The sequence below is a fragment of the Eleutherodactylus coqui genome, chromosome 5 (genome assembly GCF_035609145.1).
Source record: "Eleutherodactylus coqui strain aEleCoq1 chromosome 5, aEleCoq1.hap1, whole genome shotgun sequence".
Taxonomy (NCBI): Eukaryota; Metazoa; Chordata; class Amphibia; order Anura; family Eleutherodactylidae; genus Eleutherodactylus; species Eleutherodactylus coqui.
Genome location: NC_089841.1, coordinates 140,805,241 through 140,866,188, shown reverse-complemented (window position 1 = coordinate 140,866,188; position 60,948 = coordinate 140,805,241). Strand labels below are relative to the sequence as shown.

Genomic DNA, 60,948 nt, shown 5'->3' with positions numbered 1-60,948 from the left:
ATCCTGCATGTGGAATCCAACCCAGCCGTGTGCATTCGTCCTAAGAAAACCACTGTTAAGATTGCAAAATAAAAAGACTTCCCTGGGCCAAGCCACACCTACAGTTGACTCCTGAAGAGTTGAAGAAGGTCTTATAAACTGATGAATCAAAATTTGACATCTTTGGTCTATCACGTAAGGTTTTTGTACACAGTCGAGTAGGTGAAAGGATGGCTCATGAGTGTGTGACACCAACTGTCAAACATGGAGGAGGAAGTGTGATGGCCTGGGGCTCTTTAGCTGGATCCAGAGTTGGCAACTTGCACAGTGGACAAAAAGGGCTGCCGTAGCGTTTCGATACATCATGTATTACCCTCTGGTATACGACTAGATTGTCAGGGGTTCATAATACAGCAAGACAATGATCCAAAACATATTTTTAGCTTACTTTAGAACTACTTAAGAAGACAAGAAAAGCTGGTAGGCTTGCAAGAATGGAATGGCCTGCAAATTCCCCAGAGTTAAACCCCATTGAGCTTGTTTGGGATAAACTGGATAGAAAGGTGAAAGCAAAGCAACCTAAAGTGCAGCACATTTGTGGTAACTTCTACAACAATATGAACAATTTCTAAATGCAACTGTAGAAAGAATATCTCGATTGTATAAAGCTGCTATATCAGCCAGAGGTGGCTGCTTTGAAGAGTCAAAACCTAGATTGAATTTGGTGAAACAAAGTTAATTCATTATGTTTATTTATTCTATACGTTAATTTAAAGTACATTTGGGACATTAAACTGTGAAATTTAAATAAAAACTGGAAAAATTGAGTTCTAAAACTTTTGACCGGTAAAATAGCTGTATGATGGCTTGTTTGTAGGACGAGTTGTATTTTTTTAAAGCTACAAATGAATGTATCATGTAATCTACTCAAAAAACTTTTAAACATTTTTAAGTGGGCTGAAATGAAAAAAAAATGCAATGGTGCCACTGTGGGACAATTACATTTATGGTCAATTTGTATAAGTTTTTTTATGTTTTACTACTTTTTTAAAGGGGTTTTGTCATTAAAAAAAATTCTACACTCACCTATTCCTCTACAGACAGACTCCTTATGGCATCTTCTCATTACTGATTTTTTTCAGTGCCCCCAGGTCAGCTCACCGCAAGCCAGCTGGCTTGTTATGAAGCCGGCATTCCTGGCATTCTCCTTCTGGCAGGTCAGTAAACGTCACATCGCTTTGACGTAGCATTCACTGGCTAGGAAGGGATGCTGATCTATTGCAGAGACAGCACACATGAGCAGTCTCTGCGATAGCTTGGCACTCCCTGCCAGACTGTGATTTAGTGACGTAGCATACATTGCTGTGTACGAAGAAGACTGCCAGCAATGTACGTAACGTCACAGGAAGCAGAGGAATCGGCCAACTGGAGGTGAGGTGAACCCCCGGAAGTGCAGGAGACAGGAGAAGATAATTGAGGTGAAGATCTGGTAAGTAGACTGACAGGGGAGGAATTTCTTTTTTTGTCAAAATAAAGATTGCTTTCCATCCATGTTCTGATACCCATATTTTTGTCATTAACTTTTCATCAATGTGGCTCCATGAGAGCTCATTTTTTGTAGGGTTAGCTGTAGTTTTATTAGTACCATTTTGGGATACATACATCTTTGCATTCACCATTCATTCACATTATTGGGGGGGGGGGGGGGGCAGAGTAACCAAAAAACTTGCAATCCTAGCATTTTGGTTTTTTTTATGTCGTTCACTGTGTGGGATAAATATTGTGATGTTTTAATATTTTGGACTTTTACAAACTTGGCAATAACAAATATGTGAGTTTTCTTACAGTTTTGCTTTTTATGGAAAAAGGGGGGTGGGTGAAATTTTAAGGTTTTTTATTTTAGAAAATGCTATTAAATCTACATTTTAATTTAACTTGCTATCATTTGATCACTTGTATTATATACTGTAACACTTTTAGTGTTACCTACTAAGCCCTGGCATGTTGGTGTAGAAGACTTCTTTCTTCCAGACATAGAGGATGTCCCCTTGTTATAGATACAGTACTGGGTATAAATAGATCATGTGAGATATTGTATTGTATTGACTTTAGATATATTTAAAAATATGTATTACGGTATGTGTTTATCTTGTATTTATTTTTCCACAAACTAAACAAATGCTAATTTTGATAATCTTTCTGGGTTCTGTAATCCACCTGTTTCATTTATTCTTAGTAGTTTCATCCCCTACATCTTTGCAGATCAGGGTTATGGTTGGCTGGGTGAGAGGCCATTGATAAGGGTCAGGGGGCGATGCTATTTCTCCTTGCGGAGACAACCAAAATGGCATAAAGAGTTGGGTCAAATATTGAGTTATAGGGAAGATACCTTTCAATAGATGATGCTACAGATGCATTTTCCATCACCCATTCACATACTTCATTTCCAGGGAGCATAATATGACATTTGTCAGTCGTACATGGTCATTTTTAAAATTACAGAGATTTAAATGTGCCAACATCAGGCTCCATTGTGCAATACGTGTGTACAGTGTATGTGACGGGAGCCAAATATTAATATGATTTAGACACATTTTATGCCTCCAGACAGTTTTGAAAAGCGCCTAGAAATAGGGGTGTGAAGAAGTGAAGTCATAAAATGAGCCACATTTAATAATGGTGCAGTTATTTCAAGGCACAATTTTGGTATAAAAGTTAGTCAACCAAGATTGGCTTACCGCGGAGAGTCGTGGCAATTTGCAGCATGCTGCGATTTGCCGTTCGTGAGCGGAAAATCGCTATGATTCTCCACTTGTGGAGAGGTCGGCTGTGCTTTCCATGGCAACACTATGAAAAGCGTGCATTGCGTTCCCCGCGGCTGGATTATCACCACGGGTAACGCAATGCAAAAACACCCGTGGGCAGGCAGCCTAGGGAAGAGAAAAGTGTCGCCTCCCTCACACAGATGTTTTTTTCAATGTTTAGCACTGTGCTAAACGCTGTCAGAGGCTCCTCTTGTTTTCAATGTAGCCTCTTACACAGGTTCAGACAGCCGCAATTCTCGAGCGGAGTCTGTTCTATTTCTGGGCGTTTAGCGTTCCTCATCAATGAGACGGCAGAAAACGAAAGTAAAACACGGCAAAGCACTGCGATTTAAATCGCGGTGCTTTCAGCAACGCCTGTGTGAGGGAAGCCTAACATGTCTATCAAGATGCACTAAATGTTTCACATACCATGCACCGTTGTGATAAATTTGGCACAGCTTCTGTTTATCTCATGTACTTTATGCCGTCTAAATTTATGTCCCTATTAATAAATCTGCCCAATATGCTTAAGCAAAGGTTTCTTCTTTGATAAGCTTTTTGCATGTTTTTGTTTATTTACAATTATGAAATGTCACCAACCTGCACTTGTATCTCTTTTATTTTAGTGTTTGGAAAAGCACTTTATTCTCTTTCAAGAATTGGTGATGAGCTGTGGTTTGACCCCTTAGAAAAAGGTGTAAGTGTTACGGATTCCTGGAGTATTTTTTCTTTTGTGTAAAACTATCATTAGAAAATTTCTGTCATGTCAATAACATGTCAGAAGCCTTTGGGTGCTTTCACACCTGTGCTGGGTATTCTGCTTCCCTACTCCGTTCAGGGAGCAGGAAAGGGTAATCATCCCGATCGAATGGTGACTAGACTGAGATCTGCCAGCTTTCTGCCTAGCTGCACAGTTTTGGAAGAAAGAAAAAGCGCTGCTTGCACTGCTTTTTTCTCCGGTAATTGCAGACAGATCTGCAACAGAACCTCCGGCCAGAGATTTCGATGCAGATGTGAATGCGGCCTTGGGGCGCATTCACAGGAACGTAATTTCACTGCATACCAGGCACGCGAAATATGTGCGCGTAAAACACGATGAATGGAGTCAATGAAGTACATTCATTTTCATTGACCCACTCTAAGTAGTGTATTTTAATTGCATATAATGCACACATAAAAAAGAAAGCAGCATGTTCTATTTTACCACGTATTAGGCACGTACACACCTATTGTTCTCGATGGGTTGCGTATTGAACTCTGTACATGCGCAATACATTGTGTATGCGCAGCATTTAATATGCAACGGCACTAGGAGACAGAGCGGGGAATTAAAAAATAGTCACACTGCATATGACAGCGTGCGTGAGATACGGTGTTATGTGCAGTGCGCAATCGTTGCCCCACGCAGTGATAGCCGGCTCACACAACAGTAAAACACTGCGTAATACACGCAGAGTTTATTGCATATGGCTGTGTGAATAAGCCCTTAATCTCAGGTTCCTGAGATGATCAATGTCGGAGAGGCACAGCACTCTGCTTGCTTCTGCTGCTTCATTCTAGTAATCAGTGGAGTCATTTCAACTTGAAGACTTAAAATGTAACTGCTAGAGATGAGCGAGCGTACTCACTAAGGCAAATTACTCGAGCGAGTATTGCCATTTTCGAGTACATGCCCGCTCGTGCCAAAAGATTCGGGGGCCGGCGGGGGTGAGCATGTGGGAGCGGGGGGGGAGAGAGAGAGAGAGATCTCCCCCGCGCCCCCCCCCCCCCCCGAATCTTTTGGGACGAGCGGGCATGTACTCGAAAATGGCAATACTCGCTCGAGTAATTTTCCTTACCGAGTACGCTCGCTCATCTCTAGTAACTGCGCTTTCTAAAAACTTTTGACATGTCATAGGGAGATGTAAAAAGTCTTGCAATTTGTTATGGGGTCAGCAGCACTTCTACACGTACCCGGTATTCCTCCAGGAGAGCGGTTATTGGTGCATGCCCCACATTGAGCAGGAACCCCCCCCCCCCCCAGAGACAGTCCAGAATAAAAATAAACTCAGGGCAGCAGCATTTTTGGTGCTAACAGGAAAACATCCATCAGGATGTATTTTTATTCCATCACAATCATAAAAAGTTTTGACGTTTCAACTACATGCTGTAGTCTTTGTCGAGCTTGACAAAGACTACGTAGTCGAAACGTCAAAACTTTTTATGATCGTGATGGAATAAAAATACATCCTGAGGGCTTATTCCCACGATCGTATATCGGCCGGCGTTTTCACTGTCGGCCGATATATGCTTTCATCTATTGTAAGCAGTCCCCCTCACTGGCTCTTTGCCTCTCTCCTCCACTCCTGTGTTTGCAATCGGAGGAGGCGGGGCTGGGGCAGAGCTAAGCTCTGCTCTGTCCCGCCCACTCCCATTGCAGGCTATGGACTAGGGGCATGAGCTTAGCTCCGCCTACGTCCCGCCCACTACCCATTGCAAACCGCTTGGAGAGGAGGAGAGAATCAGAGATTCAGTGAGTGGGAGGGACAGCGTATATAGGCCGGGTGTGAAATACGGGCCGATATACGCATGTCTAAATAAGCTCTGATGGATGTTTCCTGTTAGCACCAAAAATCCTGCTGCCTTGCTTTTATTTTTATTATGTAAAAAGTTTTGATCGCTGGGTGTCTGCATTCTAAGACCACCACAGAAAGTCTATGGGTCTGTCTTCACTTAGCGAGCAGTGACAGCAATTGGAAGAGCACTTTAGCTGGCTTGTTCTAGCAGCCGTTGGGGGTGTCAGCAACCAGACCCCGCGCAATCAAAGCTTTTGACATGTGCTTACGGCATGTCAAATGTTTTTAGTGCAGTTACACTTTCATTTACAAGCTATTTAGTATGAAACGTGAATGGTGTAAAAAATAAAACCACTGAAATCACTGTATTGCACTGAAATCATCTATGTTGCACTAAAAAATGCTATAAATTACACAGAAATGTATATGTACCCACAAACAGCACCTTAAAAAACTACAATTTCTCTTGTATAAAACACGGCCTCTTACAAGCCAAAGCAATGAAAGAAATTAAAGTCATATATGTTGAAATGTAGATAGGCAAAAACTAAACAGATTACTACATCACTGTGCCACAGACCATCATAGTGATTTAAACTGAAATTCCCTTCTTAGACATTTTTGGATAGGCCATAAATGTCTGCTACATTCGGGTATCCTGCCTTACCTTGTCTGCTTAGCACAGGATGGCTGTTTTCTTAAAGAGACTCTGTCACCTACTTTTAGCCATAAAAGCTAAGCATATGGGCTGAAAGTAGGTGACCGGAGATGTAAATCTTATACTTACTTCCCCCATCATCCTCCCGATGTCACCGCTGGAAGCTGCCACTAAATGCATTGAGTGGTGCTACTAAATAGTCTGCCCATTATGAAATTAGAACAGGTGGATTATTTAAAATGCTGCTCAATGTACTCAGTGGTGTCTTTTAGTGCTCATACCAGGGGAACAACAAGGGGGTAAGTATAACACTTGCATCCCCAGACTCCACGGGTCACCTACTTTCAGCCCGTAAGCTTAGTTTATAGGGCTAAGAGTAGGTAACAGATTCCCTTTAAACCCAAATGGGAATTCCCCTTTATATTGTAACATCACAAAAGACACTTGGTAAAGTTCCGATTATTTACTGTATGTCATAAAAAATTAACCCTTTGCCTGTCAAGGACAGATATATCCTTGCAGGGAGGCCCTTCAGTATACAAGGACATATGAGATATTGCTACTAATCAGGCTGTTTGGAACCGGAAGCCGATGAGCGATGACAGAGGGAAGCCTTCGAAGAAGTTGAAAGGGAGCGCCGCATAGTATGAAATCAGCTGCGAATACGCGGCTGATTTCCAGTCAAAATCCACACTAATGGTGCGCAGACTGTTTTTATGTGCAGTAATGCTGCGGAATTTGAAGCCGTCCTGTACATTCTATAACGACGGAGGTAAAATCATACGTCGTGATAAGCACCGCCCCCTAACCAGACTCTTTACATTTACACTGGACAAATGTTGGCAAACGATGCCCAACGCTTGTCCCTTGTATAATCGCTCCCATGCTGTTACACAGGGGCAAGTATCACTGGTTCACTTACAGAGCGGCCTGCAAGGGGCCGGGACGGCTAGAGGAAATTTTACGCCTCGCTCTCCCCCACCCCTCTTCATTCACCTTAGCAGCGACCATTTAGTACTGAACGGTTGCTGTTTACACTGAACGATCATCGTTCAGGATTTTTTGCAGCCGTTCCCATCTCCCTGCTGAACGCCTCCTCCAGCCGCCCTGCCTCCCTGATAAGCGATTCAGCGATACTTGCTCCTGTTGCGCAGCATGGGAGCGAGTACACACAGGGACGAGTGTTGGGCATCGCTTGCCCAACGTTCGTCCGGTGTAGATGGGCCCTTACTGTAGATGAACCCAGGGGGACTTTTGTTCATGTTATCACCCCTTATCAGTTAGAGAGCCTGCTCAGGATATTACTGCTGTAGATCAGTGTTCCCCAACTCCAGTCCTCAGGGACCGCCAACAGGTCATGTTTTCAGGATCTCCTCAGTGTTGCACCGGTGATGTAATTATTGTCGGTGCCTCAGACATTGCCACAGGGGTTCTTACTATAGGAGATCCTGAAAACATCACCTGTTGGGGGTCTCCGAGGACTGGAGTTGGGAAGCACTGATCTAGATGATCAAAAAGCCTACATGTTGTGTTTTTAACCTAATGCTTGCCTCTCTGAGACTTTTTCTCGCTAATAAAACAGTGGTATTATATTGTTGATCACACAGGGTTTCTGCTGGAGTGGAGGGGAGACACTGTTGACTTTTATTTAATAGACTTTCTTTTAACAGCTTGCCCTGAGAGCAGCGAGTACTTCCAGGTCAGCGTACGCCTGCATCCTCTTTTCGTCCTTCTTTTTCCATAGCTACCATAAAGCCTTTATTAATGAGCAAGGTCAAGGGAATGTTCCTCTGCAAGTAAATTGCAAATTTTCATTAAAGGCAAGTATGGTGTTTGTGACCTTTAGGGCTTATTCAGACGAACGTATATCGGCCGTGTATTCACACCGGCCGATATACGGCGTCCCACTCTGCAGGGGGAGGAGGCTGAAAGAGCCGGGAGCAGTGCACTGAGCTCCCGCTCCCACTCCGCCTCCTCTCCGCCCCTCGGCATATTTGCAATGGGAGGGGGTGGGACGGAAGCAGAGCTAACTCATGGAACTTAGCTTCGCCCCAGCCCCGCCTCCTCTCATTGCAAATAGTGCCGAGGGGCGGAGAGGGGGCAGGAGCTCAGTGCACTGCTCCCGACTCTTCCAGCCTCCTCCCCTGCAGAGAGGGACGCCGTATATTGGCCAGCATGAATACCCGGCCAATATACGGTCGTCTGAATAAGCCCTTAGACTTTGCAACTGACAATTCTATAATGAAAAAGTGCATTATTTTACAGAAATCATAATTATACTTATCTGAACAGCCCCCACCCATAAGTCTTAGCTGTCCTTCAGATTGCCCTCATATGCGCTTTTTTCACATTTGCATTTTTTCTATAAACGTGTTAAAAGCGCTCGTGGTTTTGCCAATGCATTTTTTGTTTGCTTTTTCCATCATCAAGGTCTCAACTTTGTGAATGTGCCTTAATATGACAAAATTATTTTTTCATCCCTTATATAGCAATGTAAGTCATAATGTCAAACCTGCAACAATAGCACTTAGGGCTTATTCACACGGGCATATATATCGTCTGGGTTTTCATGCCCGGCTGATAAACGCTGCCCCTGTGATGCATTGGCTTTCAATGCATCGGTGCACAGGGGCGTATTTCCGCGGCGTAAAAGCGCCTGACCAGCCGCATCCACGCTGGTGGCAGCTACTTAGATTCCCATGGGAGCCTATGCTAGCTGCCGAAGAAGGGAAGTGGGAGGGAGTTTAGCAGTGTGACTTTAATGCATTAAAACATTAAAAAATTATATGAGCCCAGTGAGAAGTTGGAATGGACTGTCAGTCAAGCATGCAAGCTGCTGTTCCATTCAAAGTTTACAGGACTGACTGAGATAGACAAGCGCTGTACTTTGCTGTCTTTTTCAGTCACATAGACTTGAAATGGAGCTTTAAATGCAGCAGAAGTGCACATGGACAACTACTGCTACATTTATACACCTCTTCAGTGCAAGGGATGCAGTGAGGAGGAATGGGGAGCTCAGAACCCCCATTCTAGTGATCACTGGGGGTCCGAGTAGTGGGACTCCCAGCAATCAGACTTTTTTTACCTATACTGTAGATACTTGATTAAGGTTAATTAAGGTCATTTAGGAAAAGTCTTTTAACTACTGAGTGATAGTGTTTTTATAATAACTGAAATTACAAAATTATTTAACATTTACAGAATAGATATTGTAGGGTTTTGAAAAAGGGGCTTTTAAATAGGCTTTTACATTGCTGTTAAGGAAGGAATCATATGTCCAGCAACTTACACAATCAGGCTTGGTGTAAGCTAGTCTGGATAGCAACACCTAGAGACAGCAGGTTTTCACCCTTTCACACCTTTTTGAGGGATGTGGCCTTTAGCTTCTAGGAATCCCCAGGGTTTATCACCAGATTCATGGAGCAAACAGACGACAATATCAAGTAAACCAGGGGTCAGAAGTCAATATCAAGTAAACCGGGAAGTTAGAGATAAACACCAGAGCCCTAGGTTACATGAGAATGGGATTCAGGTATAGAGCACGGTCAAAATTAAGAGGACTGCAAGACAGTCAGGCAAATCCAAGGTCAGAATCCAGTTATCAGCAGAAAACCGAAATCCAGGAGAGGAGAGAAGAAGGCCAGGTCAAAAAAGCAGGAGACGGACAATCACACCCAGCTAGTACACCAGAAGGTTTAGAACAACTTCTAACTGGCACATGCTTCTGGGAGGCCTGGGTGATAAGGGCTGGCTCAATTACCTAATTAACAAATAATGGGCCCAGAACCAATAGGAAAAATTAACCCCTGTTAGGTTGAGTTCACACACAGTACAATTGGTGTGAAATTTCAGCTGCAGAATAAATGCGAGTGAAAATTCTACAGCACTGTACAATCCAGTGTAAAGCTTCCGGCACACCAGTGTATTTGGGTCCATGAGCTGTCCGTGCTAATTCATGAACAGCACACGAACCCATTATAGCCTATGAGGCTATACACACTACTGTTTTTTTCACGGAGACTGCTGGTCCGCATGAAAAATCTCATTGCATGTCTTATTTCTGTCTATATCACAAACAAAAATTAGGACATGCAAATGCGTGTTAATGTGCCGGCCAAACATGTTGTTCAATGTGAGTTGCACCAAAGACTTTCAGGCACTACTTGGATACACGGCAAGTGTGTCAGAGGCCTTAGGTCGGCTGTACACAAACGAGTCTGATTCCGCATGTAGGAGCATGCAGCGTAATCTGGCTCTGACCCCAGCCAGCAACCCTGTGTACCTGTCATTTCTGTACTATCGGTCATGCGCAGTACAGATTTTTCTTTTTAAATATTTATTTTTCCTGTGCCTTCGCCAGGCGATGACGCAGCCTATCCTGAATGGGTTGCGGATCGGACAGCTTCCATTGACTTTAATGGAAGCCGTCTGTGCCGATTCCACACAAAAATAGAACATGCTACGATTTTAAATCCGCTTGCGGAAATCACGATTACTCTCTACTCATCTAAGCGGATATGAGAAAGTTAAATCTTTTCAGTAGGCACGGAATTCCGTGTATAGTCCGGGCGGGTGACGATCGCAGATTCTTCAATTGCAATCTGGTCATGAGAGACCAGCCTAAGTCAATAGGGTTTTAAAGGGATTCTGATACCATCTTTTCACAGCCCTCTCTGATAGCAACACAAAGTAGTGACAGTTGTGCCGATTACAGTGATATGTCTGCTGTGTGTATCTGTGCAGTATTTTAAAATAAACTCGCATTTTATTAATAGCAGCCAGACACACAGAGGACTACAGGAAGTAGTCATAAATATTCATGAAATGCAGGCTAGCTCCACCCACCCCACCCTCCAGCCACATATTGACTGCTATCTGACTATGGCTGGATTCACATGGGTGTCAGCCTTTTTACGTTCGCCCGTTGGCAACATAAAAACGAGTGAACGTGCGCACAAATCTAACGTTTGTGTGCCATTCAGATGGCCCTGGGCCGACGCATAATCCCTCCCCCTCGCCGTCTCTCAGCAAGCGGAGGAGGCGGGACGGAGCGGAAGCTAGTGTGCTAAGCACCTTCCCCCTCTCTGCCCTTTGTTGCAGCCAGAAATGGGAGGAGGTGAGATGGGGGCACAGCTTAGATACACCCCCTCCCATTGCAAACAGCCGGCAAGGGGCAGAGAGGAGCAGGGAAACAGGTGTGAGTTTAGCAATCACGCTGCTAAACTCCCTCCCACATCCCTTCTCCAGCAGCTGTCATAGGCTCCCATAGGAGTCTATGCAGCCGCCACCGGCGTAAAAGCGCCTGGCCGAAAAGCACTATCTTGGACAGCCAGGCGCTTTTACGACATGGAAATACGCCCATGTGCACTGATGCATTGTAAACCAATGCATCAGAGGGGCAGCGTCCATCGGCCGGACGTGAAAACCTGATATAAACGTGATATACGCCTGTGTGAATCCAGCCTATTACTGTGCATAGAGAGATAGCTGTCAATCAGTGGCTGGAGGATGAGGCTAGATGCGGTTCATGAATATGAAAAACTAGTCCGGCTACTACTAATAAAATGCAAGTTTCTCCCACAGTAGTTTACAGATACATACAGCAGACATATGACTGTAATCAGCATGCCTGTCAGTGCCTTGGGCTGCTCTCAGAGAGACCTGCAGAGAGATGGTGACAAATTCCCTTTAAAAACCCTATTCGCAATAAAAATCGACAGTGGAATATAGTAATACCGTGGATTGTCAGATCTGCTCAGGCTCTATTTGCTGCACAACTCATTCATTGGAATGCAGTCAGTGAATTCCCCATCAAAATTGGTGGTTCGGATTTAGTCCACAATCATACCTTAGGCTACAACTACTGGGTGTTGTTACAGAGCAGAGTTAGGATTGCACAAGGGTCAGCAGAATAGGGTCCAGGACATTAGCATATATTGTGGTCTCTAACATGACCTAACCGTAAATGAAATAAGGAACAACTGAACTGGCATGAATTGTATATTTAAGCCCATGTTTATTTATCAAGTAATGCTTCAAATGATCTTACATACTGTTACTGATTCCATTTTTTATTACAGTCGATTCTACCTGTGTTTAGACATTTAAGCACACTGGACAGGCATGTGGAAAAATGCTACATTTGCATACATTTTGATTCCTGTCGCATGATTCTTCAGTTGTTCTACAAAAATGGTCAGTGAATGATAATAAAATCATAGTTGATTTTTGGTTTTAGTATGCTATACCTAAGAAGCTCTAGCAAAAGCAGTAGTATTCCTATACAAGCGGGTTTGACTGACATTATTCTAATGTATATGACCATCCTCACTGTGAGCAATAGAATATAGTACACTGCATTTTAAATTAAATTATTTTTTTAAGGTCTTACTAAAACTTACAATCTGGCCTATGAGGATTGTGAACCAATACAAGCAATGTACTCCAAATCCTTGTGTCTAAATGTACTAAAGATCCAGTCCAGGTATGTTTATGTCACACATATGTAAACTCAATTGTTATGAGGTGTCAAAAGCAAAGATTTAATCATGCCATAGGCTATGGGGCAGGAATTAATATCGTCTCGGACCCCATCTAGCCCAGTGAAGTGCAGCAACTTGACATGGCATTCGTTCAACAAGTAAAGACGTCTAGAGGGATGTTGAGCCATGCCGCCTGGATAGCCACCCAGCTCCGTGGTATTTGTAGGTGCAGGATCTCGGTTGTGAGTGGACCTCTTCATCACATCCTATAAATGCTTGATTGGGCTGTCGGGTAAGTGTACAGGCCACACCATTCGTAGGAACTCTTCAGAATTCTCCTAAAAGCACTTCTGGACAACTTGGGTCCTATGGCACAGTGCATTATCCTGATGTACTCCCACAATGATGGGGTATTCCATGAAGTCAATGGCTGAAAATGGTCAGCAAGCAGTAAAACATAGCAGGCACTGGTCAATTGTACGTTTAGGCAGACCAGTAACCTATCCTATGCCATGAGAGCACACTTCATAACAGTATTGAACCACTACCAGCCTCCACAGTGCCTTGTTGATAACTGGAGGTCCATAGCTTCTTGAAATGGGGTTTGCTCCACACACAAACCCTACTATCACTCTGAAACGATGGGTACCACACCACATGTTGCCAGTCTTCCAGAGTCTAGTTAGCAACCTCATAAACCTAGGTGAGGCACTGTGTCTGGTGTCTTGCTGTTAACAGAGGCACATATCCCATGGAAGCTAAGGAACGCGGCACTGACCTGTGGAATATGTGTGTTGGGCCTCTTGTATTGAATGTGAATGTGATTTATGACACCTGTCTGTTTGCACAGAGAATTCTAGCCATACACCGCATGTCGTAATCATAAAACACCCATGGATGACCACTGCCCTGTCCACTGTAGGTGGTAAGGAATGGTGAGAGCCCCCAAAAAACTGAGAATAAGGCGTGGCTCTTTGATGAACATGCACATATGCAAATTTTGTCAGATTAGTTTCTCCATTTCTATTGATAATACCAGCTTAGAAACGCGTTTCAAAGTAACACAATGCTTCTTCTTTAGTAGTGCTGAGGGCACGCGTAACTTTGTGGAGGGCATGAGCTGGACACATGAGGGAAAAATCAATTGATTTTTGATAACGTTGGGATTTCACTCATTATATTGAAATTAATAGAATATGCAGTGAAATTTCCATAACAAATATGGCATTCTACGAATTTGAAAATCCGCAACATGACCCGAATCCTCAATGAAATTCTTTTGTTGTTAGTCAATGGAGCTCATTAAAGGGTTTTTCCAGGGAAATATTATTGATGACATATCAATAGTTGATCAGCCGGGGTCTGTCACTCAGGACCCCGGCCAATCAGCTGAACAGGCGCCCACTGTCAACACTGCAACACATGGGTAACAAGCGGAAGATGTGTAGTGGCCGATGCTTGTAACTGCAGGTGCAGTTCCCATTGATTTTAATGAGCACTGCGGCAGCAATTACAAACGCCAGCCACTACACAGGTGTCGGAGCAGAAGCTTTTATTCTGTGAATCCCCTGGTGGGCCCCTGAGCCAGTAGTGGGCTGTCAGCTCACCCTTCCTCCCAGCACAAATGGCACATTGCATAGCACACTCACTGTGCTACACAAAGATGGGCTGACTAGTATACTTCCCCCTTGGGCCTTGCCCCACCTTCTCGACATCGCCACCCACCACCATTACCAGCAATCCTGTTACTTCCTGAGATTGCCTGACAAGAGCTGTACAGTGTATGCTGTACTCCGAAAAGGAGTATTTTACAGTGACTCATGTTGGATGATAAACCTGACATATTTTTAGACTGACTAGTCTAACTTTGTACCATCTAGGTATTAGTTTGTTTCAAATTGTGGCACAAATTTTTTGGGTGCATAACATATTTAGGCCATGCCTCCTTTTCCTGAAAGCCTTGCCCCTTTGTCACACACACACAGCAAAAAAAGCTGTTTGAAAGTGTCTCAAACACATGATAAATGTGGTGCACAGCAGGTCAGACAGTTTTCTGGCAACTTTTCAATAAACTGCTGAATTATATTTATTTTATAGTGTGTGTATATATTTACCATATATATATATTTGTGTGTGTAATTAATATAAAGTATACACCCACACAATTATTTTGGTTTTAGCCCGTATACTGAACTTTGTGAAACACAAAAACAACTTCAGATCTACAATTTGTATATTCTTATGTTGTTTGCAGGGCATTATCAGATATTATAATTCACTTTCCATCATGTCAGGAGGAGGTCACACTTACTGCTACACCTCACAAAATTATATTGAAGAGCTTCAGTGAGGAAGCTGCTGGTAAGAATGTCTTTCAAATTTACTGTTAAGACTAAAGCTGGGTTCACACAGGGTGGAAATCCCACAGAAATCTCGTGGAATGACTGCACAGAAATACCACAAGATTTCCGCGGCAGAAATGCAACTTCAAAACTTGCGCCCATAGAGAGGAGAGAGGCCGCCATGGAAAAGGCGATACAATTGACATGCCGCGGCTTTGATTTCCACGTGAGATGTCAATTTCAGGCGGATCGGCCGCGGTTTGTGGACCAGATTTTTGCAAAACACGTCAACTTTGCTGGTTTATCCCAGGATTAAAATCGCAGGAAGTCTGCACGGAAATTCCGTGGCAATTCCGCCCTGTGTGAACGCAGCCTTCTTATTTACAAATTGAAGAATGATTGTATTAAAGTAATAAAAAAATGATTTAAAGTGTTACTTTTGGCAAGGGCTGTATGTGAATAGTGACCCAATTTGTATGATAGGTGGAGCTCTTGCTCCTATCAGCACTAGTGCATGCTATGAGCCAAGCGAAGCCGATGCTTCTCCATGGGATCAGTAAGATAACATGAGAGAAGCTAAAATTACTACCTTTTTTATGCCAGTTACAAATAAAAAAAAAACTACGTACTGCAGAGCAGGATATGGGCAGGCTCACATAAGCGTAATTTTATTGTGTATTATCCATCCACTAACACTAACATTTTATTATTGCATATAGTAATTGTGTAAAAAAGAATGCAGGATGTCCTATTTTACCGCGTATTATGCGCAACAGAGCCCTATTGTTCTCTATGAAGCGTAATAAACACTGTACATACACAAATACATGGCAAATGTATGATGTTTATATGCAACTTTGCTAAGCGACAGAGCACGAAATTTAAAAAGAAACAAGTCAGACTGTGCATAGCAACGTGCATGAGATAGTCTGTCAGCGCCGCAATTACAAAGAGGTTGGAGCGAAAGCCTCCGCGCCGACCTCCCATGTAGTGGCCGGCACTTGTAACTGCAGGCACAGCTCTCATTGAAATCAATGGAAGCAATGCCTGCAGTTACAAGCGCCAGCTTCGACCTCTGTGTATTTGCAGTGCTGACAGCATTGCCCCGCTCCGCTCCTAATGATAGGTCGTCAATAGTATTTGATATGGAAAACCCCTTTAAATTGGACAAAATGTTTGTGCCCCCAAGGGGCAATGCTAACTAGGACCGCTGTCAATGGAATACCCTTTTCTGTATTAAAGTTATTTTGGTACTATCCAGGAAGCCTTGGGGGATGGAGCTTGAGAGGAAATGCAGATATTTAGTAAATACTATACAAATGTCATTTACAGTGATTGCTGAAAAATAATAGGAAATTGGCCATCCTTTTTAAGGACATAGATTTTAGGTATTGGTTGAAAAATTCTTTAAGGCCTTAGTCAGACGGGCGTTTTTTGCCGCGATTTGCGCATGCGTCCGGCGATTTTATAAAACCATTGCTTTGCAATGGTATCGGACACATGAGCGCTTTTTATGCGCTCGTCCGATAAATTATAGAACAGAAATCGCAGATCGCACCTATCTGCGATCTGCGATTCCTGTTCTCTTCTCTATATGCGCTCAATGGGGCCGGCGGCAGCAGCGCCGACCCCATTGAGAACATATAGAAGACAAATCATTCTTCTCTGCCACAGCTGTAACAGCTGTGGCAGAGAAGAACGATGTTTGCCCATTGAATTCAATGGAGCCGGCAATACAGCCGCCTCCATTGAAAGCAATGGGCTGCCGGCGAGCGCAGGATGAATTGTCGGGAAGGGCTTAAATATATAAGCCCTTCCCTGCAATTCATCCAGAAAAGTGTTAAAATAAAAAATATATACATACTCACCTGCTCCCCGGCCGTACTGCAGTGGGTGTGAAGAGGGTGCGAGTCAGACCTGTCCCCTGATTGGCTCAGCGCTGAGCCAATCAGGGGAAGGTCTGACTCACACCCCCTTCACACCCACTGCAGGCCGGCCGCACGGAACTCCGGCTGCCGGGAGCAGGTAAGTATATATATATTCTTTATTTTAACACTTTTCTGAATGAATTGCAGGGAAGGGCTTATATATTTAAGCCCTTCCCGACAATTCATCCCACACTCGCCCGCAGCGCATTGCTTTCGATGGAGCGGGCTGTATTGCCGCTCCATTCAATGCAATGCGCTGGACAGCTCCGGCCCGTTTCTAATGAAACGCGGCTAGGAGCAGATTTTCGGGCACCGGTCACGCGATTTGCGGATGCGCATCCGTCATGTGATCCGCAAATCGCGCGAAAAAACGCCCGTCTGACTAAGGCCTAAGAGTGAATTCATCCATTCCATATACCAGAATAGGGTTGTTTCTGCAGCATGTACATCCTATTCAGGTACGATATTCACAGAGACTTCTACAACAATTCTGCCTCATGTGAATTCACCCTTACATTCTGTGAAACACATTTTGTCGCTTTGAGAAGATATCTTATACAATATCTGGTTACTATTAACTAGTGAAGTAATACAAATGTTAGGCTTTCATAACACTGCAAAGTAAATTAATTATTTTTATTTATATTTTGTTTTATGCAGGTTTATCAAAATTAATGCATACTGAAGTACACCTAGGCCCTGATGAATTTAATCATTTCCAAATTGATATGGACTCTTCTGATGTAACATTTTCTTTAAAGGAAGTCAGGGTAAGATGTGAAACATGATGAAGTTATATGAAAATCACTTGCCAAGGACAATAAGAAACGCACAAACTAAACCCTAGAAATTCTCTCCTAACGCCTTCCCACTGCACAGAACTCACAATAAATACCACCACAACTATTTTGGCCAATAACATACAGCAGCGGACACTCTTTAGTAACATGAACTCTCAGCATAAAAATTCTTAGGAAAAATGTTTCCCCTCATTCTCTAAGCCTCCTTTATAAACCCACTTTTATGGTTCAAAAAAACTTTTATTTGGTCTGCGAGGTAGGTATGATAAGTACAAAGTTGTAGGATCATTTTATCAAATAAACAGTTTTACAGGTACAAAAATTTGTCTGCATTTTCTGACCTACTTTCTTGTTCCACAAAGCAGACTGTTGTATCAATAAAGTAACTCTCCAAAAAATTTCAAATTTCTCATGCAACATCTGTGTGTTATTCAAAGAAAATAAAGAAAACATAAAAACGAGAGAGTAGGAGAAAAAGTATAGAGAAAGAGGGAAAACAGAGGTAAATACAGAAAAGTGGGGTTGGGGGGAAGGGGGGGGGGGACCCAGCCTAAATCTCCGAAAAGAAGGTTATAGCTTAAGGTCTCGTAGTATCGGTTAGGTTGTTGGTCGTGCCTGAATCGGGGAGTACTCCCCTTTCGAGCCATAAATCAAGATCTGCGGAAAAGCTAAACTGGTTCCACGTCACCCAAGTGGTAAAGTATTTGTCATGTCTTGTTTCGTCTCTTGCGCAGAGCTCCTCCATATATTTTAGGTGATCTAGCGCCTCCAGCCACATCAACCTAGAAGGGGGGGTGGAGGATCTCCACCTCTTGGGAATTATCTGGCGCATGGCTAGTATAAAAAAATCTAAGCAAGGAACGTTTAGATTGTGCTAGTGGACCTGGTATCATGGACAAAAGTGCAATCTCGGGGGTAAACAGTATTTGATTTCTGCAAACTGATGAGTAGAGAGTGTTGATCTCCTGCCAGAGGGGACGTATCAGCGGGCATGACCACCAAATATGGACAAATGTTCCAGTCCCCGACAAGCATCTCCAGCAAGTATCCGGATACTGGGGGAATATCCGCGCCAACCTCACTGGTGTCTGATACCATCTAGTTAGTATTTTATAGTTTAACTCTTGTATCTTACTAGATACATTCATTTTGTGGGTCAGAGTGTATGCCTTTGTCCACGACTCCTCTGGGGGTGTGATACCCAAGTCCCTTTCCCACTCCCATTCCAAGTCTCTATTGCTGTTTTGTGTGTCCTCCTCCACTAACATCCGATATAGTTTTGATATTTTGTGTTGGTCCTAGGAGGTTGAGACACATAGTTTTTCAAAGAAGGTAATAGAACGCCTTATCTTTTGTTAATCCCCCAGGGATCCAATATAATGGCATAGCTGTAGGTACTGAAACCACGCTCCAGGATGGGATTCCTGCTCCCCCAGAATCTCACACAGTGGTTTAAATCCAGAATCTGAAATCAAATCCCGTATCCTGGGGAGTATGTTTGGGATTATGTTGGTCAGGGTGGAACCCCGTAGGAAAGAGGGGATATCCGGATTTCCCACTAAGGGGGTGAGTGGACCCGGTCTATGGACCAGTCTCATCTTGGTTGCGGGACGCATCCAAGCCATCACCAGGTCCTCCAGGAATGGAGACAGTCCCAAACCCCTATGCTTCTCTCTACCCGGAAGCCAGATAAACCCCATGCCCTGAAAGAGCGCTGAGTCCTGCCCCATCTCCACCCATAACTTCTGCGATCTTCCATGAAACAAGTCTAGAATCCGTCTGGTTAACGTTGCTCTATAATATAGGGAGACATTTGAAACGCTCATTCCCCCAGACTCTCTGGGGCCAGTTAGGGCCTTCCATTTGCGCCTAGACTTGTTGCCTCCCGACACGAAACTCATTATCGCTTTCCTGACGCATGCCAAGAATGATCCAGGCAGACCAATGGGTACCGTTTGAAGGATATAAAGAAATCTCGGTGGTGCTTATTATGCCAAACAAAGATAAAGGTACCCCCTCCACCTATTAAAGTCTGTCTCTAATTTAGTTATGAGTGGTGTGTAATTTTTTATAAAAAGTTTGCCCAAATCCGTGGTGATTACCACCCCCAGATATGTGATCTCCTCTGTTTTCCATGTAAATGGGAGCGACAGCTTCAGAACTTCAACCTCTGGATTCGGCAAGGTGACGCTGAGAATTAACGACTTACTAAAGTTTACCTTAAAATTGGATAACAGCCCGAACCTCCTCAGCTCTTCTAAGACATTAGGGAGTGCTATTCTTGGGTTCCTGATATATATCAGTAAGTTGTTTGCGTATAGGGACACTTTATGTTCGTTTTCACCTGCTTATTAACATTTGCCCGAAGGGCATTCACTAGGGTCTCCATTACCAGTATGTACAGGGAGGGAGACAGGGGGCAGCCTTGCTGTGTACTGTTGCATATTTGTATTGGGCATGATAGCTGACCATTGACCCTGACCCGGGCTGAGGGATCTCTATACAGTGCCATTACCCAATTCATGAGTCTGGGGTCAAGGCCCGCACGTTGTAAGACAGCCTCCAGGAACCCCCAGCTCACCCTACTGAGGGCTACTGTGGAGGACAATTTTTACTACTGAGAGCTACTGTTGGAATGGTCACTATTGCTACTGAGGGCTACTGTGGAGGACACTAATACTACTGAGGGCCACTGTGTGGGTCACTTTTACTACTGAGGGCTACTGTGGAGGAAACTATTACTACTGAGGGGCTACTGTGGGGGTCACTATTACTACTGAGGGGCTACTGTGCAGGACACTATTACTACTGCAGCCACTGTGGGGACACTATTACTACTGAGGGCGACTGTGGGGGACCCTATTATTATTGGGGCTACTGTCAGGGAAACTTACTACTGAGGGATACTGTGTGTGTGTGGGGGGGGGTTACTATTACTACTGAGGTTGCTGTTGGTGACACTATTACTACCGAGGGTACTGTGGGGGACACTGTTACTACTGGGGTCTACTGTGGGAACACTATTACTACTGAGGGCTCTGTGGGAGACCCTATTACTACTGGCCCTTCTGCAGGGGACACTATTACTACAGAGGGCCACTGTGGGGATCACTATTACTACTGAAGGCTACTGTGGAGCTTCCTATTACTACTGTGGAGGACCCTAATACTACTGAGGGCCAATGTGGTGGTCACTATTACTACTGAGAGCTACTGTGGGGGGTCACTATTAATATTTGGGCTACTGTGGTGGAGAACACTATTACTACTGAGGACCTCTGTGGGGTCCCTATCACTAGTGAGTGCACTATGGGGGTCACTATTACTATTGGGGCTACTGTGGAGAACACTGTAGTGCCCTTCACGCCACTCACTAATGCCCCATGTGTCCTCAGGCGAGAGAGGGGCAGGGGAGTAGCCTGGCCCCAAGACCCTCTGTCTTTCTAGTAGTACTAGCATACCACACATTTGCCACCACTGCATTATACTGTATTGATAGCAGTGAAAGATTATGTATTGTAGCATATGTATTAATGGAAGATGGGTGTACCTGGGTGTGGAGGCTGATGGGGAACACCTTTTGCGTGAGTGTGTTGTGCCAATGTTAAGTACGGTGGAGGTCCTGCTATGGTCTGGGGATGTTTTACGTGTTATGGTCTCAGTCTGTTGGTTGTATTGGCAAGAACCATGAACACGGAGAAGTACATTCACATTCTAGGCAATAATGTGCTGCTGACAATGTGGCAATACTCTGGGAATGATCAGCCATACTTCCAAGACCCTACACCTTGTCACAAATCCAATGCTTGTTTTACATTGGTTTGAGGATATGGATATGCCATGATTGGAATGGTCAACACAGAGTCCTGACCTGAACCCTACTCAACATCTTTGGGAAGAGCTGGAACATTGGTTCAGGAATTATGAACAGCGTCCATTTTCTTGAATAACCGTAGAGTTGGGCTACCAGGGAGAGCGTGAAGCTAAAGGACCCTCATATTATACCATAGGGAGGCGTGAGAATGTACTTCAAAGCCCCTTCACAGACCCCACTTAAAGGAGTTGTCTCGCGAAAGCAAGTGGGGTTAAGTACTTCTGTATGGCCATATTAATGCACTTTGTAATATACATCGTGCATTAAATATGAGCTATACAGAAGTTATTCACTTACCTTCCCTGCGCTGGCGTCCCCGTCTCCATGGCTCCGTCTAACTTCAGCGTCTAATCGCCCGATTAGACGCGCTTGCACAGAAGGGTCTTCTGCCTTAGGCTCGGTCTGGCACGAGCGGCGTTATGGCTCCGCCCCTTCTATGCGTCATCGCGTAGCTCCGCCCCGTTACGTGTGCCGATTCCAGCCAATCAGGAGGCTGGAATCGGCACACGTAACGGGGCGGAGCCAGAATGCCGCTGCTGCCGGACAGACCCGAAGGCAGAAGACCCTTCTGCGCAAGCGTGTCTAATCGGGCGATTAGACGCTGAAGTTAGACGGAGCCATGGAGACGGAGACGCCAGCGCAGGGAAGGTAAGTGAATAACTTCTGTATGGCTCATATTTAATGCACGATGTATATTACAAAGTGCATTAATATGGCCATACAGAAGTGCTTAACCCCACTTGCTTTCGCGAGACAACCCCTTTAAGGACCCAGTCATACAACAGAGATAACTTCTCTGATATTGTCCATCCGGGTGTTATGGTAGATTATTATATTGTGTGACTACAGCCTTAGATAATATCTGGATGATGGATCGGGAATAGTCCGGTTTTGCTCCAGATTGGCATGGACAATAGAGAAGTCTCATCTATACTCATCCTAGTACCTGGAGATATAATAATCGCTGAGAAGAACGACATGAGAGTTGCTTGTTTTTACACTTTTTTATTAGCAATTAGCAGTGGAGCCAATAATTATAATGACTTATATTCTCTTAAATAACGAGGGTTGTGACTCCTAAGTCAGGTCCCAGTTCACATCTGCAGCAGAGGATCCTTTTGGAGCCTCCAGCACAGACCCAGCATGAAGTCTGAAACAAGATAGCACAGTATGCTGCACTATTTCATCTGGGGAACATTCTGTAATCATGCAGGAAGCCAAACAGATCCCATTATAATCAATGGGGTCCAGTTGGCGCTGTCTAGATTTATATGTTGTTCAGCTCCTAGGATATGAGCATCCAGCAGTTGTCATACTGTGTTTCTCCGAAAATAAGCTCTAGCTACGCTAGGTGGAAAAAAAAAAAGCGCGCAATACTCACCTCGCAGCCGGCATCTGTGTCCCTCGTGATGGTCTCCCTGGGGCTGACGACAGGCTGCTGTGCCTATTTTGAGGCAAAATGTAATATAAGACAGTGTCTTATTTTCGGGGAAACATGGTATATAACAGTTATCACTATTCTAAGGTCCGGAATTACGAGCCACAACCCAAAGATCCAGAGGAAGGCGAAGAAAAACCCCGGAGAACGTAGTCCCATAGAGGAAAAAATAATTCCTTCCTGACCCCAAATATGGCGATCGGATATCACCCTGGATCTCTTCTACCCTCCTGCATATTGCTGCACATAATCCTGCCCCGAGGAGCTTACAATCTAGGAAGATGGACCTTACCTCTCAATGACTTTATGCGGTCGCACCCAGGCCTAGAAGCCTTAGGGGTCATAAGGCCTCTCCTCTCCATATAGGGTGCTCAGTACTATGAATAAAGCATTGTAGTTGGGGGCCCCATTACAGGTTTTGCACTGGGGCCCAGAAGCTTCAAGTTACGCCTCTGGTGTCAGCTGTTAGGCCTCTGCGGCGCTCATGGCGCTGTTTGGGTTGAGCGATTTGCCAATGTTTTTGTGCAGTAGGCGCAATCAAGTTCGGGACCATGGGCCAGTCCGGGAGGGCAATCATTGGAAGCTGGAATGTTCCCAAAAATTTAGGCAGATCGCCCAGTGTATGTAGAGTGGATGTTTTGCTTTCTTTCTTAGCTATCAGAGCAAACAGGAACCCCCAGCGATACGATATGCCGTAATCTTTGAGCTCTATTAGAAGCAGTTTCAGGGCCCCTCTGAGACGGAGCGTGTGACATGCTAGGTCTTGCAGTAGGATGATCGGTCTACAATTATGTAAAAGGTCTCCTTTTTTAGCGGCGCGTAAGATAGCATCTTTATCCTTGAAAAAATGGATCCTGCAGATTATATCTCTGGGTCGATTCAGATCAGTCGCCATAGGTCCTAGTGCTCTGTGAATCCTGTTGATTATGACCGGATTCTCTGTTGATCGATCCAGTAGCTGCAAAAAGAAGGTTTGAGCCCAGTCCTCTAGTTGATGACCCTCAATTCCTTCCGTCAGACCTCGGATGCGTAAATTGTGTCTCCTGTTCCTATTTTCAAGGTCATCAAGGTGCATTGTAATGTTTTTTATCTGATCCACTTGAAGTTGAATGGCCTGTCTGTTAGACTCTAAGATGGCTGCCGTCCCCTCCTGGGCTTCCTCCACTTGTATAAGCCTGTGGCCCATTTTATGTATGTCAGAATGAATTTGCTCCAAAGCTTGCGTATTAGATGATTCAAATCTAGTAAATAATGCATGCAGTTCGTCCTTTGTAGGAACTGACATAATGCGCACTTTCCAAGCATCATTATCACCCCTAGTTGTGGCCCCTTCCGTAGAGATGTAATCAGGGCTACTAGGTGGGCTTGAATCTGGCGATAAAGACCACCCCAGGGGATCCATATTCCTACTGGTTTTAGGAATTGTTTGGGCTGCTCTGAGAGGGGGGGGGTCTCGCATTGTGAGTGGGCTGGTGTGCTCTCTACTCACGGTTTTGCTGCCTCCTGGTATCTCCGCTTGGGTCTTAGGCTGTCAGCGTCCCTTGGGCCTTTAGATGTCTCCCTTAATTCTGCTTCTCCCAGTGTGGTTTCTGCCGGTGAGAGCTGTAAAGTCGGGCTCCGCTGTGCTGCCTCTGCAGTGGGAGGCCAGGGCTCACATGTGCTCTCTGAGGTCGGGGTCGGCGCCATCCTAGTTTTCCGTCCTCCAGGGCATACAGCACTGACAGAGTGCTCTGCCGCTGCCTCTCCTGATGTTGTCTCCGCCTGTGGGGGCCGCGGAGTTGGGCTCTGCTGCACCGCATCAGCAGCTGAAGGCAGGAACGCGCGGGAGCTCTCCGGCGCCATCTTGGTTTTTCTTCCGCCTGGGCCCGGCGCGCCAAGAAAATGTTCCATGCTGCCTTTTCTTCCGCTCTCCACAGGTGGCCTGGCCTCCGGTGCTGTCCTCTTCTTCATTGCACCCTGGCTGAATAAAAATTGCCTTGGTCTGGAGGTAAATTCGCTGTGGGAAAGGTGAGTGAAGCAGGAGCCTGTCTCCTACACCTCCTGCTTGGCCATCCGCTAGCCACGCCCCTCATAAACTGACTTTCACTCCCCACCTACTGTCCCTCAACGAAACACTTAGCCTATTCTCCTGCCGTACTGCCCCTACTTTCGACCTAGCCCACATAAATAATCTTTGTCCCTTAAAACGTCCCTTAATCTAAACCTCTAAGTGCTGGAGATGCCTGTCCCCACTTAAAGGTGTTCTGTCATTAAAAAAAAAAAATTCTATACTTACCTATACTTCCCCAGGCAGTCTACTTACTGCATCTTCTCCCTGCTCATCTTCTCCTGTCTCCTGCAGACGCCCTGGGTCACCTCACCTCCAGCCAGCTAGATCCTCTTCTTCCAGTGACAAAGCGTCCATTCCTCGCATTTTTCTTCCTGCTTGGCAAAGTATGCTAAGTCGCTATTGATGTAGCATTCACAACCTAGCAGGGAGTGCTGACTACTGCAGAGACTGCGCATGCGCACAGTCTCAGCAATAGATTTGCATTCCTTCCTAGGAAGTGGACATTATGTCACTAGTGACATAGCGTACGTTACCAGGCAGGAAGAAGAATGCGAGGAATGGATGCATCATAACAAAAAGAGGAGGATCTGGCCGGCTGGAGGCAAGGTGACCCGGGGAACTGGAGATGATTGTCAGGGAGAAGATCTGGTAAGGAGTCTGCCTGGGGAGGAATAGGTAAGTATTGATTTTTTTTTTTTTATGACAAAACCCCTTTAAGGCTACTCACTATGAGCCACTTCCTTTGAAGCTCATTACATTAGAATTGTGGACAGATTTATGTTTTTCATGAGAAACATTCTTTAAAGGGCCTCTGTCATGACCTTTGTGCTCCATAAACTAGGTTATGGGGTTTAAAACTAAGGGAACGGGGTGCGGGAAACTGCTTTTCATACTCATCGGGTTCCCCTTCCAGTGCTCTGCCCCTGAGAAATCAGCATGCACACACACACTTCACACGATGACTCTTTTCATAAGACTGTGTCTGCGCTCTCCTTTAAAGGAAACCTGTCACATTGGATCTACAGGCAACATCTTATAAAGCTGGAGTTACTAAGCAGATTGAGATATAGTTTTGAGTAAAAAGATCCAGTATAACTTGTTTTATTCATTTATATCCTATTGTCCTATCAGTGAATGGCATCTATCTCTGTATGCTCAGTTATACACATATAGCTGTCAATCACTAATAGGACCGCCCACTGGACCTCTAAACTCTGAATAAGCGGAGATCTAAATGAATTAAAACAAGTTATACTGTATGCTTTCCCTATAAACTGTATCTGAATAAAGTTAACACCCCATAGAAATTCTTCAAATTTCAAGCACTGGGGGCTCTTGCACACTTGTGTTTTTATTTTCTTCACGCGATATCGCTGCTTTTTTAACGCAAATGTCAATGGGACTTTCTAATATTAAAAACGTATCACACAAAAATCGCAAGTTTGTGCTTTGCGATTTTTGTGCAGTGCGTTCCTAACATTAGAAAGTCCCATTGACATTCGCGTTAAAAACATGCAGCGATATCGCATGAGAAAAACGCAACTGTGCAAGAGCTCTGAGGATGACATTTCAAGAAAGCTCATGCACATACTGTGGAAAAATCTATAGTCTAAATTGATCTGCCGTATGCATTTTTAGGGCTTATTTAGACTACCGTATATCGGCTCGGTTTTCACGCCGAGCCGATATACGGTGTCCTTGTCTGCAGGGAAGGGAGGGGAGGATAGAAGAGCCAGGAGCAGGAACTGAGCTCCCGCCCCTTCCCCGCCCCTCACCACTATTTGCAATGGGAGGGGCGGGGGTGGAGCTAAGCGCTGGGATTTAGAGTAATCTTGTATATAATATATGCAATATACATACTCTAAGTAGGAAACTCCGATGTCAGATAACAAACATAATTCTATACACAGAGTATCAATGAATCAGATCTATAACATATATGTAAGTTTCAATATGGTGTTTGTAAATCTATATTGCAAATTGAAAAATTAATGCCTTTTAGGAACTGAACACAGAATTAGGGTGCATTCAGACGACTGTATATCGGCTGGGTTTTCAAGCCCAGCCAATATCGGGCGACTCTCTCTGCAGGGGGAGGAGGCTGGAAGAGCCGGGAGCAGTGCTCTGAGCTCCCGCCCCCTCTGCCTCCTCTCCACCCCTCTGCACTATTTGCAATAAGAGGAGGTAGAATGGGGGCGGGGCTAAGTTCCTAGAATTAGCTCCGCCCCCGTCCCACCTCTCCTAAGTGAAAATAGTGCAAGGGGGTGGAGAGAAGGCAGAGCGGGAGCTCAGTGCACTGCTCCCGACTCTTCCAGCCTCCTCCCCCTGCAGAGAGAGACGCCGTATATCGGCTGGGCGTGAAAACTCAGCCGATATACGGTCGTCTGAATGCACCCTTAGCTGGAAAATTTTTTTTTTTTTTATTTATTACCAGACATGAGCATAGGGTAAGATAAATGGAATAGAAAAAAAAATAAAATAAAAAATAAATAAATAAATAAAAAATTCAAAAAAAATTTTTTTTTCCAAAGAGGCAAAAAACAAAACCTTTACTAAATAATACAAATAAAACTAATAAATACAAAATAAATCAGTTCTATAATTCATCCCATGTGGATATCTAGTGTCCAATTCCAGAATCCAAAAGTCCTCCCTACGGAAGATATCTCGCATTTCTACCTTCTGCTTTCTATTTCTACACACCCTTTCAATGCCAAATCCTTCCACCTTACCATCATGTGTATTAATAAAATGGTTAGCAACCCCCGATTTGCCTACACATCCCTTCTGAATATCCCTGAGATGCTTCGCCATTCTGATCTGGAATTTTCTAGACGTCCAGCCTACGTAATCCTATGGATGCCCCAGCTACAGTGTAAAAGTGTCAAAATTAAAAATAACATGTGAATGTCCTCCAGAGGTCTTATATGACGTCATGGGCGACATAGTAAAAAAAGAAAAATTACATACATAAGTAAAAAAAAAATTACAGTATAAAATAAAAATTTATACTTAAAAAAGAAAATAACCCAAAGCCGACGCCAGCCATAACCGTTGCCGTATGCACCCTGTAATCCAAAACCATACACATTATATATCACAACGTCCAAAACAAAATGAGGAACCCGTTCCCATACTTTATTTTAGCGTAAATATACTAATTTAAAAAAAAAATTATAAATGTTAACCCTTTCCAATCCTTTTTTTTTTTTTCATCCATTCTCCCCAGCTCAAATTTATTTGGAGCTGGGGAGAATTGATGAGAAAAAATACATTTTCCCTGCACCCTCCTGAACTGACAGAGTTCAGGAGGGTGCAGGTGCTCACTGCACTGTGGGGTGACCTGTTTACCTGTCCGGCGTCTTCCGCATTCTCCCTTCTACCTCCCGACTCGGCGATCATGGGACTGCTGGGGTCAGGTGGCACCCAGTGGTCACATGATCGCCGGGCCGGGAGGCAGAAGGGAGAAAGCGGAAGTATTACTTCCCCATTCCCCCCACGGTGCAGGCTCCCGGCTCGGCGTTCATGTGACCGCTGGGGGTCAGGTAACACCGGCGGTCACATGATCGGCGGCCGGAATCTTTGTGTATTACATAGCACTAATTGAGCGCTATGTAATGTGTAAAGGAGAAGGCAGAAAGGGTTAAAAAGCCTTTCTGCCTTCTCCTCGGGGGTGCATGATGAGGATCAGTGCAGGAGTGCATCTGCACCCCATGTATCTGATGATCGGGTGCAGATGCACTCCTGCACTGCAGTGTCGGACCCGTCCCGACATCGGAGCTGTGGAGGGAAATGATGATGTCGGGGCAGGCCCGACATTGGATTGGAAAGGGTTAAAAGAAAAATAATTTTTTTAGCTTTTTACCCCCATTAAAACTAAAAAACTTAAAAAAAAAGTTGTGAAAAAGATATTTAAAAAAGAGCCCTATATGTCACAGAAAAAAAACGCTGCAAAAATAATTTTGCCAACTGAAGGAAAAAAAACAGGGCAGTTAAACCACCACATGGGTTAAATCCCTAAAAAGTGTCTGGTCCTTAAGGAGTTAAATGGGGTATTCTCACCTTAGACGTTTATTGTATATCCATAGACTATACCACAAATGCCTGATCAATGTGGTCCCACCGCTTGGACCCGCACGTATCTCCACAGTATGTTGGAAGACGTGCCATAAATGTTTACGGTAGGAATAACTGTTTAAGCAAATCTGATTTTTATGAAAAAATGTGAACATGAAAGAAGACAGCCTTCTGTTATCTTACTTCCTGATAGTTTCACTTCTGCTCTGCAGGTCCCTTAAGACAGTGGTCCCCAACATTTTTGGCACCAGGGATCAGCTTCAAGCAAGACCATTTTTACAAGGCCCGGCAGGGTTGGGCTGGACATGGGCGGGGCTTTGGTTATATGGGGCGGGGTTATGAAGGGAGTTGGAGTTTAGTGCATTCTTATTTAATTATGACATTTAGAATGTCCTGGCAGTACACACATAGGGCAGTATATAATCTATCCCCCCCCCCCCCCCAGCACACACATAGGGCAGCATATAATTTATCTCCCCTCCCCCAGTAATAGACAGCCCCCACCCCTCACTAATAGGCAGCCCCCACCTCTCAGTAGTTAGCCCCCCCCCAGTAATAGGCAGCCCCCCACCCCAGTAATAGGCAGCCCCCCCAGTAATAAGCAGGTCCCCCCCAGTAATAGGCAGCCCCCAGTAATAAGCAGCCCCTTCCCCTGTAATAAGTAGCCCCCCCCCCCAGTAATAGGCAGCCCCTTCCCCTGTAATAAGTAGCCCCCCCCCGTAATACACAGCCCCCCTGTAATAGGCAGCCCCCCCAGTAATAGGCAGCCCCTTCCCCTGTAATAAGTAGCCCCCCCCCCCCAGTAATAGGCAGCCCCTTCCCAGTAATAAGTAGCCCCCACCTCCCCAGTAATAGGCAGCCCCTTCCCCTGTAATAAGTACCCCCCCGAAATAGGCAGCCCCCCCCCAGTAGTAAGCAGCCCCCCAACCCATATACTTACCTCCTTCCTGCTGTCAGCGTCGCTCTCTGTCTGCTTGCCCTCACGTCAGTGTGCAGCCGGGAACGTTTCCTCCCCGAGTCCTCTCCTGCGGAACTAATGAGCAGGGGACTCGGGGAGGAGGTTCCTGGCTGCACAGACGTCAGTGTGTGCGCCGGGATCAGCGCAATTACCAGCGGGGAGCTGCGGCGCCCCCGCTGGTAATCGCTTCGGTGGTCAGCGGCGGGCCACATAGCACAAGGCAGCGCGCCGGATTCAGCCCGCGGGCCTTGTGTTTAGAGCAAGAGTTCCCGGCGGTGCCGCGGACCGGCGCTAGACACCTAACGGCCCGGCCCCGGTCCGCGGCCCGGTGGTTGGGGACCCCTGCCTTAAGAGACACCAAGTTGACTTCCTGGAAGGATACCTTGATCTTTGGCCACCCATATACTTCCCTGATATGGTCATACACGATCTGCTTCAAAATATCATTACTATTTTGAATTGATCATATCTACAGCCAGTTAAACTATTATAATTAGCACAATTCATTACATTTTAGTAATAAGACACCAGCAGACTTCTTAATTCAGCTTTGGCTATGGGGAAAGGACTCCTCATACGTAAAATAGTATAACATAAGAAGTAATAAAGTAAGGCATTTGCTAATATTTTAGAGTATTCTTATTGGCAAGAGATGTAAAAGCTGAAGTTATGCTTAAAATGCTCATTATGGAAAAACTCTTTTCTCTTGCTGTTTATTTACAGGGCTTCTTATCATTTGCAGAGGCGACCAGTGCCGTCATTACAATTAATTTCAGCAAACCGGGACAGTAAGTTTTTTTTACATAACATGTGTTATTATTTTTATTAAAGGGATTCTCAGAGTTATTTTAAAGATTCGGGTGCTGGCGGGGGTGAGCGCTGTGTTGTGGGAGTGAGCAGGAGGGAGAGAGAGAGAGATCTCCCTCCCGTTCCCCGCCCTCCTCCGGCACCCGAATCTTTGCGGGCGAGTAGGCAGGTACTCGGTAAGGACGATACTCGCTTGAGTATCTGTCCTTACCGAGTACGCTCGCTCATCTCTAATCAGCATCCTTCAATAACGCTGTGCAGCGCATTAGAAAGTAGCACATGTGCCATGTGGTTTGCAGTGTTATTCATTGGAGTCTGCTTCTGGATAGCAGAGAGGTAACATCTGGGTCAAAGAGAGAGATTTCTTTAAAAACTTTTATTTTAAATGTTTATGTCAAATGGTAATCCCAGTTTTTCTGATAATCTATGTACGAAATCTGTTTGTGTCAAGACCATTAATTACACAATTGTTTATCATTTAGACCAATAATATTCAGCATAGATGATATGCTATTTGAAGTAAACTTTGTTTTGGCAACATTGGAAGAAACGGATGATTCATCTTCTCAAAAATCACATGACACAGCCCTTGAGTAGGTCCACCTTTTCATATAGATATACAAAATAGATGTACATTTTTTTAATTACGATTACATGAAATTATCATATGCTTTTTCCTCTTCACAATAGCGGTTTTACTGCATTTCTGATGTCCAAATGTCTTACAAATGCTGTTGATAAAGGTCTGGGAGTTCAAGCTTCTGTTCTGTATGATGTTACATTATTTATTACATTATTACATTGTGGTCACTTAAATTTAACTGCACACAAAATATACAGGATTGGTTACGTCTGCTTAGTTTAGGATTAGGGATGAGCGAACGTGTCCGTTACGGACACATCCGCACCCGGACACCGGCTTTGCCGAACACTGCAGTGTTCGCGCGTAAGTGTCCGGGTGCCGCCGGGGGGCGGGGAGATGCGCGGCGGCGCGGGCGGCAGTAGCGGGGAACAGGGGGGAGCCCTCTCTCTCTCCCTCTCCCCCCCACTCCCCGCCGCACCCCCCCGCGCTGCCACGGCGGCCCCCGAACTTTTTCGCCCGAACACTGAAGTGTTCGCAAAGTTCGGTGTTCGGGCGAAAAAGGGGCGGAGCCGAACGTGTTCGCTCATCTCTATTTAGGATCCATTTTTTTTTTTTTTTTTCTTCATTAGATTTTTATTGAATTTCACAATCAGGTATACAAATATTCATTAGTGATAAAACAATTTTTTCCAGGAAGTTACAATAGAAAATCAGAAACAATCAAATTTTTCAGTGTGAAATCATGTTTAGTCATTTAAGATACACAATGTTGAGTTTGTTAGGTAAGTCAGGACACAGGGGGGGACTGATAGGTGAGGGGGGGGGGAGAGAAGAACAAAGGGATTATAGGATAGCGGGGATAGGAAAACATAGAAAATAACAGTTTTTAGACATCTAGCTGAAATTTGTCAAACCATTGTTTCCATACTGCCGCGTGTTTTAGGTATGAGTTATTTCTAAGCGCAAGAGCTTTCTCAAAGGTTCCGTGTTCCATTATAAGTTGGGTTAACTCGTTTATATGAGGGATTTCCGTAGTTCGCCATTTCCTAGTGATTAAGATTTTTGCTCACATCAGTATGTGGCTTATTAACTGTCTTTTTTCAGGTTTGATTTCTCCAAGGTCGAGAAGCAAAAGTGCTGTAGCGGGGAGTTTCGGGACATTAGTAGTCGAGACTTTGTTAATTAGTGCATATACGTTAGACCAGTATACGGTGATTAGGGGGCATGCCCAAAGAATGTGGATTAGGGATCCCTCCTGACCGCAGCCCCTCCAACATTCAGCCCCGGCAACTATCCGCCTTTTCTTTAGTTGGTCCGGAGTGAGGTACCACCTTGTGAGAGTTTTTAAGTGGGTTTCTATTAAATTGGCACTTTTTGTTGCTTGTTTGGTTCTTTTAAAAGACTCTAACCAGCTTTCAAGAGAGAACTTTGTTTTTAGGTCTTTTTCCCAGTTTAAAAGGTGGCATCTCTTACCCGACCGTAGGTTGCCAGTCATCTGGTCGTAGAGGAGTCTGGTTGAACTCTTGTTTCCCTTTTGTAGTTTTGTTATGTTTGAAATCATTATGTGAGAGATCACTGTACTTTGAGGGTGGATGGATTTCAGTAAGGATCTTAATTGGAAATATCTATACATTTCTGTTGTTGGTAAGTTGAATTGATGGACCAATAGTGAAAAGGGTTTCAGTGAGTTTTGTTCATAAAGGTCAGCTATTTGTTTTATCCCCACCTCTAACCAATTGCTTAGTTTCATTCCCGGAATGAAATGTTCTAGGGTGTCTAGTGGTATTGAGTTTTGGTTATGGGTTTTTGTATATTCTATGCTTTGAGTAAGTTTGATCCATGCTGCCGTTGTCGCTGTGATTGTTGGTGAGGTGTTTGGGATCACAATTTTTTACCTCAATTGTGAATGTTGAGTTGCCATAATAGTTGCATAAATTAGCGACTTTAGGGCTTTGGAGTTAATAATTTCTCGTTCCAAGTTTACCCATCCTGTCATTGTCAAGTGGGTTAGCCAGTCTCTTGACTGATTAATTAGAATCGCTGTATAATAAGTCTCTAAGTTGGGAAGATCCACTCCTCCTTGGGTTTTATGTAAAGACAAGATAGAGCGTGCCACTCTTGGTGGTTTACCATTCCACACATAGTCTGACATCTGACTCTGGAATTTTTTAAATATTTTTTGGGGGATCGGAATAGGAAGTGTTCTGAAATAATAAAGGATTTTTGGAAGAATTATCATTTTATATAGTGTAATCTTTCCCAGCCATGTAGAGTGATGTTTTTTAAAGTCGTTTAAATCTTCCTGTATTGCTTTAAGTAGTGGCAAATAGTTACTTGAAGTGGTGGCGGACAGGGGAAAGCATATTTGGATTCCAAGATAGGGAATATTTTGGGATTGCCACTGAAATGGGAATTCAGATTTTATATCTCTTTTTAAGTCATTTGGAATGAGGACTCCCAATATTTGTGTCTTGGACACATTTAATTTATAGTATGAAATTTTTGAGAATAAGGATAAACTAGAATATACATGTCTAAGGGAAGATAAAGGGTTAGTTATCATAATTAGCGTATCATCTGCAAATAAGCTGATTTTGTGTTGTCTAGTTTTTGTAGGTATTCCCTGTATGTTAGTGTTCATTCTTATGGATTCAGCTAAGGGTTCCATAGCTAAAATAAATAATAGGGGGGAAAGTGGGCATCCCTGACGGGTCCCGTTAGTGATAGAAAAGGAGTCAGACAGTGTACCGTCTACCAAGATTTTAGCTGAGGGGCTGGAGTAAAGTGCTTTTATTGCGTTAATGATATTTCCCGTGAGTCCAAATTTTTCTAGAACAGCAAAAGTGTATTCCCAATGTAGGCGATCGAAAGCCTTTTCTGCATCTAAGGCAAGGAGTATGGCCGGGGTGTGGGAGGTTTCTAGTATAGAGAGAAGATCGATGACTCTTCTTGTGGCATCGGACGCTTGCCGTCCCTTAATAAAGCCCACTTGATCCGAGTGTACTATGGACAGGAGGACTGTCTGTAGTCTCTGGGCAATAATTTTTGAGTATAGTTTAGTGTCGCAATTGAGCAACGATATAGGGCGGAAGTTTGTTACGGACGAGGGGTCTTTACCAGGTTTGGCTATTGTGACGATAGTAGCTTCAAGCATTTCTCTTGGAAATTTACTTTGTTGAATTGCCGAATTAAACATTTGGGTCAGGTGTGGAGCTAGGATGTCCTTAAAGGTTTTATAGTATTCGTTTGGATAGCCATCTGGGCCCGGGGATTTTTGAGGTTTTAGAGTTCTTATATTGTCAATAGTTTCTTGGGTTGTTATGGGTTTGCTTAGGTTTTTTAGTTGCGACTCTGAAATTTTTGGGAGATTTAATGTTTGAAGAAAAGACGCAATTTCTTTTTTGTTCGGCTGGGGAGTGGAGGGATCTTCTTTCAGATTATACAGTTTTTCGTAGAATTTGCGAAAGCATTCCGCAATCTGTTTAGGATGTGATATTTTTAGCTTTTTGTTTTCTGGGTCCGATATGTACGGAATTTTTGTTTTTGTTCTAGTTTTTTTGACTAGGTTTGCCATTAGTTTGGAAGGTTTGTTCATTGAGGAGTAGTAGGCTATTTTTGAATTTTTGATAGACTTGTCAAAATCATCTATAAGAGGAGAGCGTAACTTATGTCTTAGTTCAAATAATTGTTTATGTAGTTCCTCTGATTGAACCGTTTGCAGATGAGTTTCGGTAGTTGTTATTTGGGATAGGATGTCATTGAGTTGTTTTTCTTTGTCTCTTTTGTGTTTTGCGCTGATTTTAATGAGGATTCCCCTAGTGAACGCTTTGTGGGTGTTCCAGATTGTTGTTGGAGAAACCTCCGGAGTGACATTGAATTGAAAATATTCCGTGAGGGCATCTTTTATTGTTTTTGTATGTTTAGGGATCCCCATTAGGAAGGTGTTATATTTCCATGTGCGTGTCACATTCCCTCCCTCTCCCCATGTGAAAGTGGCTGAGACAGGCGCATGATCTGACCATGTGGACTTTTCAATCGAGGCGCTTGAGATTAAAGGTAGGGACCATCTATCCACCAATATCAGGTCTATTCTCGAAAATGTTCTATGCGGTGGGGAGTAAAAGGTATACTCTCTCGCTGATGCGTTTAGGCAACGGAAGCTGTCATAGAGAGCTTCTTTTTGGATCCATGAATTTAAGTTTGGGCGGATTCTGCGGGTTTGAGAAGTTGTGTCTATGGAATCGTCTGGGACGAGATTAAAGTCACCACAAATCATCACTTTTCCATTTCCATGCCTCCGCAATTTCTTGATAGTCTTATTCAAAAAACTTATCTGGGCTTTATTTGGTGCGTAAATGTTCAGTAAGGAGAAAGGGAGAGAGTTTAAAGTTCCTGTTACCAAGAGGAATCTCCCCCTAGGGTCCTGTATAATTGAGTTGGTTTGTACATTAATCGTATCTCTAAAAGCAATCAATACTCCTGCCTTTTTGTTTGGGGCGCAGGCCAGGAGAATCTTAGGAAATTTAGTATGGTGAATTTTTGGACATGCGGAAGCATCGAAATGTGTCTCCTGCACACAAAGAATGTCAGCTTTTTGGGTCAACGCTTCTCTCCATAGTGATGAGCGTTTAAATGGTGAGTTTAACCCATTCGCGTTTATGGAGAGAAGTTTAACCGACATTTTTAGAAGTAGAGTATGTCATGAAGCAGCATGGAAAGTATCGATGTCTAAACATAACAAAGGGTAACATTGCAGCGTATAGTGTCAAAAGGTATAATATCATCAAAACAGTTGACGAAATGGGTGGAACTTCAAGTCCAGTTAAATTGTGGACTTGTAAAGTGGGGGGTAAAGTTCACCTGAGTAAGCAGGAGCCAGAGGCAGGCTGTGATGAGGAGGTTTTCGTAGGTCGAGATGTATGTGGGTTTTCAACGGCCGTGTTCGGAGGACATGAAGGTTTTTTCCGGTCGTGGTCTTCTTGTTGGGCCCCTAGGGTTTTCCTCCGGAGGTAGGATGGAGATGCCCCAGGATTTAATTTTTTCTGTGGCTTCTTCTGGATTTGAGAAAAGGTGGGTGGCTCCATCTTTGTGGATTAGGAGTTTCAGAGGGAAGCCCCATTTATAGGGAAGTTTAGCTTGGCGAAGGGCGTTGGTAACTACTGAAAATTTTCTTCTTGCTTGTAAAGTCATCTGCGAGAGATCCGTGTAGAGGCGAATTGCATTATATGGGGCCGGTAGCTGATTTAGTTTGCGCGTAGCTTGCATCATGGCCTCTTTAATATGGAAGAAGTGAAATCTAGCAATGATATCTCTAGGCATAGAGTCGGGAACAAATTTTGGTTTTGGTAATCTGTGCGCTCTGTCTATGGTTAGATCCATGGCTGTAACATCTGGGAGGACTGTTTTAATCATTTTCTGGATATAGTTGGTGATTTCAGCTGTCTGGATCGCCTCTGGGATGCCTCTAAATTTGACGTTATTACGTCGGTTTCTATCTTCTATATCTGCAAGCTTTATTTTGAGAGCGTCAACCTCTTCTGACAGAGAGTAGTGATCGTCAATTAGATTATTGTGAGACTGAGTAATTTCGCTCATTTTGTTTTCAGTACGGGATACTCTTTCCTCCATTTCCTCCATAGAGGATTTTAGGGTGGAGCTTAATGAGTCAAAGTTCACTTGTAAGGAATCTTTTAGGGCCAGTAACATTTCTTTCATAAATGCCTCTGTGGCTGGTTTATCTGAAGAGGGCATAGAAGTGATAGGGTCTTCCATCTGAGGGCTTTGTGGATCTTCTATCTGCTCTTCCGCTATTTTAGCCCGCTGTTTTAATGGGCTAGCGGTCGGGGATATGTGTGTTTTCTTGTTTTGGGCTGTGTTTGCAGCCATTTTGTTGGAATGTGACTTGCTTTTTTGGGGAGCTTTCCCCTTAATGGCCGACATGAAGTTAGTGGTGTGGGGCAGGGGGTTGTTAAGCGGGGCTGAAGTGTCACTCACCGCTATGTCTCCCCTCCGTTCTGCTGCGGTCCTTGTCTGGAGGCTCTCGTCAGCTCTAGGAGGCTGCAAGCTGGAATCCTCTGTTTGGATTGCAGGCTGTGTCCTAGGGTCAGGATCTGCTGTGTATGGGCTGCCACGCAGGGTGAAGAAGTCTTCTAGCCGTCTGTGCAGGTGCTGACAGGATTTACGGCGGCTCATCTGTTCTCCGCTGCTTTCAGAGCTGGGTTGCCGCACATCACCTCGTTTCCCTCCCTTATGAGAGAGAGCTGTCACCGGCTGTCTCCCACCACCGGGGAGATTACCTGCGATGGGGAAGCTGCCACGTGTAGAGAACGATCTCTCCGGATGTCCGTGCAGAGGATGATACTGCTGACAGCGGCTCCTCCACTCACCGCTAATGTCAGCAGTTCAGGGCTTCTCTCTGCCGGGGGGGGGGGGGGGGGGAGCTACCTCTTCCCTTTCCGTTATCAGTGAAAGCCAACGGAGACCGCCGGCTCTTTAACTATTTGCCGGCTGTCCTTCTCCACCGGGGAGATTACTTGCTATGTAGGTGCAGGGGCCGCTATAAGGAAGCTGCCACGTGCAGAGAGCGGGCTCTCCGGGTGTCCGTGCCGTAGGTGGAAACGCCGACAACGGTTCCTCCGTTCACCGCTGCTGTTGGCAGTGCAGGGTGACTTTCTGCCAGGTGAGAAAACGTCCTTTTCTGCTTTAAAGTAGCTTATAAAAGCCTCTGCGCTCGGAGCACCTTAATTATGCAGCCATCTTGGTGCTCGGTCAGGCCACGCCCCCAGTTTAGGATCCATTTTTAAGGCCTCATGTCCACTTACAAATTGTAATTTAAAATCCGCAGCGTTTTTCCTGCACGCGGATCCGCGCCCCATAGGGATGCATTAGACACCCGCAGGTAGTTAAATACCTGCGGATGTCATTTTTCCCTGCAGACGCGGATCCGCGTGCAGGAAAAAATCTGGCCATGCTCCATTTGGTGCGGGTCTCCCACGGGGACGGCTCCTGCAGGCTTCCATGGAAGCCGTCCGGATCCGCGGGAGACCTAAAATCAGAATATACTCACCTGCTGCGGGCCGTGCGTGTCTTTCCTTCTTCCCAGCCGGATCTTCTTGCTTCGGCCCGGCAGATGTGCCTAGCACATGCGTGCGGCACGCAGTCGGCATGCCGAGCACATCCGCCAGGCCGAAGAAAGAAGATCCGGCCGGGAAGAAGGGAAGACACGCACAGCCCGCAGCAGGTGAGTATATTCTATTTTCAGCCCTCATGTCCGCAGTGCAGGAGGGACCCGCTGCAGATTCTCCATGGAGAATCCGTAGCGGGCCTGATTTTCCCTGTGGACATGAGGCCTAAAACTTTTGATCTACTGTGGACAAGTATTTTCCACATTATAATAAGATTTTTAGGGAATCTGTCACCAGGTTTAGGCTAGGACTACACAGCAACACTTGTCGCAGGAATACGGAGATCGCAGTGTCGCAATGATAGTCAATTACGTTGCATTGCTACCTGTCACGACTGCAACACCACAGTAGCAAAATATCCAATTCGGTTGGATTTCTGTAGCTGCTCATAAGTTGCAAGCAACTTTTCCACCATTGAAAATGCATGTAAGTCACATGCAACTATGACTTTCCTGTGATTTATGTGGTTAGCCTAAGACTGCCCTATGAGATGGAAGCATAAAGTAGTGACAGAGACCCTGATTCCAGAACTGTGTCACTTAGCTTTCTTCTTCAGTATCTTTTATACTATCACTGTTTATCAGCTGCAGCAGAAGTTAAGGGTATTGATGGGTGGCATCCCACCCACTGCCCTCCCTGGCTGATTAATGGTTTTCTCCCTAAACTGGGGTCCTGCATATAATTGAGAAGACTCCAGTGCTGCAGCTGATAAGCAATGATTTTATGAAAACTACTGCAAGAATGAAAATGCCAAGTGCTGGAATCAGAGTTTCTCCTAAAGGAAGACTTGCGAACTACACAAAATGTCCTAAAATGAGCAGATGCAGCAGGCATTTCTTGATGATTGGGTCCTATTGCATCATATGTCATCCACAATACAGATTTGCACAATTAAGCCAGAGGTTAGCATTCCAAAATTGCAAGATTTATTTCTGGTTAGACATACACAAAGCAATAGAGCCTTTTTCAAGTAATGTACAGAGACATAAGAAAAATAGCAAATATAACCCACTCAACAGTGGCCAGTCGTATAATAGTGCCAGTTAACCACACTAATCAACTTGCCCAATAAGATACCTTAAAGCATTAGTATGAATATAAGACATATTCATATATGAAAGCAACCTGTATCATTTGTAACTGCTGGTGTGGGACTGCACCCGCTTTTAGTGTCCTCCAATAGTCAATGTGCGTATCAGGCAGTGTGTAATACAGATGTGCATGCACAGTGATGTCATGTCTTTTATTGATGACAATGTTATCAGGTATCTAATTGGGCACATTTATTAGCATGGTTAAAGGCCCATTTACACGAGCAGATAATCGCTCAACGATCGTTCTAACAACAGTCAGGGTGGTTTCTGTCGAGTTTAGGGGGCGGAAGCCAGACTGTAGAGGGTCAAGAAGAGAGTTTTCTGAGAAATAGCTTATAAGGCGAGAGTAAACCAGGCATTCTAGTAGTTTGGAGATGAAGGGGAGGTTTGAGATGGGTCGATAGTTGGCAGCATTGGTCGAGTCAAAGTCGGTTTCTTTAGCAGCGGGGAAATGATAGCGTGTTTGAATGAGGAAGGGAAGATGCCAGAGGTCAGAGAAAGATGGAATATAGTGGTGAGGTGGGAGATAACCACCAGGGAGAGGGAGCGCAGGTGGTGGGGCGAGCGGAGGAGAGCAGTCTAGAGACTTCTTCCTTTGTCGTTGGTCTGAGTACAGAGAGTGTACAGGAGCTAGATGCAGTACTGACGAGACTAGGGTTGGGGCTAGTCTGGGATTGGGAGGTTATTTCCTGACAGATGTCATCAATTTTCTTTTTGAAGTATGCAGCCAGCTCTTCAGCACTGAGATCTGTCACGGGGGGCTGCAATTTTGGGCTGGGAAGGCAGTGGAAAGTGTCAAAGAGTCTTTTAGGGTTATGGGATAGTGAGGAGACGAGAGAGGTGAAGTAAACTTGTTTGGCGTGGTGGAGGGCGAGGTTGTATGCTCTGAGCATGAATTTAAAGTGGACAAAGTCTGCGGGCTTTTGAGACTTTCTCCACAGCCGTTCAGCACACCTAGAGCACTGCCGGATGAATTGCATTTGAGGCGTGAGCCAGGGTTGCTGCGGTCTATATCGGATGGCTTGGGTTACAGGGGGTGCCGCTTCATTCAATGCATGATTGAGAGTGGTGTTTGTATTGTGCGGCAGGAGAGGAGAGCGATAGGAGACCGAGAAGACTGTAGAGACTCAGCAAAATTTTTGGTGTGAACGGCCTGAATGTTCCTGTATGTACGGGTAGGAGGGTCTGGAGAAATGTTATGGAGCTTGACAGAGGAAGAGAGAAGGTTATGGTCCGAGAGTGGGAGAGGGGAGTTAGTGAAGTTGGAAGCAGAGCAGAGACAGAATAAGACCAGATCCAGAGTATTGCCATCCCTGTGAGTGGGGGAGACTGAGATGTAACTGCATGCAGAGTTTCGCAGCAAACCGACAACTCCTTTTAGGTGCTTGATTAGTATTATTTTTTTTACAAAGAGAGTGTGTATGTATAAGATGTTACAATAATTGTGCATTTTTTCATAACTGCAATCTGCTTGTGAGATTGCTTATCTGGCCTCCTCTCCTGCTGTTTCCAATATAAACGATTACAGCTGCCTGCTTACAAAAGTGGATGTACTGCTGACAAATTATAATTTTGATGTCATGATATAAGATGCAATCAATGCCAAATGATCAAATTATTGCCAAATGTTTGCTCACTGCACATATTCACACTGGCTTGGAAATTTTCAATTGGTCTGGTGATTTTTCAGATGTAGTCTGTATAAGTCCTCATGTCCACTAGAAAAATACAATCCCCGCAGAATCTGCTGCAGATTCCGCGCGGATTTGCTTTAAATGGTATTTTTTCTTGCATGTGGATATCCCCACCTATAGATAGCAAAGTGGCCGATCTGCACTAAAATGGAGCATACTGCGTTTTTTTTCAGCGCATGAAAAACGTAAATCGATTAAAATGCCATTTGCGGGTGCAAAATTTAATTTGACTGCAGATGGCCAATGATATTCCTATGGGCGAAATTCCACCTGCAGAATCCGCAATTCAATTTTGCTAGTGGACATGAGGCCTAAAAGGCCCTTTAAGACAAAATACTGTATTGATAATTAAGCACCGTGTTACATTTTTCAACTAGGTCAACACCTGCAATGCACAATGTTAGAAGCAGTGCTTTGGGTAAAACAAGCAAAGAAAATGAGTGTTATATAAGTAACAAAAAACTGCCCCTTACTACTAGTTCTGTGTTAATGGCGAAGACTGTGGAAAACCCAAATCTGCCTGCAACAGAAGAGCCATTTCAGACTACAGCCTATAACAAGGTATTCTCAAAGAGAGATATTCATGTTTTGCTTAGTGTGTTTATATTTAAAGAAAAAATATCTTATTAGCTAGTAGTGATGAGCAAGCATTGCCCTTAGCGAGTACCTGCCCGCTCGAGAGAAAAGGTTTGGCTGCCGGCGGCGGGCAGGGAGCTCCGGGGGAGAGCGGGGAGGAACGGAGGGGAGATCTCTCTCCCCCGCTCCCCCCTGCTGACTGCCGCTACTCACCGCTCCCCTGCGCCGGCACCCGAACCTTTTCTCTTGCGCGGGCAGGTACTCGCTAAGGGCAATGCTCGCTCGAGTAATTGCCCTTAGCGAGTATGCTCGCTCATCTCTACTAATAGCTAAAAGAAAACAATTGGGAATATATACACAGAAGACCAAACAAAAACTTTTTTTTAAAGTGCCTTCATGGCACAAGTGCAAAACACTACAGTGCCTACCAAAATAAGTAACAAACCTGAGGATCCCACTCAAAGAAAAACTAGATACAAGTAAACCACAATTCTGACACTGGGAGGAGCTTAACCCCTTAGTGACGGAGCCAAATTTTGGAAATCTGACAAGTGTCACTTAACATATCATAACTCCGTAAAGGCTTTGCATGTCCAAGTGATTCTAAAATTGTTTTTTCGCCACATATTGTACTTCATTTAGGTGGCAAAAATAGACCCATAGAATTTGTGTATATTTATTAAAAGTGCCAATATTGGGAAAATGTTGAAAAAATTATCATTTTTTTACATTTTCAACTGTATTATCTCAATTATGTGCAAACATACTGTACAAATTTTTGCTAAGATATATATTTCCATCTGTTCACTTCATTCTGAATGCACGTTTGAAAAACGTTTTTTTTTTTTTAACCATTTAAGAGACGTACAAATTTAGCATTAATTATCAGCATTTTGAGGAACACTTTGTTTTCCTGCACCAAGCCAAGATTGCAAAGGCTCATAGGTGTCAGAATTATAGATAACCCCACAAATGACCCCATTTTAAAAACTACACCCCTTAGTGTAATCACTGAGAGGGGTCAGGAGTATTTTGACCCCACAGTTTCTTTTCAGGAATTAATGCAATTTAGAGTAGAAAAAAAAAATTCATATTTTTGCAAATACGTAATTTTAAACACAGGATTTTTTTCTATAGTGCACATGAAAATGAGGATTTACACCCCAAAATGCATACCCCCGTTTGTCCTGTGTTCAGAAACATACCCATTGTGGCCCTAATCTTCTGTCCGTATGCACAATGGGGCCAAAACTGGAAGGAGCAGCCGGTGGCTTTTAGATCAGACATTTTGCTTGAAGGCGTTTTAAGCCCCATTGCTCACCTGTAGACCCCTTGAGCGGCCAAAACATGGAGGACCCCCACAAATGACCTTATTTTGGAAATTAGACCTCTTAGCGCATTAATCTAGGGGTGTACTGCGTATTTTGACCCAACAGTTTTTGAATGAATCAAAGCAAAGCAGAAGTAAAAAATTACGATTTTTTTTTATTTTTTTAATCAATTATGTGATTTTAAAAACTGTTTTTTTGGACAGCAGACATATGAATGGAGGCTTTAACCCAAAAATGGATACCCCGTTTGTCCCGTGTTCAGAAACATACCCATTGTGGACCTAATCTTCTGTCCGTATGCACAACGGGGCCCTAACCGAAAGGAGCAGCGGGTGGTTTTCAGAACAGACATTTTGCTTGAAGGTGATTTAGGCCCCATTCCCACTTGTAGACCCCTTGAGCGGCCAAAACGATAGCGAACCCCCACAAACGCATTCATCTAGGGGTGTACTATGTATTTTGACTCCACCATTTTTAAATGAATCGAAGCAAAGTAGAAGGAAAAAATGACGATTTTTGTTTTTTTGGCAATTATGTCATTTTAAAAATAGGTTTTTTTGTACAGCATACATAGGAATAAAGACTTTCACCCCAAAATGTATACCCCCATTTGTCCCATGTTCAGAAACATACCCATTGTGGCTCTAATCTTCTGTCTGGATGCACAACGGGGCCCAAACTGAACGGAGCGTCAAACTTTAACTGTCTTAACTTTTACGTGATCACCATTATCCATTGGATAATGGCGATCACGTGACCGAAGACCGCTCACCGCGGCCCCCCGTGATACCCGTCGCCAAAATGGCGGACGCAAGCGCAGAAGCTGGGAAGGGCAAGAGGAAATTTAAAATTTAAGAAAATTTTAAATTTCCTCTTGCCCTTCCCAGCTTCTGCGCTTGCGTCCGCCATTTTGGCGACTGGTGCATGCGCCAAAACTGGGGAAAGGTCAGCGGATAAGGATCCCGTCAGGGGACATCGCCGGAGGCCTTATTTAAGTAATTTCACCTCCCCTCATGGATCCGATCCGTGACGGATCTTTTTTTTAACTTTTACGTGATTGTCGTTATCCATTGGATAACGGCGATCACGTGACTGGGAAACCTGTACCATGGAACCCCATGAAATCTCCAGGCTCTTGGCTACATTTAGTAGCCAGGTGCGGGGAGATTTTAAATTACCCCGCCAATCTGCGGCTTTTGCGTCTGCCATTTTGGCGATGGACGCATGCGCAAATGCCGGGCAAGGTTCGTGGATAAATCTGGGGGCTTTAGGTACCTAATTTCATCTCCCTTCATGGATATGATCCATGAGGGGAGATGAAACAACCTTTTTTTTTTTTAACATTTTTTCAACTTTGGATAGCAGCGATCATGTGACCGGGAACCACATACAGCGGCTCCCAGTGACAGCTCCCCGCTCTCGGTTACTCATAATAGCCAGGAGCAGGGAGTTTTTTTAATTTCCCGGGCCCCCCGGCTCTGTGCGCATGCGCAGGGCCGGGGAGATCCAAGGAGATGCCGGACAGCGCGGAGGACGGCTGGTGAGTACTCTCAGCTCCCCTTACAGATCTGATCCCTAAGGGGAGCTGAAATCTTAAGTTTGTTTAACTTTCCATAGACTAACGCGATTGCCGGAATCCGGTGGATACCAGCGATCGCGTGACCGGGGGTGGGGTCCCGCGGCCCTGGATGACAGCTCCATGCTGTCGGCTACCTCCGGTAACCGGCAGCATGGAGCTATCACTTCCTGAGCCTGCAGGGCTTTCATTCCCAGAGGAGGCATGTTTTTACGTCCTCTGGTAATTAAGCCCAGCAGGCCAGGATGTAAAAAGGCAATGGGGCCGTCGCTAAGGGGTTAAAGTTCCCTACAAGTATCACCACGGCTTCATCTATCTTATTATGCCTGAGAAAGAACCTCCAAAAGGTTTGAAAGCTTGCTGCAACAGCAGGTCTTATTAGCCATTGAAAGGTATACTCTCCAAGATTACTTAGTTTATCTTACTGAGAACAATGATATTTTACTAGGGCTTCTGTAATAGCCAGTTAGGTCTTATTGATGGTAAGTCCTGTGTGTGCAATGATAAAGTTTATGGTGTAAAGGGGCATGCACATGTTCTTTATTGGAGGATCACGCTCAGAATTAACTGGTCTGGTAGGCCCAGTGCGCACCATATGGTTACTATGGACATAAAACCACAGTGCAAGAGTGGCAGGATACTGTAGCAGAATAATTAAAATGTATTTTTCATAATATGTTAGATTGCAGTTTTGAGCCCAAATGCAGACATTTTTTTAGACAATGTCAACGCTAGCATTAGAAAATACATCTAGTATAGACTGTGCATGGATCAAGCCAAACTTAGGAAACTGATGAAGTTGTAAGGAATACATTTAAGGCCTAAACTAGGCTATGTTCTTACAGGGTTCAACTATATACTTACATGTGTTGTTTTGTTTTTTAAGTTTTGTTCCATGTTTTTTGGAGCAATTTCATCAGAACAACAAAGTAAACCTCATCAGCCATTCTATAGCTTTGCAACAGCTAGTGAAGATGAGGATGAAGGATTCAGCAGACGACTCTCTCAGACGTTCTAACCTTGCTGCAGGTATATTCAGTGACACTGCAGCATCTCCTTTCAAGCAGACAGAACCTTTTCTTTATATAGAGTTAGTCTTCTAGATTTAGTTGGCATTGCTTCAGTCTCTCTCTGTGGAGTAAGCTATTGCAGCACAACAGCAGACGTACTTGTATAGAAAGAATAAATGTTCAGTTTGAATGTATTACAGTATACGCCAATTGCAAAAAAAAAAAGTCTTAAAGCTGGTTTAGACAACGATTATCGGTCAAATAAATCTTTTGGGCGATTTTCGAGCGATAATCGTTGTGTTCTTTAACGGCACAAACGTTGAGTGATCACCTTGCACTTCGAGCAGAGGATGCAGAAGACAAGTGGGGTGTCCCTGCTTGTCTTCTGCATCCAGCTGTTTCCCGCTCGCAGCGCTCAGCTATTATACAGCCGGGCGCTCCGAGTGAGATATGGAGAACAGAGCTGGACCGCTCTGTTCTTCATACCCAGCCTGTCATGAGACAGCGGGATACAGCTGAAACAATAGTATCAGCTGTATCCCGCTGTGAATTCCTGATAACTGATCGCTAAACTTTCAGCATGCTGAAAGATCAGCAACGGCTTAAAAACTGCACGATGTCAGTGCGGCTACACACAACGATTATCGCGAATTTTGAGTGATACTCGTGTCTAAAAGGGCCTTTATACACATTTTATGAGATCTCAGTTATGGGCTCGTTCACATTGTTTTGAGAGCAAAGAAAGGGATTCAAATGAAATTTAGCATTATCACTTTTTCCCCAAATCTCTTATGCAGATGTAAATAAGCCCTAACTTTATTACATTTAAAGCTTTCGCAATTCTCTGTTGAATAATATGAGGTTTTAGAAGTTTATAGTTTTTAGTATATAACATTTGTGTATTAGTTGCATAGCAACTGCTTATAAGTGGATATAAGCATGTGGTCCTATTTTCTTCTGTGTATGACTGCAAAGTATCAATACCTTAACCAAACCAAAGATACTCTCTGCATTTGATACACTCCTGATTGTGCAATCTATGGAGAGAAATAAAATGTCTGCAGCTGTTCTGTTTCCACTGCAGCAACATTAATTTTTAATGTCACTGTAGATTTGAAAAAAAAAAATCCTAAAAACAAACCTCACAACTTTTTGGATGGTGAAAGAGGGACACGAATGATTGTTTTTCTTTGCATAAACTGTCCATTTTTCCATACATATCTATACGCTCAAATAATTAAGTATTCGCACAAAAACATCAGCATATAGACATTTTTAAGATCCAAATTGCACCATATGATGAAATAATGTAAAAATTGGAGTTGAATATACTGCTAGGAATCATAGATAATATAATATATGGAGCAATACAGGAAGTTTACTAAAGGGTTTTTCAAGAATTTATCGGGCACCGGTATACACTATGGTCAGCTTATGTCTGAAACAGTCTTCCATACAACTCAATAGGTCCTCCTTGTCCACTCTGTGAATGTCCCATTAGGCTTCCTCAAAGCATATCTTTGCAGCAAAGCCAAGTGTGCAGCCACCATAGTCATGCACACACAATTGAATAAGTCTCTAGTCAGAAAAAAAAAAAAAACACAGAAATTGAAAAATCTTGTACCATCTGGTTTTTAGTATAAGATGCTTGGTTCTGGGCTTTAATCCCAGCCACTGGCAGAAGTACGGCGCGGGATTAAGGCCTCTGCTCCTGCAATCAAGCAGGAGCAGGTCACGTCCTCAGCTGCCAAGCACATCGGAGGATGCAGAGGAGAAGGGAGAAGCAGGTTTTTAACTGTTTCTGCCTTCCTGTTTCCAAGATACATAGCACTAAATGAGCACTATGTACTAAAGAGTAAAGTATTATTTCCATTATGCGACCTGGCGATCACATGACAGGCTGCCCTCTGTCACAGAAGAGCTGCAGTTTCCTAGCACACCTGGATCAGTTCTTTTAGTGACTACTGTCACTACAGGGGTACTTTTTTCCATGTACCTGGGGCTCCTATCAATGCCCAAAGTTACAGTGGAAAAGTATGAAATAAAGGGGGAAAAAATGTGAATGTCCCCGGTAAGTCTTATATGACGTCATGGGGAATATACAGGTTACAAAAATAAAAAAATAAATAAATCTATACATTAAAAAAAATAAAAATAAATCTATACAGTTAAAAAAAAAAAAAAAGAAAAATGACCCATTGGCATTTGCACCATGTAATCCAAAACTATACAAATTCTATATCAAAACATCCGAAACAAAAATTAGGACCCATTCCCATACATTTAGCTTAAACATACCAATTTAAAAAATAAAACTATACATTGAAAAAATATTTTTTTTCTTCACCTTTTAACCCTCAATAAAAACGAAAGAACCTGAAAAAAAGATAAAAAATAACCATGCATATCATGCAAAAATAATTATTTCATAAAGGAAGGGGAGGAGGAGTGTCAGTAAAACCACCACATGGGTAAAATCCCTAAAAAGTGCCTGGTCCTTGTGGACCAAAACACCCTGGTTCTTAGGGGGTTAATTTAAAAAAATCTGGGGCCATCCATGTGCCCAAAAATAAGTTTAAAAAAATTTACACTAGTTTCTGGCATCAATTATAGTAAATCTGTCAGACCAAGGAGACCAAAATCCCCTCCTTCTAAGCCGCACACAGTTTCCTAAAATAAGCGATATAAAACTGAAAAATTCTTTGCATTAAAAAGAAACCTGTGCCAAAATTTACACAATTTTTAATTTGATAAGTTCCCCTTCATTCTTACCAAAACTGCAGGGTACTGTTAGTAGCTTAAGGCCAATTGGGTACTGGTGCATCTGGTCTCCACCGGAACTAGGGGTGGAGACATGGGTTGGGCTATGTCTGTGACAGGGAAGGGGCAGGTGACGCCCCCATAACTGGATTGGCTGCTTCCTGCATCATCTCATGACCTGCCTACCCATTACGGTGGAGACAAGAAGCACCAGTACCGGCCAATTGAACAAACAGAAGGAGTGGTTGCTCTTCCTCAGCAACATAATCATCTTGGCCTGTTTACTTTCCGTAATGGAGAATGTTGACAGGACGATACAACAATGGACCTTTCACATACACGGAATATACTACTACTCCGTTGCAGAATATGCTATTCCACACTAACTGCGGATTCAGATGCAGAATTGCCAGCAGAATTCAGCCATTTTCAATTCCACATCAAAATCTGCATGTTAGCTGTGTGGCTTTTAGGCCTAAATATTCCACAGTTCTGTTGTAGAATATTCCATCCTAGGTGAAGGATCCCTAAACATTGGGAACTGAGTTGTTAAAGGAGATGTCCCGAGGCAGCAAGTGGGTCTATACACTTCTGTATGGCCATAATAATGCACTTTGTAATGTACATTGTGCATTAATTATGAGCCATACAGAAGTTATAAAAAGTTTTATACTTACCTGCTCCGTTGCTGGCGTCCTCGTCTCCATGGTGCCGACTAATTTTCGCCCTCCGATGGCCAAATTAGCCGCGCTTGCGCAGTCCGGGTCTTCTCCTCTTCTCTATGGGGCTCCGTGTAGCTCCGTGTAGCTCCGCCCCGTCACGTGCCGATTCCAGCCAATCAGGAGGCTGGAATCGGCAATGGACCGCACAGAAGCCCTGCGGTCCATGAAGACAGAGGATCCCGGCGGCCATCTTCAGCAGGTGAGTATGAAGACGCCGGACCGCCGGGATTCAGGTAAGCGCTGTGCGGGTGGTTTTTTTAACCCCTGCATCGGGGTTGTCTCGCGCCGAACGGGGGGGGGGGGTTTAAAAAAAAAAAAAACCCGTTTCGGCGCGGGACATCTCCTTTAAGCGTTTTTAAGTTAATGGCATTCAATTGTAGAATCCTGCAGTAAGACAGTTTTCATGGCGTTGCGAAAACAGATCTTCAAAGTTTTACATGCATTCTTTATACATCTGGATGCCTTTCTAGATACAGCCATATTAGGAAGTGTTCACCAGCAAAGGATCATGAAAAAAAAACAAATTCTGTTACAGCAGAACCCTGTAATACAGCGTCCAAGTATCAGTGATAACTTCTCTTTATCTTAGTGAGAAAATAGTAAAAGATAAACCATGATCATCAGGGGAGAAATGCTGGATAAATGTCAGGAAACGGACAGCCCAAGTATGAATCACCACACGTTTAGGTAACCAGGACACTAGGCAAAACAATGACGACACAGTGCTGATTACTGTGTATTCAAACAAATTAGTTTGCAGAGCAGGTAGTATCGAGGAAATCATTCTGTACAATAGAGAGAAGCTGTAGAAGGGAAAAAAAAAAGCAGAAGTGGAAGTTTAAGAACAGTAGAAAAAAAAAATGAAATTAACTTTTTCATCTCATTTTAGCAACTGCTAGATACAGTAGTAAACAAAAAAGTGTAGCTGAACAAAAAAACAAACTAAAGAAGCCCTGCCAGAGCTTGTGAATCTGGAATGCCATTCATTAGAAAAACACTGAATGCCCCAGACTGCATATAACCAGAATGATATTTCTAATACTGTTTAGTATGGGTTATGTTTTTAAAGGAGATGTCCCGAGGCAGCAAGTGGGGTTATACACTTCTGTATGGCCATAATAATGCACTTTGTAATGTACATTGTGCATTAATTATGAGCCATACAGAAGTTATAAAAAGTTTTTTACTTACCTGCTCCGTTGCTAGCGTCCTGGTCTCCATGGTGCCGACTAATTTTTGGCCTCCGATGGCCAAATTAGCCGCGCTTGCGCAGTCCGGGTCTTCTGCTGTTCTCTATGGGGCTCCGTGTAGCTCCGTGTAGCTCCGCCCCGTCACGTGCCGATTCCAGCCAATCAGGAGGCTGGAATCGGCAGTGGACCGCACAGAAGAGCTGCGGTCCACGGAGGAAGAGGCCATCTTCAGCGGTGAGTAGAGAAGTCACCGGAGCGCCGGGATTCAGGTAAGCGCTGTGCGGGTGGTTTTTTTAACCCCTGCATCGGGGTTGTCTCGCGCCGAACGGGGGGGGGGTTTAAAAAAAAAAAAACCCGTTTCGGCGCGGGACATCTCCTTTAACATGCAACTACACTAAAGAGATCTTCTATATTAAACAGCACTCCACTTTGTTTCAAACTAGAGGGTTGCTTTAATGCAAAGTTCTGTTTCCATAGATGGGGGTGTATTACTTGAAGTTCTCTGCTCTGATCCAGCAGTTTCAAGTCCTGTCTTTGGCCGTTCAAGATGGCTTATATTTTCTAACTACCTAATGCACACACTGCATTGTTCTGATTGACTGGTGCTGATCACATGAGCAGCTGTGGCCAATAAGAGAACTGGTATAGTACATTAGTAGTCTAACACTATTAATGCACTGTTGGGGACTAGGTTGCCTGAAGATTGCATCAGCAGTCTTGGATGGCGAAAAGCAGAACCCAGAATTTGAGGATCAGCGGGATGGCAGAGAATTGCAGGTAATGTACCCCAAGACAGAATTTTGTCCCCAAACCAGAAAGTCACTTTAAGCTAATCTTCAGTCTCCCTAACTAGAAATCATCTCTCTCAGCACCAGTAGAAATAGTGGACATGCAGACTCCAGCACATGTCACAAGACCCCTGTATTAGGTGCTCACAGACCCCCATGACAAATCATAGGCTACTACTCCCCTGTGTAATGAGAAAACACTGTAGTCTGAAGTCATTAGGCCATCTATTTCCATAACTTGCCATTTGATTTTCTTAACAAGTGTTGCCTGCATTCAAATTGAAAGGTCAAGAACGAATATTTAAACCCCAACATTTGAAGCATTCACATCATAGCTGCTTGAAAGCAATCCCATGCTGACTACACAGATATTGTGGCAGATTGCCAACTTTTGTAAACAAATATGCCAGAAAGGGCTTAGGCTTCCCTCACAAGGGCGCTTTTCACCACAATTAGCATGGCGCTTTTAACACCACACTGATCGAGGTATAACCCGCCCATTGTTTTCAATGGAAGCCTCTCAATCGCAGCCCTTTTCAGTGCTGCTATTTTCAGGCAGACTGTTCTATTTTTGAGCATTTAGCATTCCCCATTACTGATGAGTGCCAAAAGTCGGCGTTGGCCCATGTGGCCGAAAACTAAAGTAAAACGCCAATCTGGGGCATGTAGGTCTGGATGCATAGTAGCTGCATACACAAACGCCGGCTTTCCACGGCCATGACGGGCCCCTCCGAGCCCGTCACGGCGCCCCCCAGAGACCCCAAATACTTACCTCCGGATCCGGCGTCCCCCGTCCCGCATGACGCTTCGGCGCGCATGCACAATAGAGTGCGTGACACGCCCACAGAGTCACATAACCCACCGGCCGTGTCATATGACGCTGCTGGCGGGGAAGCGGTTTCACGCTTTCTTCCGCTGTGCTACAGCGGAAGATAGCGTGACGGACTGCTTCCATTGACTGCAATGGAAGCCGGCCACGCGTACACCCGCGGCATGTCGGGTGATTTCACGGTGCAGAATTACACAATGGAATTCCGCACCGTGAGCATTGAGCTATTAGGTTCAATAGAACCTAATAGCTGCGGGCAACGCAGCGGAAATCCGTCCGTGGAAAGGAGCCTATAAGGTGGGATGTGTTTAATTAATAAATACTTTTGGCAAAGCTGCAATTTTTCATTTCTAATTTTAAGATGCATGAAGTGGCTACATAAGGATAGGTTATAAATAATTGATTGGTGGGTTCTGCCACTCAGGAAGCTTGCCGATCAGCTGATTAAAAAGAAAAAAGGCCACAGCGCTCAGTTAGATGCCACGATCTCTTCTCAGGCCTATGACGTTATGTTCACGGTCATGTTCACGGTCACATGACCTAAGAGCAGCTCAGTCCCATTCAATTGAATAGAACTGAACTGCAATACTAAGCACAGCCACTATTCAAGTTACACTGCTGTGGCTGTTATGTACTAAAGTGGACATGGCGCTCACCCTAGTGCTGCTGTTACTTCAAATCAGCGGAGTTTCTGAGTGGCAGACCTCCACTTTTCAACTATTGATGACCTATTTTGAGGGCTGGTCATCAATAATTTAGTTTCAGAAAACCTCCTTTAAAGTCTTACAAAAATGTCTAATGTCTTACACATGGGGAAAATTTATCATGGCACTTGTGCCAGTTTTCTGGCATTAACAAAAAAAGTCTCAAGTTTTGAAGCACCCCTTTTTGCGCCAATTTTTTTTTTATGTTTAAATGTGTTTTATTGGTTTTTTCCGTGAAATCTTTTACAGCATTATCATTTCACATCATTCAGAACAACATTATTCTTATTACTGGTAATTTGTATCAATACCATTAAACTAAAATTGAGCTAATAAACTTTTCTGTTGATCATTTTTCTCTCTTAACCTCATGTGTCATTGAATAATAACCACAGCCTTTGATATGCTTTCTTATCTGTTTTAAAACTATATTCTAACATTTCTTCTAATTTCCTGTAAATGACCAACTTTGTAACCTTATATCAAAAATTGTGTTCTAACCGCCAACAGCCCTCCCCCTCCGGAAAATTCCGTGAGTGGTGGCTGACAGCGCTACAACTCTCCCCAAATACAGCCCTAATAGATTGATCCCCAGAACTGCATATAGAGAGAATGGAATAGAAAAAAATAATAGGTTAGGTATAATTGGATTTAAGAAAAAAGAATAAGGGGGGGGGGGGGGGGAATAGGATAGGAAAGAATGAGTAGAAGAGAATAAAGATAGCGAAGGTGAGAGAGATAGAAAGGATGAGGATACAGAAGGTCTCGTGGTGCCCTTTACCTTGATCGCTGACCCTAGCTCCGAGCCCACTATCGCGCGGGCAGTTCGCCTCTCTGAAGCCACCCTTCTAAATCTGCTGATTTGCGGAACTTCAACCAAGGTTCCCAGGTCACGTGAAAGGCCACGTATTTGTTGTCGTCCCCCGCTCTTAATTCCTCCATGTGGCATATTTCATCAAGAGCTGTCACCCAGTTCAGCCTAGAGGGCGGCACCTGTGACTTCCATAAGCGTGGTATAGAAACCCTAGTTGCTAACAGAAAGAAGCGGAGAATTCTTTTCTTAATTGTTCCCAATGCCCCAGGTAACATTGATATAAGTGCAATTTCGGGTGTGAGGGTCAGTGAGTCCCCAGTCAGAGCGTTATGAAGATCCTCGACCGCCTTCCAGAGGGAAGATATCAGGGGGCATGACCACCATATATGTGTAAGCGTCCCCGTCTCCGCTAGACACCTCCAGCAGAGATCGGAGACCCCTGGATAGAATCTTGCCAGCCTATCCGGTGTGCGATACCATCGCGTTAGTTTATAATTTAGCTCTTGGTGATTTCCTGATATTGTCATCTTGTGTGTCGTACATTGGGCTTTAACCCAGTCCTCGTCTGGCACGGCTCGCCCCAACTCTTTCTCCCATGCTTCCCTGAATCCTCCCCTGGCGTCCCGACCCCCCTCGGCCACCAAAATACTGTACACCACGGAGATCTCGCCCCTCTTTTTCTGGGGGGCTTCACATAGCTCCTCGAACGGTGTCGAGGGCATAGTTAAATTGGTACTTGGTCCCAAGGTCTTTATGTAGTGTGCAATCTGATGGGTCTGGAACCACGCACCTGCCCGCTGCCCCTTTTCTCCAACCAGTGTCTCCATTTGCAGGATCCCATCCTTATCTAGGATGTCACGTATCCTGGGGCATTGCAAACCCAGTCCCTCAATCAACGATAGCCCAGCTTCTCCCTGAGGGAAATCCGGATTTCCCGTCAGTGGAGTCCATGGTCCCGGCACTCTTATCAGACCGCACCTAACTGCGAATTTATCCCAAATTTTTAATATAGTGTGTATGAATGGGGAGACTTTTGTGCCACGTCTACCCAATCCTCCCTTTAGCCAGAATAGCCCTTGTACTCGCTTATTTGTACGTTCCAGCTCAACCCAATGTTCCGTGGGGTTTTTCCGTGTCAGATCCAGAACAACTTTGCCTATTGCCGCTCTATAGTATGACTGTAAATCTGGGAGACCTAGGCCCCCGCTAGTTTTCCGTTGTGTTAATAGCTTGTAGCTGAGACGTGGTTTAGAACCTTTCCATATGTAGCGTGTTACAATTTTTTGGAGTCTTTTGAAGTATTCTTTCGGAAGATCAATGGGTAGGGTTTGAAATAGGTACAGTAGTCGGGGCAGTATGTTCATTTTAAGCGTGTTGATTCTACCGATCCACGATACATTTAATGCTTTCCATTTGTCTAGGTCTTTTATGATTGCTGCCAAGATGGGCTCGTAGTTCAGCCTGTACAATTTCTCTGTCTCTGGTGATAAGATTACCCCTAAATATTTTAATTGGTCTTCTCGCCATCTTAGGGGAAACTTTGCTGCTAATTGGGAGCTCTCTCTTATGGGAAAATTAACGCTTAGTATCTCAGACTTATTCATTTTAAAATTACTGACTCGGCTATATGTTTCGCATTCTTTTAGAATTGCGGGTATATCCTCTTTGGGGTTTGTCATATATATCATTAAATCGTCTGCAAATAACGCGACTTTATGCGTGCTCCCCCCCCCGCTTCGTACCCCGATATTTCTATATTTCCCCTGATGGCGTTAGCAAACGATTCCATCACTAATGCATACAGGGTCGGTGACAGAGGGCACCCCTGACGCGTCCCATTTTTTATACTAATTGGCTTGGAGAGTACGCCATTTACCCTAATCTGTGCTGTGGGATTGTTATATAGTGCTAGTACCCGCTGTCTACATCTATTTCCCATTCCCATCCGTTTCAGGGTGCTTTCCAGGAATGCCCAATTAACTTGATCGAACGCTTTTTCAGCGTCAACTGAGAGTAAGCAGAGTGGGACATTAGCCTCCTTTGCCCTGTCCATTAGAGAGAGTGTTCTTATCGTGTTGTCCCTGGCTTCTCTTCCAGGGACAAACCCCACTTGGTCTCTGTTGATAATCTCCCGTGTTAGTGGTTTTAAGCGTGTTGCAATGATCTTCGCAAAGATCTTTGTGTCGATATTTAGCAGAGAGATCGGGCGGTAGTTTTCGCAAGCCGTCGGGTCTTTACCCGGTTTGGGAATTACAGTGATAGTAGCTTGCATTGATTGTTGAGGGAATGAACGTGTGTCAGAGATCGCGTTAAAGGCCTTGCCTAGTATTGGGGCCAGGGACTCTCCAAAAGTTTTATAGAACCTTGGGGTGAAGCCGTCAGGTCCCGGACTTTTTCCTGTTTTTAGCCCTTTTATTTCTTTAATGATTTCCTGATCTAAAAAATCCTCTTCTAATGCTTGCGCTTGGTCTGCTGTTATCTCTTTCAATGTGTGTGTCTGAAGATACTGGTCTATTTCCCTTTGGTCCACTGGGTTTTCAATGTTATACAGCTCGTTATAGTAGCTCTGGAAGCATTCTAGGATATCTTTTGTCGCGTGAATTTTCCCTTTCTCTTGGGATTTCATCGCGAATATGTAGGATTGATTGCCTCTGGGTTTTAGGGCCCGTGCTAGCCACGTTCCACTCGTTTCCATATTCGTAAAATTTTCCCCTGAATCTATCCCTCATACAAAGATGGTTTTTATCTAGAATTCCCAGTACTTGCTGGCGTAGGGCCGAAATCTCTGCACCTAAGATCTGAGTGGGTTTCTCTTTGTTGGTTTGTTCTGTTTTTTCCAATTGAGCAATTAAATGCGCTAGCTTGGCCGTCCTCTCTCTTTTTAAGCGTGCTCCGTGGGATATAAATATCCCTCTCAGCACACATTTGAGGGCCTCCCATTGTATCGTGGGTGCTGTAGTGTCTGCGCTATGAGTCTCTACAAAGGTCTTAATGGTTTCTCTGATCTCCTGTGTACAGCACGAATCGCCCAAAAGGTTATTGTTTAGTCTCCAAGAGTTCAGACCCCTTCCTTCTCTATGCCCCAGGAGCTCCCCATAGACAGGTGCGTGGTCAGACCATATGAAATTTCCTATGGAGCACTTGGGGTCTAAATCTAGGAGATCATGGGATATAAATAAATAGTCCAGTCTCCCGTAACTATTGTGGGATGCTGAATGGTGACTATAGTCTCTGACCCCTGGATGAAGAATCCTCCAGAGGTCAACGAGTTTCAGCTCCGCTATTTGTCTCCGTAGTCTACGCAGGGCCACCAAGGGGAGTCCGGACTTACCCGTAGACGAATCCAGTTCTGGGTCCATGGTGATGTTAAGGTCCGCTCCAAGTAAAATCCTGGATCCTGAGGCGAACCGTGCCAGTTCTCCCAAGATGCGGCATCCGAACGAAACCTGTCTGGAGATAGGGAAATACACGTTAGCAATTGTTATTATGTGTCCTCCCAGGTCAAGCTTTAGGAATATATACCTCCCTTCATTATCTATTTTTGTGTCCAAAACTCTGTGTGGGAGGGACCTATGTATAGCAATCGACACTCCACAAATTCTCTTTTCCGGATGGGTACTATGGTACCAATTGGTGTAGTGTCGATTATTGGTTTTTGGTATTTGCCCTGTTTTATAATGCGTCTCCTGGAGGAGGGCTATCTTAATCTGTTTTTTATGTAAATGTGCTAAAATCTGGCCCCGTTTGGCTGGCGCATTCACTCCCCTAACATTGTATGTACAAAAAGTTAGGTTAGCCATGGCGTGTTATTTTTGGTAGTGGGCTGCTCCAAGGCCGAGCTGTGTCCGAGACTTCCACGAAATTCTGTATCTCTGAAGAATAAAGAAAAAAGATAGGGGGTAGAAAGAAAAGAGTATGGGGATAGGTGACAGAAAGTCAATTTTCTGTCGATTGGACTCCATGTTTCCAATCTAGCTTGGTGGGGACCCAATTTTTTTTTTTATGCCATACTTGGCACTGTAAAAAGATGGGCTGAATTAGTTATTGGGAAGTGTCACCTTGTAGCCCAAAGGATCATTTACACCAGGAACTAGCTCCTTTACATAAAAATCAGTTTTGTTTTTTTAAATTGACAATGTGTGTTAAAAGAAAAAAAAATGTTAGCTTAGCTACAAGATTATCCATGTTCTCCCTTAGCTTTCTAGAGGCTGAATTTCTCTACAGTACATACCCTTTCTCCCCCACCTCCCCACAGTTAGGCTGCCTTCACACTGGCGTGAAAGTCACGTTAGATTGTGCGTTGCGAGACGCATAAATATGAAACCCATTCTTTTGAATGGGTTGATACATATTAGCGATGTTTTCCCGCATTGGCACTGCAATGCGTTGGGGTAAACACATCGCAGCACGTCTTATCTTTCTGCGAGATTGACCATTCTCTTCAATGGGGCCGTCAGCAGCGCCAGCCCCATTAAAACAATAGGACACAACTCTGAAATTCTCACATCTGTCACAGCCGCTGCAGGGATTCCCTTCATGAAAACGCCTTGCATCCACTGTGCTTTCACATGTTGGCAAGTGCAATATCGGGTCGCAATTTTCAACCCGATATCGCCCTCACCCGTGTGAAGGAGCCCTAACAGAGAATTGTTTAAGGACATTTTGTGAAAGTTAAAATGTATCTTTTTACTGCAGAACAGAAAACTAAATTGACTGAAAGAATATAAATCAGCACCACAAATAAGGACAGACCTTTTAGTATAAATACTATATTTATTAAATAATTTTACAGTTTATTTCATATATTTACAGAGGCTATTCCCATACTTGTGACACATCATACATGAAATGCAGACATTTGCATTTAGAAGTAAAGCAATACTATATATATAACAAAAGGCATACATATACTCTTATGTACCCTTGTCACCAATATCTACCACAAAGATCTGAAAAGTAGATTTTCAGACTGGAAGGTAGATTTAGCAACATCACGTAGCTGAACAATTACACGCTGCTAGATTTCATCTGTCATAGTTCACCCATAAAAATCAGTAATATGCACCACTTTTAAACATTACAGAGGTTTACAGATTAGAAAAACCATGGCCACTTTCTTCCAGAATATCGTGCAACACCTGTCCATTGGTTGTATGTGGATTGCAGCTCAGCCCATTCACTTCAATGAAACCAAGTTGCAATACTAGACAAGAGTGGCGATGTTTCTGGAAGAATGTAGCCATGTTTTGCCAATTCCATACAAGCACTTTAACCCTCAGTAACAAATGGTGCACCCTCTTCCAGGAGAGACAACATTCTAAGAACACACGTCAATTACATACTTCTCTTTACATTATACTTCTCAAATCAGCAGATCTGCAGAAGAGCGAGCACATGACATTCCCACAAATGCATATTTACACAATGTAGACATACTGATAAAGCAGCAGTTTAGTGGCTGAATATCCCTTTTTTCCCCCTCTACAAAAACAAACACGCACAGGAAACTCAGTAAGAATTATGTACAACCTCACAGAACTAGTCCTAGCATCAGCTTTGATCAGATTACTATTTTCACTCTAGGAAGTGCATGGGTTTTGTTTTCATCTTAAAATAGATGTTTTGTGCGCAAACAGCTTTAAAAAGGAAGAGGCTAGCTTGATATGTAGTACGGAACATCAGGTAAGTGGTGTTGTAAAAATAAGCATCTATTATACAATATTGCTATTAGAGAGATGGAAAGCTTTTAATGTTACCCGTCTTTGGTGTTACTTGAGGGAGAAGTCAAGAGCCACGCTGCTTATTATTCCAAAATTTGATCATTATGAGAAGAGGTATAAAAGCAGACTGAACAGACACATAAGCATACAGATTCCACAGGGTATTCCTAGTGTAGGTGTCGATTCCATCTCTAGAACCCCATTTCCGTAATAGGTGCGAATTCCAGAACGGAGACCCACATATAAATCAGGATTTATGGCCGATACAACAAGTCTATTTAGAACTATGAAGGGGTTGTTTTTCTGTATTTAAAGGGGTTGTCCCGAGGCAGCAAGTGGGTCTATACACTTCTGTATGGCCATAATAATGCACTTTGTAATGTACATTGTGCATTAATTATGAGCCATACAGAAGTTATAAAAAGTTTTATACTTACCTGCTCCGTTGCTGGCGTCCTCGTCTCCATGGAGCCGACTAATTTTTGGCCTCCGATGGCCAAATTAGCCGCGCTTGCGCAGTCCGGGTCTTCAGCTTTCTTCTATGGAGCCGCTCGTGCCAGAGAGCGGCTCCGTGTAGCTCCGCCCCGTCACGTGCCGATTCCAGCCAATCAGGAGGCTGGAATCGGCAGTGGACCGCACAGAAGAGCTGCGGTCCACGAAGGTAGAAGATCCCGGCGGCCATCTTCAGCGGTAAGTATTGAAGTCACCGGACCGCCGGGATTCAGGTAAGCGCTGTGCGGGTGGTTTTTTTAACCCCTGCATCGGGGTTGTCTCGCGCCGAACGGGGGGGGGGGTTTAAAAAAAAAAAAACCCGTTTCGGCGCGGGACATCTCCTTTAACTTACACTGTGATCCTTCAGAAATTCATCTAATGTGTCCTCATTGTCATCATGGCTGTTAACGAATATTCATCAAGGGTTCCACCCCAACAGCCTCTTTAACATATATACCTTAGCAGCCCTCACTACATGCAGATAGCTAACTGGATTGTCATTTGACCTCACATTCACTGCAGAGTATACTACAGAACAAAATTGGTCAAAGCCCTCAGAACAGGACCACAAGCTCCAGTCTAAAAACTCATTTGTGGATATGCAAACCCCTTAGACTTTTCATATAGAGTCAAGTTTTCCTGAGAAATGGCTTAAAAATCCTCTAATAGTAAGACATTTAATTGGCCACTATCAAGTGAATATAACATTGATCATAATTCTAAAACACCTATGCTCTTTAAGGAGTGTCTAACACTCCAAAAGAATCGCAGTAAATAAAATTAGACGTTTACCAGGTCTTTTGTGTTGGCTTCAGGCTTGCTTACAATATATGGAGAGCAATCTAAAAAAGAAAAAAAAAGGTACATCCAAATGGGACGTATTTCAGCAGCAGAAAGTTTACATGCGGATTTGCTGCAGAATTCACCGTATGCATTGCAAAGGTTGAAATCCGCAGCAAAGAGCCACAGTATAAATCGACATACTGCAAATCTGAAATCCACACGATAAGTTCCTCTACGCTGCAGTCTGTTTTTTGCAGCGTATGGATGACGTTTAGTAAAATTTCATCCATCTTACTATGTGTAATTCTACTGTAGAAAAAATTAAAAAAATTAAAAAACTCTGTGT

General features: G+C 44.0%; 1 protein-coding gene across 1 annotated transcript; it reads left to right on the top strand.

Moving 5' to 3' along the window:
- The first annotated feature begins 473 nt into the window (after positions 1 to 473).
- RAD9B (RAD9 checkpoint clamp component B) lies at positions 474 to 45,808 on the top strand. Its single transcript, XM_066604912.1, has 12 exons — positions 474 to 579; positions 1,122 to 1,196; positions 3,410 to 3,480; positions 7,667 to 7,816; positions 12,077 to 12,191; positions 12,381 to 12,480; positions 14,733 to 14,839; positions 17,409 to 17,518; positions 30,669 to 30,733; positions 31,235 to 31,345; positions 41,685 to 41,868; positions 45,677 to 45,808. Exons 1-12 carry the CDS (start codon positions 474 to 476, stop codon positions 45,806 to 45,808), a joined length of 1,326 nt encoding a protein of 441 aa, XP_066461009.1.
- The last annotated feature ends 15,140 nt before the right edge of the window (positions 45,809 to 60,948 follow it).

Excerpts from the sequence above, each read along its gene's own strand:
- RAD9B (XM_066604912.1), top strand. The coding sequence starts at position 474 with ATGGAATGGCCTGCAAATTCCCCAGAGTTAAACCCCATTGAGCTTGTT. Across the intron at positions 1,197-3,409 it reads TGGCATTCTCCTTCTGGCAG|TGTTTGGAAAAGCACTTTAT; the intron begins GTCAGTAAACGT and ends CTTTTATTTTAG. Across the intron at positions 41,869-45,676 it reads AGACTACAGCCTATAACAAG|TTTTGTTCCATGTTTTTTGG; the intron begins GTATTCTCAAAG and ends TTGTTTTTTAAG.